General features: G+C 38.5%; 4 protein-coding genes across 4 annotated transcripts in view; 3 read left to right on the top strand and 1 right to left on the bottom strand.

The window, feature by feature from the left end:
• The window catches only part of LOC143292598 (polycomb protein suz12-like), a 26,133-nt gene extending 12,887 nt beyond the window's left edge, over positions 1-13,246 (top strand). Inside the window, exons 13-15 of the mRNA XM_076603048.1 lie at positions 4,277-4,382; positions 5,007-5,086; positions 5,640-13,246. Coding sequence (XP_076459163.1) covers positions 4,277-4,382; positions 5,007-5,086; positions 5,640-5,841 — 388 coding nt within the window. The 3' untranslated portion in view covers positions 5,842-13,246. The remainder of the gene's footprint in view (positions 1-4,276; positions 4,383-5,006; positions 5,087-5,639) is intronic.
• Positions 13,247-15,829: 2,583 nt separating this feature from the next.
• On the top strand, positions 15,830-25,848 carry LOC143291904 (U6 snRNA-associated Sm-like protein LSm5). Its single transcript, XM_076602045.1, has 5 exons — positions 15,830-15,886; positions 20,866-20,961; positions 21,955-21,982; positions 23,734-23,806; positions 25,229-25,848. Exons 1-5 carry the CDS (start codon positions 15,838-15,840, stop codon positions 25,262-25,264), a joined length of 282 nt encoding a protein of 93 aa, XP_076458160.1. The 5' UTR covers positions 15,830-15,837; the 3' UTR covers positions 25,265-25,848.
• An 8,000-nt stretch (positions 25,849-33,848) lies between these two features.
• On the top strand, positions 33,849-55,889 carry LOC143292597 (dnaJ homolog subfamily B member 14-like). The gene is made up of 9 exons (XM_076603046.1): positions 33,849-34,020; positions 35,023-35,203; positions 36,508-36,653; positions 37,407-37,532; positions 38,222-38,278; positions 42,192-42,268; positions 42,843-42,952; positions 44,362-44,525; positions 47,546-55,889. Exons 1-9 carry the CDS (start codon positions 33,888-33,890, stop codon positions 47,653-47,655), a joined length of 1,104 nt encoding a protein of 367 aa, XP_076459161.1. The 5' UTR covers positions 33,849-33,887; the 3' UTR covers positions 47,656-55,889.
• Positions 55,890-59,448: 3,559 nt separating this feature from the next.
• LOC143292596 (SUMO-conjugating enzyme UBC9-B-like) lies at positions 59,449-70,294 on the bottom strand. Its single transcript, XM_076603045.1, has 7 exons — positions 70,217-70,294; positions 68,296-68,361; positions 67,348-67,431; positions 65,323-65,395; positions 60,783-60,892; positions 60,560-60,639; positions 59,449-60,041 (listed from the first exon to the last, which is right to left on the bottom strand). Exons 2-7 carry the CDS (start codon positions 68,359-68,361, stop codon positions 59,966-59,968), a joined length of 489 nt encoding a protein of 162 aa, XP_076459160.1. The 5' UTR covers positions 70,217-70,294; the 3' UTR covers positions 59,449-59,965.
• Positions 70,295-72,089: the final 1,795 nt, after the last annotated feature.

The raw sequence follows: 72,089 nt of genomic DNA, 5'->3' as shown, positions 1-72,089 counted from the left end.
AAGATGACACAGTTGTGCCATTGACATAGATATGGCCGACAGTTCACAGTTGGTCTCACATACTTGTGAATATATAAATGAATAATTATAAGTTTGTGGTTTGTACTCAAACATTCTTAAGGCTATAAAACCAGTCATAGAGTTTGGACAAATCCATTTGCACTAAACCATCTGCTCAGCAGATGCCTGACCAGCAGCATAACCCATCGTGCTAATCAGGCCTTGTGTGCATGCATATATATTTGTGTACCTGTCAAGTGGATTTTCTTCTACAGAATTTTGTCAGAGGACAATACATATGTTGCCATGGGCTCTTCTTTCAGTGCCCCAAGTACATGCTGCACATTGGACCTTGGATAATTGTCTTATCTGAATGACCAGACACTCAGTTTTGATTTTCCAGTCAAACTTGGGAGAAAGGGCGAGAGTGGGATTTGAACTCAGACCCTTGTGGACATTGTATTGGAAAATAAGCATTTTATCCATTCTGTCACCTTCCTCCCAGGCATGGGAAGTCAAACTGAAGATGAAGACATCAGTTGGGTCACATTGACCCATGTATCCCCAGCCAGATTATCTCTGATCTTGTGTGTCGACCACGACCCTTCAGTCATGTGACAAATCTTTTTGTTTCTTTGCCTTTTTTTCCCACCTTAGTTGCATGCAGATCATGGAACACTTTTGTTTTTGTTTTTGTTTTGCTTATCAACATTCCTTTTTCATTGCTGGTTGTTGTTTTTTTTTGCCACATGATTTTACATGTTACATGTCTGTTTGACTCCAAATGATGGACATAATTCACTCATTCAGTAGAAAGGACATACACTATTCTTTCTTACATGGAAAAAAGCGGGGATTGAAAGAATGAAGGATAACTGCCTATTTAAGTTTGACACCAGGTTCCTCTGCTTTTGTGTGTATTTTTCAGTCTGAGAGGATGTACTTTGTTATGCCTTCTGCATTATTTAAGAATAAGAATAACTTTATTATCTCCAACCGGAGAAATTTGGTCAGGTGCATTATCACAACATAGACAAGTAAACAACATGGGGACCATAACTGTAAAAGTCAACAACAGCTTTTACGAATATTACAAAGACAGAAATGTAAAAAATATCACATACACCGTTTCATACATACATCCACACACTGCAGGTAATAACTGGTATTCTTAAAGTAAAAACAGAAAGAATTAAGAAACATTATTTTGAATATAATTATAAGCATAGCCTACTATATTGCACATTGATTATAATAGACAGATAAGATAAGAATAAAGATAGAGATGCGGAAAACCACAACCAGATAATCAGCACACACCCGCACCCCCCATCCCCTCCCCCACCCCACACACGCGGTTTACTTGATTAAACAAGAGTAAACATATGTTCTCAAATAAAAGCATTTCACATATTCCCTTTTATAACATTGCAATTAATTATTACATCGTAATTATTAACAGAAATATATTTAGAATATGGACGTTAGCATTGGACATATTCCATTGTACATTCATTCTGCATATTGCACATTATTCATCCTACATATTGCACGTTCATAATAACCAATTGTCACGTTTTTAAGCTCAGTAAACACACACACACACACACACACACACACACACACACACACACACACACACACACACACACACCACAACTAGAACAAGGTACAACCTATTATGCATGGACTTTCACACGTCTCACATGAGAGTGCGCGCACGCACGTGCACACGCAAACACACACACACACATACACACACACAGAGTTCTCAAGAATTTAAAAGGTGGATTGAATGTGGAATAAAAGTCTTCAGAGCTCTGGATTTCAACTTAAAAGTTCTGTAGCGTCGTCCTGATGGCAATAGCTCATAATACTTTGCTAAAATATGGGTGTCGTCACTTGCTATCTGCCTGCTTTTTTTAACCACTCAACTTTCATACAGCTCTTGCATACTAGCTTGTTTCACTCCCACAATTTTACTGCATGCACTCATGACATCGTTCAAAACACGCTTATTACTCACTCCCAAATTTCCATACCAGCACATATATGAAACTGTGAGCACGGACTCGATACAACATCGATAACTTTGAAGAATAGTTGAATTTATACCAACATTTCTAAGCTTCTGTAAACAAAAAATTCTAGATTGACATTTCTTATGAATGGAATCAACATTTCTGTCAAAAGTCAGCTTATTGTCTAAGATAGTCCCTAAATATCTATATTCATTGACCCTCTCCACTGTTTGACCATCAATAACAAGGTTAGCTACAGGCAAGGGGTCTTTCTGAAAATCTATTAACATTTCTTTTGTTTTCAGTACGTTGAGATCCAAATAGTTTTCCTCACACCAAGAAGAACAGAACTTTTTTAATTTCACTGAAATAAATAGCATCAGAGTTGACAGATCTTCAGTAGCTGAATCATCAGAATATTTTATGACAGGAGTTTCCTCTGTGCCTCTGCAGTCATTTGTGTACAGTGTAAATAGAACCGGGGACAGCACTGTACCTTGGGGTGCACCAGTAGAAGTAGAGTTTAGAGAAGAGTGGGCAGATTGAAAGCGGATGGACTGAGTTCTATTGAGAAGAAAACTTACTATCCAAAGAGTAAGCTTCGGATCAGCATCCAAGCCTAGCAGTTTGAGGGCAAGGAGATGAGGTTGTATTGTGTTAAAAACAGAAGAGAAGTCAACAAAAAGGATATGAACAAAAGATCCGGTGTTATTCAAATGAAGGAAAGCATAATGAAGGAGAGTTAGGATAGCATCGTCAGTACTTCTGTGTGCTTTATAAGCAAACTGAAGAGTCAAGCTGCTGTTCAGTGAAAGAAAGAAGATGGTGGAGAACAATTTTTTTCAAAGCATTTCATCACTATTGAAGTCAGGGCAACAGGACGGTAAACATTTAGTGCGACTGGGTTCTTTTTCTTAGGGATAGGACAGACAGTGGATTTTTTCTAGATGCTGGGGACAGAGCAGTCCTTCAGAGACCAGTTGAAAATTTTACAGAACACATGACACAACTGGGAAGCACATGTTTTCAGTAATCTTCCGCAGATATTATCAGGGCCAATTGCCTTCATGACATTCAGTTTTAAAAATAAAGATTCATCAACTTTTGCATCGATCTCAAAGTCCGCACCTGTGCTCCTATCTTTGATCTTTTCCTGCAACTGTGAGATAACACTATCCAGTTCCCTTCCCAGATCATTCCTTTCAAAGCGACAGTAGAAATCATTCAGTTTGTTTGAAAAATCAAGCTGTTCATCCCTTTTCATTTCACAAGCTACTGTTTTCCTTTTCGTTTCTCCAGTGATAATTTTTAACCCATCCCATGCATCTGCCATTTTTCCTGTCTGAAACTGTTGCTCTACTTTTGATTTGAATTCCCTCTGTCCCCTTCGTAATTCCCCTCTAAGCTTCTTTTGTATCAGTTTCCTATCCTTGTTCACTGACTGAAATGCTACCTTTTTCTCGTTTAAAATGGTTTTGAGAGACTTTGAGATCCATGGTTTGTTGTTCGGGAAAAGTTTAATTATTTTTGTCGGAATTATCATGTCTTCACAGAAACTGATATAAGATGTAACAACATCAGCTGCTTCATGAACGTTCTCACATGGGTCAGTCAACACACTCCAGTCAGTACAATCAAAACATCCTCTCAGTTCATCCACACTCTCTGACGTCCAAACTTTCACACTCTTTTTCACAATTGGCTCTGTCTGTATCTTTGGTCTGTAGGCTGGGATTAAATGAACAACATCATGATCAGATACACCCACTGGTGCTAGGGGAACAGCTTGTACAGTCCTCTCTTGTTGTCTGAGATTAAACCAGAAATGCCAGCTGCACCAGTTTGATAAGATCCTCAATGCCTCTTGTGCCTTTCACTTTGTGAAGGATGAAAGATTTGTGTTTATTAAAAAAGTGATTAAAAAGAAAAAGAGAGAAAGGTGAGGTATAGTATCAGTCATGGTGTATAAAATCTTCAGAAGGAAATATCTTGGTAAAACCATTGACACTGGTTTCGGTCTTGATCATTGTTACCAAGACATACTCTGGTTGCAGTGTTAGGGACAAATGTCATTCCATTGTATTTGAATAAGTCACTTTCTCAGTGCTTGTCTTTTGTATGGATGTGCGTATGAATTAGATTGCTGTCTGAATATGGTCAGATTTTTCCCAAAGGTAGTGTTTTTTAGGGGTAATGTTGAGCTAACGTTCAGTCTGTAGGTTGTTTTACTAACCAATAGTTGTCCTGTCTGCCAGGCTTTATTTTCATTCAGTGACATGCCAGCCCATGAGGCCTCAAGAGATTGATCTGGACAGTGAAGATGAGAACAGCCCACCCTGGCTCTACCAAAAAACAGTGATGGTGAGACAGTAGAAACTAGAATCGGGGAAGGTGGGGGCATGTTGGAGAGGAAGTTTGGAACAGAGTTGTGTTGAGGGGTAGGGGAGGGGGTTGATGTAGAGGGAGGGGTTTTCTTGATGTGAGCATTTTGCAGTATCTTCTGTCAACAATCATAATGTGCATACCATTGGCTGCTGCTTTTTTTTGTTGTTGTTGTTGCAGTTGCTCCTTAAGAAATATATCCTACATTATCATCTGTCATGCAGTTAGACCTACACTTGTGAATAGTTAATGGAGGTATATTGAAGGTGTGGACTTGTCCATTGTGTCTACATTTAGATGATCAGATTAGTATGTCTGTGAATGTTAATTTCAACACTTTTTTGTTTTTTTGTTTTAGGTGTTGAGTTATTGTAGGTAATTACTTATTTCTTTTAAGATTACTGTTATGAATTATATTTAATGAGAATGCTCTGGTTCTGTGTGATTGTGCATTATCACTTCAAGAGAGATTGTAACAAACTTTGTTCTATACGCAAACTATGCATTGATTGTCTGAGATGGAATACAGTTTTCATATTTGGGGGAGAGTAGGATTTGTTTTCCTTTTCTGAAAGAAATGCATCTTTGTTTTGTTCATTGCAGATGATTGATGAATTCACAGATGTGAATGAAGGTGAAAAGGAGTTGATGAAGATGTGGAATGTACATATCATGAAACATGAGTAAGTACAAATTTCATGGATTTGGGGATAGGGTAGTTAGGGACAAACCCACAGACACAGAAAAAGAAATAGCTGAGAATCACATTAATTTGGTAATGCATGCCTGAATTTTTCTACTACAAATTCATCAGTTGTCTTTACCCAAATCATTTCGAGTGGACCACTTTAACAGAAGAAGGAAAGTACAAGGAAGGAGAATTCATTTGGTAGCTGGACACTAAGAGGTTGGAGTGGGTCCACAAAAACACAAGGATGGAGAGGAGGAGAGAATGTCTGACACATTCACTGGCAGCACTGCTGATGAGAAAAATCCCTCCTTCAGTCCATGTATTACTTAAATCAGAAGTTTTTTATTTCAGTATGGCATTACAATTTGACAGCAAAAGATTAATAACAAATAACATGAATGTCAATTCTTACAATTGACTTTAAAAATTCTACTTTGATATTTCTGAGTTGGATAAGTGGCCATGGCATTTTCATGTTAATTTACTTTCCGTGTGTATTTTTGCCAAGTCTCAGTGGAATGATATTTGTGATTTTCTATTTTCAGTTACATTGCTGACTGTCAGATACCAAAGGCATGCTTCTCATTTGTGGAAGAGCATGGCAGAGAGGTCCTAGAGAAGAAACTTGCCCGCAACTTACTTGTCCATCTGGTCAACTTGTTTGATTTTAGCCTTATCCGTCCAGAAGTTGTCCAACGGACATTTGCTATGCTGGAGAATCTCAGGGATTCCATGGAACTAGCATGATGATGTGTTGGAATAGCAGTGGTGCTGATGACTCCAGCAGTGTTGATTCCTATTGAAAGGATGGAAACATTTCAACAACCAGTTGTGTAACTTGCAGTATCCTCCTGCAGCATTGTGAGACTGAATGAACACACACATCAGGACTCTTAACATGGCAACTATTGAATCAGCAGTATAGAGTGAGATTGATACTAAAATGCTTGGTACAATAGGAGTACTGTGTTTGTGCTTGAATCTTTGTTTCTGAGTAAATTGAACATTGCTCATGTAGAAACTTACTTAAAGGGAAAAAAAAACAGTCATCAGGTAACAACATCAGCCATTCATTGACAAATGAAAATACACAAGGACACATGTTGACAAGTGCACTACACATGTGCATGTCAGCTGGTGGAACAAACAAAAATTTTCATTCTCTTTCATTGATAGATAAGACAGTGGAAACAGTGAATGTCTGTGATTGATGAGACAGTGGAATCAGTGAATGTTTGTATGGATGGCTTTGATAAATATGACTGCAATTGTGTGAACTGTATTTTGTTAAAACATGTTTGAATCCAATCCCCTGTCCCCCTTTATAATTCTACACTATCCATATATACCAGCAACCATAATTATGTGTATTTTTTGGCTAATCCAGACCAGAAAGTCCGCCTTTCAAGACTTCATCACCCCGCCCCCCCTTTCCTTATCCCCCTGGCCATCCCCAATCCATCTTTCTTGGTGGCATTTCTCATAGCCATTTTATCCTGGCATCCACATTTACTACTACACTTAGTCTTGTGTTCTCACCATCTCAGCTTCATCATTATCCATTGGAAATGAATTTGATGTCAGGGCACTACGAGGTATCTACGAAAGTAGACCTGTAGTCAGACTGGTGGACTGATGTCTGCTTAGATGTCCACGAATGACTGTAATTGTTTCATACTGGACCATACTGATGAGCATGTCATGTATCCATGAAGATGACATATACCAGCTCTAAAACTTTGAATGTGAATCACCTAGGGTACAGAAATGGAGGGGAATGAAAACAAGGGCCATGAATAAGATAGTGTTCCTATTTTCAGTGTGATTTATTAGGATGATTATCGTGATGATCAGTTTTGGTTTGAAACTGGCAGGAACTTACACTACACTTCCAAGGGATACTGGATTCTGCAGTGATGACCAGAAATTTGAGCAACTCTCTCAAAGCCACATGTTGGAAGTTTATTAAATTAAACTGTGATCCTGATTTTTGCATTTTGAGTCAGCAGCATTTTCAGCTGTGGGCATGGCAGCCAATCTTTCAGACTCTTAGTTGGTATAGATCAGTAGTAGAGTGAAAAGTAGATGATGCCATTATGTGTGGCTGATGGTGACCTAACATCAGTAGCTCCCTGTGGACTGTCAGCACTGGGCCTACAATAGACAAACCTGGGTGTGGCTGTGTAAAGTGAGCTCCGGATGAGTGACCACTGAAATGATGCAGATGATAGGGGAGGAAAAAATAAAAATAAAATAATAATAATTATCTGCTGTCTGCTAAGTGTCAGTTCTTGTGTTCCTTATATCTATCATGTCTCTGCAGAATCCTTAGGTAAAATCTGTATGTAGTTGTGAAGTTAAATAAACTTACCTGTTAGTGTTAAATACTTTCCATGTGTTTACATGAGTGTGTGTTCCATGTGTATGTTTGTCACTATTTACTGCACAGTGACCGCTGAATGAGTGCAGTATTTGTTGCAAGCATGTGCTTGTGTGAGTGAATATTGATATTTGTCATATAGTTATTATAAATTCATGAGATAGATGACTACAATAATTACAACCCTCTGGGATATATTTCATGCCATTTGCAATTGAATGATCTTCAAATGAGCATTTGAATATTTCCAAGCGTTTGGTATAAGCTCAGACCTTGCATGTGTGTTTATTGTCATTACAAATGCATAAGGACTGTCTCGCCAACTTTGTTTCAGCTTGTTTATCACTTAATGCATTCCATACTGAGACTTTACTTTTGGCAAGTCTCCCGCAGTGTATGCTTTAATGACATTTTATCATTTTAGGTTACCAGTGGTCAACATTTGATGTGTTCCACAGCAAAACATTGGAAAAGAACCAACACATCCAGTTATCACATTCAGAGTTGGGATTTCTTGAATGCTGTTGTTTGTGAACAAGCAGCATCAAACCATTTCAGGAAACCATGTGTATGCCTTATTCCCATTCATGGAGATTATAATCATGGCATCAGTTTGGGTTCTGGCTGTTTTTCCATCTGTTCAGTACTGATAATGAACGTTGTATACTATTTGTTCTGAATATGTCTGATCAGAACTCAAAAGTACTTTGTGTGTGTTTATAAACTAACACAGATGCTTTCCACATCAGAATGGAGAGACAAGTTTTTTGTTTTTTTTCAATGTGTAGGGGATGTATGTGTTGAACAAAGGATCATGTCTAGTTTTTAACTGTATGGCACCATTTAATGGTTACTTGCAATGAATGGGCAGTTAAGAGCTCTTTGGAAGCTGAAGTCAAAATTGCTTTTTAAAAAAACAGTAATATGCTTACTCCAAAGGAGTGGATTATTAGAGTGTGTAGTTACCTGTTTCTGAGTTTGTAAAGTTGTCTGCATGTGAGTGGTCTGATGGAGTTAGCTTGAATTGACAGTCGAGGTTGGTGTGTTTTAAGTCTATAGTGCCTTGGGATGAATCTGCTCATCATACATGTCATAAATTGTTGTTTTTATATTATTTTAGTTATATTTTAGATAGGATAAAGGAACCCTTTTTATTTAATCATGGAAGAATCCTAACATCCGATTTGCATCACTTTGAAAAAAAAAAGTCTGATGCCTTAACAAGACAGATAAAGCATTTGTTTCCTATCAGATTGCTTTTGTCATATATTTGCAGTGAATGTTTCTAATTTAAATATGATGTCATTTTGTCATTATTAGTTGAATATTACTTTGCTCCTTTTTTGTGTAATATATTTTTGATGTTCCATTGTTGTCATCAGACCACTAATCTGCAGCACTTTAGTCATCAACCATTTTCCTCATTACCTGTCTTCATTGCACCATTATTTGCCTAGTGGTGTTTGTTATCAGACTGTCTTTTCATTTGCCATTGAATGTAAAGCAGGTTGACTTTTTAAAGAATGCTTTGTAACAATTGGACAAGGGAAATAGATTCCATGTCAGTTATTGAACTGTCCAATGAGGGCTCAGCAAACAACAGTGAATGGATAAGATGGAACATTTTGGTGGTATTTGGTGCTGATGAATAGAACATGCTCTGTTCCTACCCTCCCCAATCCTTTCACCACAACCTCCCCATTCCCCTAATTTCACCTTGTTCTCATCTTCCTTTCACAGTTATATTCATTCCCCATATGGGATAAGGTTTTCTTGGAACACAACCTCTGAACTACATGTAAGATTGTCAGTGAATGTGTTCTCTCTGCACAGAGCCTAATGTGTGTTACTACCTCTCTACTGTGAATCATGTATGACAATTACATTGTCTGTTTCCAGATGTGCAATTACAGGTAACTTTTGTGAAGTAGAGATGTAACCAGTTGCAGCTTGTTATTTTGATGCTTTCTTTGTTTAACTGGCTGGTGACAATTCAATTTGAAATTCAACATGCCTTTCAGTTTCTGTAAGAACTACATGGGATGTGAAAATATTTTTCGCTTCTGAAGTGTATCAACAATAGTGTAAATTGGTGTATAAATTTCTATTTGTTTTCATTTCAATGCTCATGTTTGATATTCTATGTAACTGATCTGTTTTTCTGTCTTAACAGAAAAAAATGGTTGTATCCTTGTGGAAACGCAGGTGCTTTTTCAGCAAATGCTTGTTACCTGTTCTTCGGATATATGTTAACTAAATTTCACATTATAAACTCAGAGTGGTTTAGGATGAGCATGATAAGACCATTGATTTTATTCTAAAACAATAAAACATCAGTCAGTCACACACGCACACTGTCACCGTACACACTCAGCACACCAAGAACAAAGAGATTGAAATGATATTGCTTGATGTGTGTACGAGGTTAATGAAACTTTATTTGGATGAACTCACCTTTGAATTGTGTATTTTCAGTTTCTCCACAGAATTTTAATACACAAACTTCTGTGTAACAAAATATGGTAGAATTGAGAATTTTGCATGTACAACTGTTTGATCAACAAGCTTAGGTTAAAAACAATAATTGGATGTAGTTGATGTGCATGTTTTTGATTAATTTATTGAATAATTTACAGATAAATGTTTTAAGGATTTGGATAGCAAACAATGATGGTAGTTTCCAGAATCATCAAATAAGTTTTGTTGGTTTTGTTTTTTTTAATAACAGTTTCGTGACGTAATGGTGCAGACTCTAGCAGGGGTCTTATTCATGCCTGAGGTCTGTTTCCTGTCCTGTGCAAACCACTAGTCCACTGTTTTTTCACTTCAAAATAAACATCCAGTGAAATGGACCCTGCAGCATAGTTACTGCTTACATTAAAATAAATAAATAGATACCAAAAAAACCCCAGAATGTTCATGTGGATAACCAATTAGAAAATATAAGAACAGGGACTCTCCTGCAACGGCAGTGGTCATCAAAAAATAAAAACAAAAATAAAAATAAATAAAAAAATTTTTTTTTTACTTTATGGTTAAGTGACATGATAATTGATTGGGCATGGTGCCTCTCCATAGATGTAATGACGATCAACTGTTTGATCGAAAATTCAGTATTAGCTTGTTAATGAGAGAATGTTTGGGCAGCAATTTTAAAAAAAAATTTTTATCTTGACTGACCCTTGACTGTCTAAAAGGCAAATGTTAATAATTGTCAGTTTGGAATTGTGTGTTGCAGAAAGTTGTGTATCCATGGTAAGCTATTCAAATTTTTATATCACCTTGAGTTATTGTAGTGGTTTTTTGGGTTTTTTTGTTTTGTTTTTTTTAAAGAAAGAAAATATTTAAAAAAAACATGCTAGGGCTCAGATATTGCATCCAGTCTTCATTAAACTATACTGAGGTTCATGTCTTGTATTCAGTCTTCATTAAGCTAGCATAATGATTGGCATTGTGCCATTATTGTAGGAACACAAACAGAATCTTACTCAAATTCAAGATCACAGATCAAAGTCATAAATAGGGAAAAAAAGAGAAAGATTGTCTTTCATTAACTCAATCCAGTTTTCATGAAACCTGGAACAATGATCGGTCAGACCAAATCTCCTGGGTCTGCATGCACAAAGTTTTGTTTTGTGCAAATGCTTTTTCCTAAGCCCACAACAGTAATATGATAAGACAATAGCAATAGTGAAGGTCACAGCATTGTACCATTCGCACTATATCTCTGTACCTCTTCTCTTCTTAAATTTTACTTGGTATATGTTATACATCAGGACAGTCACGTTTTCATAAGGGTATCATACACTTAAGGTGACATTCATCATTGGATGTTGAAAGATTTCTCTCTGTATGTGGCACACTTGATATGGAACATTTATTTCAACATTGACGAAGACATTTTGTTAATACCTTAAAAGCATTGGTGCCCCGATCAAGACATTTGTTATTACCTTAAAAAGCATTGTTGCCCCTTCCTTTTTTTTTTCTTTTTTTTTTTTAACTCTTTGTTTCCGCCTTCTCTTCGTGCTTTCTCTTTCACATTTTCTGCCTTCAGTTTGTTGTAGAATTATGTTCTTCAAATTTGATAATTAGACAGTTTAATGGGGCACCCCATAAATGTGAAACTTCTGATCTGTGTATCCATTTTTATTTTCCAAAACTATGTATGATAATGAGTATGTTTTTGATTTTGCGTTTGGAATTTTACATTTATGTTGGTAAACATGCCAAAAGAAAAAACAGATAAAGAAGTTAACATATTTATTTTTTAGCATATTACTTTTTTGTTAATAGTACTATTAATATAATTCAGTTTTGTCAGGTGTCAGTAAAGCAGAATATTTCTTTCGAAAATATCATTCATTTTCCTTAAAAGTGTCATTGGGATGAAATATAAAGATTGTTGAGTGTGAGTTATTTGATGTTTTTGCATTTGATTGTGAACAGAAAATTAATGCTCTGGAAAGAACAGTGATAAATATGTGTTGCAAAGTGTACATAGTGACTCCAGACATTTTCTGTACATTCCGTGATGATGTCGGGATAGAGTGTGTCACAGAGTCAGCTGACACTCTTATGAGGATGTCATTGATGAAGGAGGCATGTGGCATAATCAGTTTGGAGTTGGACTTCTGATCCATTGTTCACCAGGTATCAGGGTTCTATGCCCTTTTTGGGCATGGTGTGTCCTTGGGAAAGACACTTCACTTTTCCTCACTCCACCCACGTGTGAATGGGTACCTGACCAGATGGGGAAGGCTAAAACAGCAGGAAAGGATTGGGCTCCACCTTCCTATGCTGAGCCCTGGATGCAGTGCATAAATGAATTTACTACCTTGATGGCCATAAAAAGCTATGGGACCTTTAACCATGCCTGTTGAATGAATCCCACAAGATTTTCTGGTCTTTCAAGACATGTAACATTCTCCCAAGCAAGCCTCTAGATGCGGACACCCTCAACACATTTTCACAGGTTGCACAAGCACCCCTTATCACCAACACATCTATCCAGATCTGAATTGCCCCTTGAGTTGTTTTCCAGTATAAGAAGATTCGACATCAAAAGTAGATAACAAGCTTTAGATTATCTGTCACTTTTTTGTTGTAACTCCAGTGTACTGTTGATTTTTAGAACTGGACACTAACATTCTTTTTATGTGCAATTATTGATCACCAGTAATCAATGGGATACGATCAGCTAAATGATCAAGGTCAGTCACTGCATAGTTTTCTGTAGTGCCTTACAAATTCAAAGTGATAAATTTGATGTATGTATTTGAAGATATTGTACATACACAATTGAGATACTTTTTAAAATGAATGATATTTAACTGTTTGGATTACATACAACATCAATCATAGGCTTGATTTCCATCAGTTTGGTCTGACGATAACTACTTTTCTTATCTGGGTGGATTTTAGCATGTGTTGACCTAAGATGTACTGTTTACCATATGATGAATGTTTCAAAAATGTTTACTCTTCATCTTCCACATCCCCAACTTCCTCTCTCTCTCCCTCTCTGTCTGTCTCTCTTTAGCTTTTGGTACAAATGTTATGTATTTGATGTTGGTTGAGAGTAATAAAATCTATTGATGGTCCATGATGCGTTAATAGTCATGAAATAGATCAGTCATTGTAAACATTTACCTGCAGATTTCATTGTAGTAATGCAGCAGATGTGAGTGACATGCTTCATTTGTTTCACATATTCCTACTGTTTGTTAGCTTGTTTGAATGAGAAATAATAAATTTGTGGCACAAAATGTTTATGCACTGTTACAGGTTGGCTTAAAAGAATTGTGAATGATAATGATGATTCTAAAATTTTGTTCATCAAATGAAAAATAAAAATAGGTGATTAGAAACACCCTGCAAAACCCAAACAGAAAACAAAAGGGTTTCATTCTCCAATATAAGTTTAGTGTGTGTGTCTTTGAAATGGAAAAACATGTCTGAGAGATGAAGTCCATCTTAATTCCTATCACACAATTTCCTTGACAGTTAAGGACATTGTATCAATTACAGATCCCACACTCAGATTCAGTCTGTTATCTTCTGATACAATATTATATACTTTTTTTTCTTCTGATTTCTTAGAAATCATAAGTCCAAAGTTAAAGCTAATATAATAGACAGATCCATTTTGGAACAAAAAATATCATTCAAATAATAACTGAAGCAGGTTTCCTTGAAATTGAAGAAAGAAAAAATAATTTTAGTTGTCACTGTCAAAAAAAACTTCTGTCACAAAGTTATTACTATCACTCAAGTCAGGTTTACTCATTGTGAGCTGATAATGAACCATTAATCTTTTCAGAGTTCTTGCCCATTTCAAATCAGATGATTTGTTGTTTTTTTTAAATATGGACCGGCAAACCGTTGAGGCATAGAATCCCATGGTCCCATTCATCATGATGGAGGTGAAGAATCTGTCAGTGGTGTTGTGCACCTCCATTGTGCACAGTGGATTGAGAGGATGACAAATTGTAGACAGGAGTTCCCATTGAAGTATTATTTTAAATGTTTTTGTTTCTTCAACCCCCCCCCAAAAAAACACCAAAAAACCATGCCTCTGATTGTTGATAGTAACATGGAAAATCAGCTGATATGGTGAAGTGTTTAGAGTCATAGACTGAAGATCGGGAGGACATGGTTTTGATCTCCACCAGAGGAAAAAATTTTTCTGCTCCTGGCTGGCACCTACCCAAAGCTCAATAGGCTCAGTTAGGAAGACAAAGACAATATGGTCGATTGTCATCCACTTCATGGATGCATCTTTGGGAGAGTTGCTCAGATTCCTGACCAACACTGCAGGTGGCTGTATCTCTCAGCCTGATTGACACCAGGATATATTATGAGTACAGCCTAGTCAAGTTATCCCAAATATGAGTGGACCCCCACAACAGCATCTTCATCAACCCCATCATCAAACATCATCATTGAAATATTGAAAACAAAATGTCACAACATTGTGGGGCACAAATTTTTTTTTTTTTTTTTTTTTTGAATTACTCTAATGGAAGGAATTTTGACTTCCACAACGCTTATCACTTTCAGTCCCCATTTGAGTTCCCATTTCATACTTTGAAGCTCACCAGTCCTTTGTCCTTCTGCTCATTAAAATGGTACACTCGTTGTCTGCTTAACCATAAGTAACAAGCTTCCACTTTGGAAAAAAAAAAAAAAAAAAATGGGGGGCGGGGGGGATTCATATTGGATCTCTACTGCCATTGTTCATCTGTATGACAGTGGGAAAATATTGCCAAGGGCTCTGCTCACTGGAGATATTTTTACATAATTACATATGGCTGATAAGCATATACAACATATTTCAACTCATATTCAGCATGATTCCAAAATAGAAAACAGAAAATACTTAAAATATACCCCATCCCAGTGAACACAATAGCAGAGATTATTATTGAAACACACACACACACACCTCCCATTCAGTCATAATCTTTTACATTTTCATGTGTTGAATGCCCAAGCTGAAATTTGAAGAGTTTTGGTTGCTAACTTTTAACATTCCATGAAATTAAATGTAACTGATCTGGTAAATGTAAATATCTGGTGCTTACCCATCTTCGTGACTGTTACCTTTCATTTTGTTATTACAGTCATGTTGATCTGGCATTTTGCCTGTCAGCAGGAGAACGAAGATACCATTGGAAATAGTTTTTGCCACCAGTTCCATGAGTTCTACACTGTCACAGCTGTGTAACTTATTGGTAGTTATGTCATACTCATATTTTAAGCATGATGTGATTCCTGCACATTCCAGATCATTGAACCCTGCATCACAGCTACAAAGCATAAGAACAGTTGTAAATGAACCAGTTTTGAGGTGTTAAATCATGTGGACTGATCCATATATACCACACCACATCTGTTTAATAAAAAGGCTGATGCCTGATCTTTTCATCAACCCAACAGGCTCAGGCCTTACCCTAGGTTTGTGTATAACATTAAATTATAAATGCACACAAACACCAGGGTGCAAATGCACACACATACACGTGTATGTGCACACGCACACACTCAAGGAGGCGTCACTGCATTCAGACAAATCCATGTGTGCCACACCACATCTGTGAAGCAGATGCCTTACTAGCAGTGAAACTGAACATGATTTGTCAGGCCTCGGGGGAAAATAAATCAATCAAGATACATAAATAACATATAAAAAAGATTTCCAAAGCGGGTAATCGAACCCCAACCATCGCAGTGAGAGCGCGAAATACTAACTACAAGACCCAAGTAACATGCAACAGCAAATCAACAAAGAAACTAAAACAGTTCCAGCAATACGGGCCGAAGGGAAGCGACTCTGGTTGCATTTTATTGCGAACGGGAAAATGGCGGCCGGCACGACGTTCACGAACCCTTCTCAACTTCTGCCACTCGGTAATCGCTGAATCTGGTTGTCGACATCTGTATTTGAACTAATTATTTAATCAGTTCTTTTCAGGCAAATCATACTCCAAGAGTGCGCCGAAATTGGAGAGCTTTTGATTTGTTATTTCGTTTTTGAAGTAGCGATGAGACGAAGGAGCAGTACTTGCAGTCGCAGTTATTGGGATTGAATATTGCGCCCCTTGTCGAGTTGATTTATTCGAACTTTGCATTTTTTCCAGTTCGGTTGTTTACATTGTACCCCTAGATTGAATCCATACTTGTAGTTAAAACGAGAAGGATAAACACTCACAATACCCGGAACTACAAATGCTACATTTTGTATCACACAACTATACAAAATTGCATCAATAAACTTCAACAATGGTCTAGTATGGAACTTGTATTTTAATGTATCAAAGTGCCATGTAATGCATATCGGTGATAAGAATCTTTGTAATGATTATTTTATGAAACTAGATAACGATGTACAAAAGATAGCAACTTGTGATGAAGGAAAAGACAAGGGACTCTAGGGAGTCACATTAATTTTGACAGTATTCTTCTTCCTTGGCTTGGACTCTGACTGGGTTCAGATGAATGTGTGTAGTCCAGTGGTGGAGTCTGCTGAGCTAACTGGATATGATAAGTTGGCAACCCATAGCTCAGAAAAAAACTTGGTAAATTAAATGGTTAAAATCATGTACACATGGTGCTGCTGGTTAGTTATTCTTAGCTGTGCCAGTATATACTGACCCAGATCAGCCTGGAAGAGCTCCAATGAAGAGGTATCCATGAGGCTGGGTGACAGGTTGTTCCATTAGTGCAGGGTACAAGGAAAGAAGCTATTGCAGAGGGCTGGGTGGGTGGCACATTCCTGGAACAGTCTTTGGGCTCCCCTTGTCCAGCTATCCCCTTTATTATAGAAGAAGGATTTCTCAACTTATGGACCATGCTGTTCTTTATCTTGAAAAGCATGATGAGGCAGTTGTGTTGTCTCCTTTCTGTGAGAGGCTCCCACTGCAACATGTTGAGCATGCTGATCACACAGCCAGGTGTCTTGACAACTGTAGCTGTTGAAGACATAGCAGGCTGCCCTGCGGTGTACTTTCTCAAGCGCTGTGGCATCTTCCTGACAGGTCGGGTCCCAGACTGTGGATCACTGGATGCGTTCTCTAAGATGGATACGAGGAGGTATTAGCAGGATGTTGTTGTTTCCAGTGTCTGCCCATGTAGGCTGTACGTAGTTGGTATTACAACTTTCTTCTTGCTTGGGTAGATACGGATGATGCTGCATTTGCTGGGGTTGAAGCTCATTTGCCAGGTCGATTCCCAATGTTCCAGAATCTGTAGGTGTCACAGCTCATGGCGTTTATTTGTGCACGTGATTGTGTGTTCCTCTCCCTTCCCCCTCTTCCTTTCTCCCTCCCTCTCTCTCCCTCTTTTCCCACCCCCGTTTTGCTCCGTCGTTCTCTTATGTGCTGAGTTCAATGCTGAACTGATGCATATGAATCTCTCCTGTCTGGCATGCCCTTATCCCCTCTCATTCTGAACTCTTGAGATGAGTTCGAAAGTAACATCATTGGGAAGGAAGGATTTTTCTGGGCCTTTGGTGCAGAGCATTGGTAGGAGACAGGTCGCCAAGCGAGCAAGCGAGCTGTTGGGTGCCCACTTAGACAGGAGTTGTGGGGTTCAATTCCTGTGTGACCCCCTTCTTCCTCTGTGAAGGTCTGTGTTCTGTATTTTTCTCCTGGGCCAGTGGTGTGCCTGTTTCCTGGTGACAGATTTTTCCTGTGGTGGTTTTCCTGTGGGTTTTCCCCGTCTGCCATCACCCCAATGGAACTCCAGGATTTGTCGCTGCAGTGGTCCTCATTCCCCTTCTGCCCTGTCCATCCCAAATTCCCTCATGCCCACTCCTTCCCCTGATCTCCCTACTTCGAACATCCTCATCCATTGCCCCTCGTCCCATGTTACCCTCTTCGACTCTGCAGGCCTGTGACTTAAGTTGGCTGATTGACACTCGTCGTCCATGGATGGGTTTGACTTAGGTTCCACTTCAAGTGAACTGACATTATCAAACAGAACTGGTGCCAGAGTTTCTAGATTTATTTTTGTGTGAACTATGCTGTGGTATTATGTGACTGAGACAGTGAGAGTGGTACTGCAGATTAGAGTAAAATTTGTGTCTGACTTGTGTTTCAAAGCACAACAACAGTAAAGAACCAAGCTGTGTCTCTGTGTTTGTGTTGTTGGGGTGTCAGTTAGTCTGGGAAGGTGTGGGGGTACATGGGTGACCCCTTATGGTTTGTGACAGTAGGTCATGTTGTAGTTGGAGGCTATTTTGAGGGGAAGTGATTTGTTTGAGGAGACAGTCATCAGCAAAGAGTTTAGCAGTAGTAAACTTGATGGTAGCTTGTTTATTGATCGCCACATCCAAAGGGTGGTTGGGAAGGCAAGTCAGATACTTGGTATCCCCCAAAAAACGGAGTATGGCTGCCTACATGGGGGATAAGAACAGTCATACACGTAAAAGCCCACTTGCGTACATGCTAGTGAAGTTGAAGTGAGTTGAAGTGCAGCCCATGAATGAAGAAGATACTTGGTATGATAAAAAGGACCTTCACATTTTTGAATAAAGACACTTTTTTTGAAATTGTGTAAAGTGTTTGTCTGTCTACATCTGGACTATGCTAAAATACCATTTCCTCATTCATGGCGACAATCTGTCTTGATTGAAAATTTCCAAGGTCAAGCCACAAGATTTTTCATGAGGAAACGTAACAGCATGTCTTGTGGTGAAAGGCTTTGTTATATACATCTTCATTCTCAAAAAGGAAGACAGTTGAGAGGGCATTTGATTTAAACTTTTAAAAAAATATTTAATGGTCAAGATGACTTTGTTTTGCATGATTTGTTTTTTCTTTTGTATATGTTGATGTTGCTCAAAATTTGGAGGGTAAAATATTAATTAAACATTCCAAAAGAAACAAAAGAAAAATTTCTTTTTCCTGCTGAGTTGCTAACCCACAGAATTCATTATCACATCAAATTACATTTGCAAAAATATTGATTTCAAGAATCTTCTTGACAACTCACCCAAATTCATAGAATTATTCTACATCATGACTGATCTGGAAAACAGAGAACCTGTTAAGCAATGCAAAACCTGATCAGTGTTAAACATGTCAATAAGAGGACATTTCTTAGACCGTGAGACTAAGGCAGTTATGAAGTAGGCCTTTCTTCTACTACTACTACCATCAAAGCTTTGATAGATGCTTACTGTTGGCTGTTACATACTATAAATATTGCATATATAATCATTTCAGATGTTATATGTGGGTCATTACCAAGAAGATTTTCCATTTTGTTAGGTTAGATGGAGACTTTTAGTTGTTGGTCAGATTATTCCATTGCTGTTAAGATTTGTACTTGAAAATGGTTTTTGCAATTTTTTGTGACATTGTAATGGGGGTAAAGTGATTAAATCCTATGAGCTGGGTGAAAACTACAGTGTTTTTAATGAAAATGTTCATATTATCATTATACAAGAAACATTCCACAATCAATCAGAGGACAACTGGAAATAAAATCAAGGACACTGACCTGTTTTTCAGCCTTTTTCATTCACTCTGTTTTTTTTCTGATCAATCCACTAGGCCTACACATTGTCAACAAATTAGATATTCTGGCGACTGATTGCATGTAGAGTGCCAGTCTTGATTTTCTGCAGAACATGGAGTGAAGGATATAGGCAGAAAAACAGGTAAATGTCCATGATTTTGTGTCTGATTGTCCTCTGATTTATTGTGGAACATTCCTGGGATGAAAATGTGATGAATTTTTTCATGAAAAGACAGTGATTTTACGCCCAACTGATAGTATTTAACTGGAAAAGTAACTTTACTTAGTTAAGTACAGTTTCCCCACATATTATGTTCCTTTTTTTTCTTTTTTTCATGAAATATTCATAACAAAAATACTCAGTTACTTACATCTAAATCACCTTCATTGTTTATTATTTTTCTAAGCTTTTATGAGGTCACCATTTAATAATTTTTCAAGGATGGTATTTTTTATAGCCTTTCTTAGTTTCAGTGTATCATTGTATGATATATTTGTAAATTCTTAAATATCTGTTAACTAATTCAGTGGCTTTTCTTTGTAATTTTTTGAAGGAGATTAATTGTCATTCCAGCTATTTGAAGAACATGTAACTGATGGTCTTTTTAGGTGTGAGTCCAATTCAATATTTCCTATACTCCACATGTGGCCTAATCAGTAGTCGGTAAAATTCAGTAAAAGTTTTTTTTTTGTCCAAGTAACCTTTGGCACAAGGGTCTCAAGTCAGTTGAAGGCAGTAAGTGCAACTGAGAAAGTTTTTTGACAATTTTTCATTGAAAATCCTGGTCTCGGTCTTTCTCCCAAGTTTGACTGGAAATCAAACTGACCATCCGGTCATTCAGATGAGATGATAAACTGAGGACCCATGTGCAGCACACACTTATATATTGAAAAAGAGCTTATGGAAAAGTAAATGTTTTCCTCTGGAAAAATTATGTCAAAGAAATCCACTCTGATACTAGTGATAGGTACACGAAAAAATATGCATGCACTTAAGACCTAAGAGCATCTGTCTGCATGGCAGATGGGGTGTAATGTGTATGTGGATTTGTCTGAACACAGTGACACCTTGCGAAACTGAAACTCAGTGAAAAATACACCCTCTCCTTCATCTTTTTAAAGCATCCACAAAGTGAAATAAGAATAGACAAACTTCACAAAGAAGGGATATTTTTCCTGATCACATACACTGCATTATGTATGTCTTTTCATGTTCTGGTAGAGTCAAGTGATGTTGCCTATAATGTTACACTTGTGTGTGTGTGTGTGAAAGTATGTCAAATACTAAAACACACACACACACACACATATATATATATATCATCTCTATGTATGTATGTATATATATTATGATGACTATTTTTCAGAACTTGTGGATAAGTGCATTGGTTCCAAACTGCACATTATCATGAAGAACGACAAGGAGATTGTTGGCACGCTTCTTGGATTTGATGACTATGTCAGTATCCTTTTGAGTTCCTGTAAGAAACTTATGAAAAACACTGAAAATATTCAACAGTAGCTTTGTTCCCTAATCAGTTGAACCATATACTGGTATTCAGTCTGATTTCATCTGTGTGTTGAACTATGATCCATCAATATCATGTTGTCTGCATGTCAGTCCATTTGTGATGTACATGAATGTGTTCATGCATAATGTACCTGACAATGTACCCTCATACCCACTGCCCACTTGTGTACAGCCTACTGATCTTCCTAAAGAGTAAATTAAGGAAAAGGGCTTATCTATCAATGACAGAAATTTTACAAATATGTTTACAAGTGTGTGTGCACTTGATGATACCCGTGAATATATCTTTGAAAAGTAATTTGACTTGTGCTTTGCTTTTAATTCTCTCTCTCTCTCTCTCTCTCTCTCTCTCTCTCTCTCTCTCTCTCTCTCTCTCTATCAGTACTCTGCCAATGCAGACAAATGTAAAATCTGCACTGCAATAAAGACAACCCAGGTGATGTCAATGTAAATCTGCTAACAATAGTGAAATCTTGATTATTAATAATATTGCTAAATTTGTCCTAGAAGCAATGAATATTTGAGAAAAAGATATTTTACCAACTGCCAATTTCAAGATGATCTATGACATTTGTGAGTGTGTGTATGTGTGTGTGTGATTGTGTGTGTATGTGTGTGTGTGTGTTACCATTAAGATTGTATATTGATTTGTTGAGAACAGTTGCTAGTGAAATTATTTCCCTTTGTATAGAGGGCTTTAATTCATGAACAATAATAATATGTCTGTGTCAGTCAGTGTCAGTGTCTCTTTCATATTTGTTTGAGTTTAAAATGTTAAATGGTGGTTGTTGTTTTTTGTTTTTGTTTTTCAGTATTCTGTTTAGTGTAAGATATGAAATCTGTAAATTTGCAAATCATTATTTCAACAGGTTGCTCTGTTGTGTGTTGTTTAATTTGCAGTTGTTTTCTTTAAATCTTTTGAAAGATATGGTTCTTGAGGATGTGACAGAATAGTGAGTATGAATACTTTTTCCATCAAAGTATCTAATTCTCATGTTTAACAACCTCTACATGGTTTTTGTTGTTGTTGTTTCATTGTATGTGTGTGTGTGTGGATTATAGTTTCAGTCTAAAAAAAAAAAAAAAGAAGAAGAAACTTATTGTGCTGTCAATTGAATTAGTTTTCAGAATTTCAAGTTCAAGCAAGGGTATGTGTAAATATGCTGGATGATGATATACATTGTTTAACCCTTTCGCTGCCAGGAAAATAAAATTTAATTGAAATCTATTTATACATTGTTTAACCCTTTCGCTGCCAGGAAAATAAAATTTAATTGAAATCTATTTGCCAGGGGTTTTTCACAAAAAACGGGTATAAATTTTCCAAAAATTCTGTGCTCTTTGTTATTGGAGAAAGACCCATAAAAGTATATATTTTCTGAAAGGTAAATGAATAAAGAATACAAAACACATGCTGTTTTCCCATTATATATATATTTTAGTGACATGCTGTTGTTTTGAAATCAGTGTTTTGTTTTTTGTCACATTTTCAACTTGTTCATTACAAACATTAGTCGGGTAATTTGCACAAAAACATCATATTTTCTGGAAAAATGGATATCTGCAAACACAAAATCATACTAGAACAACCACAATATATATATATTTTTTAAGAGATAGATACACAATACATTGTGACTTCTCCAAGTGATAAGATGGATGTGAGGCCACGCCCCCTCAGTCTCCACACCCACCCACCCCCTCCCCTCCTCCCCCCTCTCACATGGTCACTTGATTCAGTTCTCATCAGACCGCTTTGGCTGCGTGCCAAGAATATCGCTCTGCTGCTAATTCAGTCATCTTCTGTCGACTGCTAACATCTGTACAGCCGGCATCACTCACTGACAGTTGCATCTTGGCCACTCTCTTGATTGCTCCCTTTATTTTCTATCAGATCGTCCTATAAATGTTCATCACTGTCTTCTCCTTCGAATTTACGCTTCAATTCTTTATGAGCATCAGCTAAAGAAAGAAATCTTGGTTGATTTAGTTCGTCACGACCGCATGTCTTGAGCACAGCGTCAGTCCAACATTTTGTTGAGCGAGCGAGGAGAGAAGTCAGGCAAACACTTGGACAGTGACCCAACCAAAACGTTCAAATAAAGGACTGCTTCATGACGTAGATGGGGTTTCTAGCTATGAATAGAATATAGAGAGATTCCCCAGGCTAAAGCTACCACTATTTTTGTCAACGAAGTGAATGCAAACCAGGGAAAAGTCAGAATATTTCGATGACGAGTTATCTCGTCATTGTGGCAGCGAAGCATACATGCTTGCCATGACGAGTTATCTCGTCATGCAGGCAGCCTAGGGGTTAATCATATTCATTTTAAGAATTACATGACAATCATTGTTTGATTGTATTCATTTAATTTGTTAGACTGTCTGTTTTAATAATCAGCTAAGTATGTTGAGAAACATGAAGGATGCTTTTCAAACTAAAATCGCAACAACTGATTTACTGTGCATATTTTAAATGACCATAGCTTGAACAAATACAGACAGAACTTTGTGTGTGCGTGCAGGTGTGTGTGTGTGTGTGTGCTTGTTTCAAAGAAATGAATATAATGATATTAGTTTCCACTAAGTGTACCTGAAAAAGAAATTTGCCAGCCGCTACCAAATTTAGATATCTTCTGTACTCCATGATTATATTTGATTTATGTAGGTTTGATGAGCGGTTTTTTTTTATTTGTTAATTTAGTGAGAGTACATCAGAAGGGAGAAGAGTGACCAAACTGGACAAGCTGTTGTTAAATGGAAACAACATCACTATGGTTTGTATGCTGTCATTTTGTTTACTTGTTGAGAGCATCATAAATTTGAAATGTTCATATGGGTAAGTTGATGATATTACATAAAATGCAGACAGCATTTTTGAGCAGATGACTATGATTGACAGAATACGTGCAGTGAGCGTTGGAAGAGGGGGATGAGAGGGAGAGGAGTGATGGAAGACAATATATCAAATGCCTGCCAGAGAGTGTAGAAGTGGGCCTGGCAGTTGGATGTCGATAAAAGGTTATTTCAATGTATACTGCTGGAAATGGACAACTGCCAGTGCTCCATGATTTTCATGAAACACAGTGCTGAATGTGCGCTGGTCATGAAACACATGCTTTTAGTTTCAACACTTTGTCACTGAATCAGATGGTTGACTTGTATGAAGAAGAGGCAAGCCGGATGTACAGCCAGGTGCAACCTGGAGGGAGTGAGTGTCATCAAAGAACTTTACCCTCTAAGCTCTTAGCTGTCTAAAAGCTTGATTGCTCAGTTTTTGAGAACATGATTGACGTATATTGACTGTACTCATGTTTGTCATTGTTGGGACAGTTATTCAGGTTAATGTCTACACGAGTTGTGATTTGTTTTAATAAACTTATATCCTGTTTAAATTGTACAGGTATAATCTGACAATAGGCATGCTATTTCCAGCTGTATTTTGTTTGTTTTCTTTATGGATGTCATTCTGTGGAGGTTGAAATAGACTTAATCGTCCAATCTCTTCATCGCTCCCTTCATCTTCTGTTGAATCATACAATAATAATCTGTCATCTTCTTCAAGTTTATACTCCGATTGTTTTTCAGCATCAGCTTATGAATAATTTTTGTCATTTTGGTGCACCTCGATTGCAGAGCTGTACCAGAGTGTCACCATGTTGCTGAGCATGCAACGAGCGAGTCAAAACAAAGCCAGTAACCCACCCTAATCGTTCAAATAAAGGACAAACTCATGGCAAATAGGGTTTCTAGCTATCAGCAGAATCTAGAAAGATTCCTCAAGCTAAAGCTACTGGTGTTTTTGTGAATGAACTCAATACAAACCAGGGAAAAGTCAGAATATTTCAGTGACGAGTTGTCTTGTCATTGTGGCAGTGCAGCATACATGGTTGTGCTGATGAGCTATCTCATCATACAGAAAGCCCCGGGGGATAAATATCATAGGTTGTTTTTTTGGGTGTTTTTTGTCAGCTGACATTTTGAGAATTATGCTTTTTCTCTGACATGTCTTCTGTTTTTCATTATCTATTTCTGTATTTTAAGGACCTTTTAAAAACATGAAAATTTCAAATTTAAATGCAGAGAATTGTTTCATTTTCTTGTGTTGTTTCAGGCATTTCAAAGAAATTTGCATTCCATGCCACATAATCAGACAGTTGCAGCAATTTTAAAACTGAAAACTAATTTATCTTTTTCAGCTTGTACCCGGAGGAGAGGGACCAGAAATCTCGTGATGCCACAGTCATGGGAAGGAATTTCAGTTTGTGTTTCATTCTTTGTGGAATCATCTCATTTCTGTTGCAGTTGTTCATGTTGAGGACATTTTGTTTCTTACCTTTATGCTCTAAATTAAGACATTCAGAAACAAAATTGGAAATTGTGGGTGTTCAGTTAGAATATTAATTATTAGAAAAAAAATGAGTTGATAAGTAAAATGACATGATTTTCATATTTAAAGCTTTGTTTTACGTTGAAGAGAATGATAATGGATGCAGACCATGGCTTGGGTTTTGATCATTGATGTAACAATAGTAAAATTTTAGTTATCAAATACATTTTAATTTTCAAAGAACTATGTGAAACAGTTTTTGTGAAACAACATCAATTTTAGGATTAAGAAGACATTGCCAAAGCAATTTTCAAATGTACCATGGAAGAAAAAAATTACTTGTGTTCAGTTGATGTCAGTTCTGTAAGGATTTTTTTTTTTTTTTTTTTTTTTAACGTGTCAGAAGTGTAATCATTTGTGAATGAGATGAAGAATGTTTCTGATGGGTGTTTATGGAATATTTTGAGAATAAACAAGTGGCTTGTTTGATCATTTTAGTTTTGGAGTTTAAAGCTAGTTCACTACTGGGATTCTCCCTCCAATTTCTTTTTAAGAATGTGTGTGTGTGTGGTATTTTTATGTTGAGTGTGAGTGTCTGGACTGTGAGAGTCATGCACGAGTGTACTTGCACAAATACATGCATGCACTAACGCATACATGTGCTCAGTTTAATGTGTGTGTCTGTGTGTACACATAATCCCCACGTCATGATTTAAAAAAAAAAATTTTAATAATTTTTTTTAATAAACCACACTGAACATAAATATGTCAGTGTATGTGTGTGTGAATTTGCATGTAGGAATTTGTGTGCATTTATGTGTAGTGTGAGGCCTGGGTGTGTTGGTCGAGTTGGGCCTTTGTGTGTGTGATACATGTATGTGTATTATGTATCTATGTGTTGTGTGCCTGTATGTTTGTGTGCAGTTGCATGCTTGTGTCAGTGTGTGGCGGGTTTGCTGAGCGTGGCCCATTTTCGTTCTTGTTTTTATTTTTGATTATTTGCCTTCTACGTAGCTTACCCTTGGCTATAATTTAATGTATTATTTGTTATTTTGTCTTCTTTCTTTCTTTTTATTTTAATGTTTAACACAAACCTAGGATAAGCTTTCGAGACCTGATCAGTGTGTTTGGTTTATTCAAAGGTGAGGAATCTGCTGGGGGGTTTTTTTCCAGTATTTTTTTGCAGATGTGGTACAGCATATATGGATCTGTCCACATGCTCTTTCACCACCTTTAAACTGAAAATTGAAACTTTCTACCAATAAAATCTGAAACAACATATACAAATATTCATGCAGACATGCACACAAACACTTTCATGCACATATCAAACTGCTTTCCCTCTAAAGCTTAGAATTTGTTAAAATTAATTTTTAAAAGATTGCAAGTGTGTGTGAATATGATAATACAAAGCTAACAGGTTGAGGCTGAAAACCCTCTTGAATCAAAAATATACCTTGATCTAATTTTGTTCAACCAAACCCGACTTGAATTTTGCAGAGTAAAAGTCTGCATTTATTGTCAGACAGTGATTATATTGGAATGATTTTGGTGTCTTTTTTTTCCCCAGTGAGGAGTATTCTGTGCATTCTCAAAATACTGCTAAATCTGTAAAACCTTTTCATTCAGTTTGAAATGTTAGAACCTCAGATAGTTCTATTTTTCTTTTCAGTAGAAGACTCACTCAAACTCACACATCCTCCTGCCTTTTTTTTTTTTTTTTTTTGAAAGAAAGAATGCAACATTTGTTTTTCAGAATCAGAATCACTATTCAAACATGGAATAAAAACAACAAAAACAAACAGTTGCTGCACTTTCTTCTCTGCATTCGTGCTTTTTATCTGCATGTTCAGATTCCTACTTTTCCTTGTTCAGCCACTGTCATAATTTTCACAAAATATTGCCATGTTTCTTGTGCATTATCACTCTAGTTTCTATCTTATATACTGATGTGATTTTTTTTTTTTTAATTGCATTTAAGCTGAACATGAATTGTTAACACAGAAATATTAACAATCAAGCAAGATACAATTACATGTGCAATTGTTTTATCGAGACCTCCCCAACCCTATGGGCTTCATGAACTCATATTGGAAATCCTATTTAATGTGCTTAATGATTGAGAGCTCAGCGCTCAAACAAATGAACCATGCAGACACCTGAAGGGTACAACCAAAAACTGTCTTCATGAACTGTGTTCAAACTTGCATTCACTGAAAACTTGCCTTCACTAAAACCGTGCCTTACCTCCGCACAAAGAAAAGGCAAAAGACAAAGAAGAAAGATGTAAAAACGAGAAAGAGAGAGGTTTAGACAGACAATTCAGAAGAAGATAAGAAGAAAGACAAGAAAAAAAAAATGACTGAGAGACATCTCCAGAGGGATATGTCGGTCCGGAGAACAAGGGGGGAGGGGTGGATAAAGAGAAAAGAAATAAACAGGTTAAAGAATGAAAGAAAAAAACAACCACCTTGAAATCAGAAAAAGAAAACGGTGTCCAAGGTTACGGGGATATAGCCCCCTGTCCCCACCCCTCCTCCACAACTATTTCAACAAAAGGGAGCAAACCAAGTTAGCGTCAGAATAGCATTCTTTTTCGATAGCCTCCCCAATGTGCACATCGACTGGACCATCCATGCATTGATCCTCCCTCTCGATCTCTCCAAAACACGCGCGCGCCGCACACACCAGGCACTGACACGCACGTTTCAAGTTGATGTTTTGATCATCCTTTCACACCTATTGCATTGTGAAGAGCAATTACAAACTAAAGATTCCTTGACCAGAACAGTGATCTCGGTCCGATCCAAGCACTCTCACTCTCAAGTAATAATCATTGTCTGTTAACTGTGTACTGTAGGACTGGTACAACTCAGTGACGAAAATAACTCTGTCGGTGTGAAGAAACAGAGAGACAAAGATAGAGACCCGTAAATCAAGCCATTAAAAGCAACCGCCGAGACCACCCACACGCACTTGACTCGATGAAACTGATCGGCTTTGAATAATCTGCTTTCCAACCACTATCGCCAAATTCAGCGTATTGAGCCCGTAATCTTCTCGTCCCGGCTATAACATATCCATGTTGGCATTGAAAAGAACTGAGAAGAAAACGGAAGTGAAAATAATAGTGGGAACATGCTGAATACTGCATCCTTTACATGAAAATGAGCTGAACCACTGGGACAAAAATCGGATAGTGGATTTAACCCACCAATGCGTGACTCTCTATACTGGTAAGAAAAAACATCAGATAGTGGATTTAACCCACCAATGCGTGACTCTCTATACTCGTTATTACAGTTCTCATTGTAGTTGGCGTTCAACTATCTAAACCCATGTTCAATTCAGTTGAGCCTCAGTCACTTCACTGAGAAACTGAATAATAACAATGGGTTTGCATAGGTTTACCGCTGAGACTGATGAATCAGACAGAAACAAAGATCAGCACCTACAGAACCATGGCGTCACTGAAGTTGACAACCCTCTGTGTCTTGAGTCGCCTACCACACGACAGTCTTTCTCTTTCTTTCTTTCGTTTGCGTTCGACAGCTACACAGTCAGGGTCGACAGCTTCAACTTCTATCGTTAGGCTGGAGGTTGTGACTTTATAGGCAGCATTCTCTTCCCTAATTGTTTTTCCATTTTGTTTCGCAGTGAACCCCCAACCGGAATGGTCTTTTGTGACTGAGCCATCTGTGTATATGTTGATGTCCTCTTCTTTACTGTTTTCTTCCATGAGTAGCTTCACTTCCGCATCAGTTTTGCCCTCTGGCCATTCCCGACAGTGTCTTCCTAGAGTGGGTGAAATGGCTGTGTTGAATAGATGGTTGAGGTTTTCGGGGTTTTTCTCCCATTCTTTTGCTTCTTTCAGGTCTTGTAGTCGGCATACTAGCTGGATTGTGTCTTCTGCTTGCCCCATCCATGATCTTCCTCGTCCTAGACGGTGCCTTTTGGTTCTTTGACTGCGTTATGCAGTGGGTTTTGAGGATTTTCCAATGCTTTGAAGTATGTCTTAACCTGTTGTAACTTGTTTCTGGCCTGCACTGAAGGAAGGTCAAGCAGGTATCACATGGTTTCCGTGGGCGTGTCTTTTGTTGTTCCAAGGATCAGCCTCATAGCTTCATTTTGAACTCTTTCTAATTTTAGGAGGTTGCTTTGATATGGTGTTGTTAGCCCAAGTCCGTAGTCGATCACACTGAGGAAGAGTGTCAGGAAGAGGTGGCGTTGTTCAATACCTTTGGTTGCCATTGCTTTTAAGGCTGAAAGGCCTTTTTTGCATTTGAGAACAGTATTTTCCGTATGTTTTCTGAAGGTCAGCATCCTGTCGAACTGTATTCCGAGGTAGCGTAGGCATTCGGTTTTCTCGATCTGAATCCCCTCGAATGACACAGGTGGTGGTGATTTGCTCGCGGTTTTGTTGTTGAGGGTGCACAGCAACGTTTGGGCTTTCGCTGGATTGATGGAAGATCCTGTGTCTTTGCACCATTGAGCAATATTGTTTAGTTGTTTCTGGACGGCTTCAGTTCTTTCCTGAGCATCTTTCGAAGTTTTGAAGACCAGGCCATCATCCGCAAGAGTAAGCACCCAAGCTATTCCATTGTTGTTTAAATCTGCAAGGCCCTTCGTGTAGACATTGTAGAGAACAGGAGAGAGCGGAGACCCTTGTGACAGTCCCACGGATAGTTTAGAAGATGCAGACATCCAATCTCCGAGGCGTAGGACGACGGTTCTTTCCTGAAGCGCCGCTGCTATCCATCTTGTCAGTGTCAAATTTACTCCATACCTGAGTAGCAGCTCCATGAGGTGCGCAAACTGGACTTTATTGTAGGCATCTTCAAGGTCGATTGCTACTGCTAGTGATTCTTCTTTTCTTTGAAATCCTTCATACACCTTATATGCAAAAGCAGCTGCATTTTCCCATGTGGACTTGCCTGTTCTGTAACCACCTTGATTTGAAAGGAGAATGTGCCTGTGTTCAAGATCCCTTGCAAGTTTCCTGGCTATCATGCATTCCATGAGCTTTCCAGCAATGTTTTGCATGGTTAGGATTCGGTAGCCGCTTACCTGATGATGGTCCTTTCCTGGTTTTGGTATGGGTTTTAAGAAGCTGTGTGTCCAGTCCTCCGGCACATGTCCATTGTGGAAACTGTTATGATACAGATTGAAAAGTTTGCTTCTGTCTTCTTCCGATAGCTCCTTGATGTCCGAATAGTGATCTTTGTCTGGGCCAGGAGCCGATTCTTTCTTGCATTTAGCTATTGCTTCGTTTAGATCATCTATTGTCAAGTCATCTTCAGGTCCAGTCTGCATAAGGGTTTGGTTTAACTCCTCAACATATTTCTTTATTTCATCTAAGTTTCTTTGATCGCTCTGTTGTATGAAACGTCCAGTCTGCATAAGGGTTTGGTTTAACTCCTCAACATATTTCTTTTTTTCATCTAAGTTTCTTTGATCGCTCTGTTGTATGAAACGTTTGAGCAGGGCAGATCCTTTTTCTTCGTTTGTCTTAAGCTTGGTTCCGTCAGTATCTAACATGTCTGGGGTTGTTGTTCCCTTCCATGCGACGATAAAATTGCCAGAACTCTGTCAATGTTGTGTCATAACTGAGTGCCTCGCAAAAATGTTTCCACTTGTCATTTTTGGCCTCTTGAGCAATGACTTCAAACTGTTTAGTTTTTTCTTTCATTTTTGTTTCAATATCTTTGTCCGGAGAAGGTTTTGTTCTTTCTTTTTGCCAAAGTTTGACAGCCGCATGTTTTTCTATCCAGGCTCTCTCTGTGTCGGTATTCCACCATGGGCGCTGAATAGTTTGCATCCGGTTTGGTGCCGTTCTTTTCGGTAGGACTCATCTCCAAACTCGGAATGGAAGACCAACGCCTACCCAAGATCGTTCTGCACTGTGACGGTATATGATATATGTAATATTATGCCGGGCCACCGCAACGGACTCGGAGGAGCATCCCGGAACCCGCCGAAGACAAGTTGAGCGCCTGACAACTGAAGCCCCGCCGACAGATGGGCAAGGTTACAGTGTGGCCTAGCGCTACGCCACTCACCAACTGAAGCGACCAGCACCTTTGAGGCAAGACGTCAAAAAAGTCTGGAGGAGAAGAGGACAAAGCGGAAGAACAGAATTAACTGAACCACACGGCAGTGCAGACCAGACACGTCCCTAGAGCCGTAGCTTTGGAAGTCTGCCGCCGCCGATCTCGACTGAGTCAGACTCGGCATCAGCATGATTATGTTCGTAAAGGATTGAACTGATATGACCCTCACATTATATGACCGTGACCTTCGACTGATCCCGAAGTCATCGCCGACAGACGACAGAAATAATCTGAACGTGCCAAATGGTACACCTGCCCGAATAAAAGGCGTGTAACAGTGTTTGTCAGTGTCAGTGTGTGTGTGTTCATTTTTTTCGGTCACACACACACGACTACACGCATACACACGCAATGTGTATAATTGTATATACACATTATGTATAAATATGAATGCATGCATACATACATATGTATACATATGTATACATACATACATACATATATATATATATATATATATATATACATAATACATATGTGTGTATGTGTGTGTGCTTATGTTTTTACGAACAACTTTACCACAAGGCCAAGGCCCACAGACCGTTCTATCTTCAGTTGGACATTTCAATCTTCTTCCTGCAATGTCCATCAGCCGTTAGTCCGACATATGGGGAGGTGCGCAGCGTGCCAGTGGAGAGGGAGAGAGAAGAAAGGAGGGGAAAAGAAATTTGGCCCTAACGGTTAAAGACACAACCGCATGCGGAGCTGTACTCAGGCCTTCAGGCCCAGCTGAGGCCCTGTAGCAACCTAAGTGAAGCTGCAGGCCCGCAAATCGCCGGGAGAGGGGGGAGAGGGGATGCTGGGGGGTGGGGTGGGGGGCAGATGGGTTTACTGAAATGTTTACTGTGGTCTGGACACCTTGGGGATGAAGGTGTCCAGGGAGGGGGGCTGGACGGTCTCAGCAGGGAGGGCATTCCAGTCACGGATGGTTTGGGGGAAAAAAGAGTAGCTTCTGTAATCTGTACGGCATGTGATCCGCTGGTACTGGTTTGTGTGGTATGTTCTTCTGTTGCTTCTGTTCTTCTGTTGTTACGCATGCCAGGCCGCTCTGTATCTTCAGTGAACAGCATGGCAAGTCGGCCGCTGGTGCGGCGGCCACGGTTGTTGAAGGGAGGTCCACTGGAGTCAGTTGATCCAGCATATCGGCAACACTGGATGTCACAGTGTTCAAGTTCTGTGCCGGTTCAGGACAAAGCGGGCTGCTCTTCGCTGGGATTTCTCCAGCTCAGTTGTTGGTCAGCTTGGCGGTGTGCGGGTCCCAAACGGTGCAGGTGTACTCCATAGTGGGCCTAACTATGGCCTTGTGCGCCGCGCTGGCGGCTAGCTCCCGTTTGTCTCAGTCAGTGGTTGCCGGCACGCCTTCAAATTCCTTCTCGGGAAGCCGGCCCAGCATTCTGTTGGCCCTTGCACAAACATTGTCCACATGGACTCCCCAGGACAGGTTTGACTGTAGGGTGACCCCGCCCGAGGTACTTTACTGAGGACACTCGTTCAACTGAGGGTGTGGCCGTGGATGGTGTACTTGGTGTTGGCATTCACTGGTTTCCTTCTAGTCAGGGGCAGCTGGCCGGTGCACTTGTCAGGGTGGAACGCCATGTCCCATTCTTTCTCCCAGACCTCAAGCTTGCCGGGATCATCTTGGAGCTTTGCCGGGTCGTCAGTGTTGGTCAGAAGACGGTACACAGTAGTGTCGCACGGCCGTCTCAGTGCAAATACTATCAGATAATGAGGAGATTTTGGCAGCGAGGTCATTTATGTATGCCAGGAAGAGGCTAGGTCCGAGCATAGATCCCTGGGGCACGCCAGATTTCACATTTACATAGTTTTATTGTGCTCCATTCAACACCACCGCTTGTTTCCGATCATGAATGAAGCTTGCTATGATCCAGCTGTTGGTGTTCCCTCGGATCCCATAGTGGTCTAATTTGTGAATCAGCAGACTATGGTTCACCCGGTCGAATGCTTTGGCGAAGTCCATAATGATAACATCGGTTGCAGTGCCGTCTTCCATTGCTGCGTTCAAAGACCACGAATCATTTCCCGATTTGTTATTTTTATGTCCAACAATGGGGGAAAAGAAACGCAAAATTATGACGTGTACCTGATTGTCTCTCTTGACTGGGCGAGAACAATTTTATTGGATGGAAGACTATTACTGATTGGATAAAATAACCTTGACGGGTTTTACCATTCGTATCACAAACCAGATGTAGGGTTTGCTTCCGTCCTCAATTATTCTATGAACATATATTAGCTAAGTGTTAAGATGGAAAGGAGAAGCCAAATAAACGTTTATGCAAACAAAAGTGAATGTGAAAATAAAAGTGAACAACAGTTGTCTTCCTTGTTACAAATACAGCAACCAATGAAAAGGTATCTTTTATCAGAGTGTTGAAAGCAGACATCTTCCCTTCCAAAATGGACGGCAATAAGGATGAAAGTGAACGTTGTATTGCAATTGCACAACGTTGTATTGCCGCTGGAGAAATCGAAAAGGCCGTAAAATTTCTGAAAAAAGCTGACCGTCTTTATCCTTCTGAAAAGGCCAAAGGTAGGCGTAACATTTTTTGTTGGAAATATTTTGATTTTGTGGCTGACTCAGTAACCGTGTAGGCATTTGGAAGGCAGATATTTTTGTAATATCTGGTGCATTCAGTTTTGTTTTTGCTTTTAGGCAGTACAACAAGGGTGAATTAGGAATTATCATCAAGTAGTGTAGTAGTTGTAGTGGGACTTGGCTCGGAACTAGCATACCTGTATTGAATAAATCAGCTTATTAAATTCACGTTGGTCGACTTTTACTTGTGTTCGTAATCTCTCTGTCGACCGGATCTAGATCGTTCTAAAATGATAAGCGTACTCAGTTTCTGATGCAGTTACTTCAGTTTTTAGATCGAGCATAAAAACAATAGCTGCAGGAGCATGGCTTCTTCGCCCTTTAACTTCCTTTTACTAGTAAAGTTTACTTTGGTTCCACCTCAGTTTTGTGGCTTGCATTGCATATCGTTAAATACACTGTTGGACCCATATAAATTGATATATACTGACACAGGGTAGGATTTCAAGGCCTGAGTAGCGCATTTGGTTAATGGGAAGGTCAGGCATTTCCTTTTTTAACAGCACATTTTGACTTCCCTTTGAAACTGAAACTGGACCCAGAGAGGAAGGATAAAAAGGTGGATTGCACACACACACACACACACACACACACACACACACAAAATGACAAATACACACACATACACACACACACAGAGTGACACACGTACATAGTCCCTCTCTCTCTTCATGTGTATGTGATTGTGGTGGTGAGTAACTCTTGTTTGTTATGTGTATGTAAATTTATGGTAAATTAAAGGCTGTTATATCACAGAAATGCACGTTTCAAACATGTGTGTGTTTCAGGGTAATTTTTAAAAAAAATGGAACACAGGAGTGGTTTTTAGATCTCTCTTTATGCTGAATGACTCACCAAAATATTCATTCAGGTCAGTAACAGTATTTTTCATTTTAGGTGTTGTTTGCATGTTTTAAAAGCATTTTCATTTTACAGGACTTCTGACGAAGCTGACAGCAAGCAGTGAGGAAACACAGTCACCAAAATGTGAGGAGACCGACAGCACATCTGAGGATGTGCGAAAACGTAAGGGCAGCATTCCCAGGGACACCACCTCTGAAAAGAAGGAAAATTCAGCAGGCGATTACACTCCGGAACAATTGACAGCTGTGAGAAGGTAGTGAAACTGATTAGTAGTACTCTTATTCTTTCGACCTTGTGGTATTTCTGTTAGAGTTACTGAGGCAGTTACTTTGTGCTTCTGATCCTGAGATTATTGGTGGGTAACTGTCAGCTTGAAAGTTTGAAATTGTACCTTTTATACATCATAAACTAAATGACCCTGATTTATGTTAATGGCATTGTGACATGTATACAGTTATAAAAAAACAAAAATGAGATTCCCACCTGTTTTTTTTTTTTTTTATTCGTCTCTCTCCATTAGACCATAAGTAGTAGTGTGGGTACTAATCCTTCAGAAGAGATTGTAAATTGGGGTCCCGTGTACAGTATGTACTTGGCACATTGTCCCTTGCAAAATTCTGCAGGAAAAAAAATCTGCAGAAAACAGCCCAAAGTTCACACACAGAAATCTGCTGTAACTGTAAAGTATTTATTTGGTGTCATATACTGTACCATGTCAAACTGATGCAAACTAGGCCTATTGGTCCAGACTGAGTACTTGAAAATCAAAATGGATGGTATATCCTTCCACTTCCAGTGAGCGAATCTGCAAGCAATGAGACATTGAATTCAACACACAGCATGCTGAAATACATGACTCAGACAAGGTAATTAGGCAGTTGACAGGATATGAAACAGTATCACTATCATCATTATTGTTATGAGAATGCCAGTCATTGTACAGCGACTATTTTGAGTGATGTGATGTATTATCACATGAGAAATTACTTTGAGATATATGATTTATTCTTCTTTTTCTCCTTTTAGGGTGCAGTGTATAAGAACTATCCACCAGATTATTCCAGCTCTGTCAGTTGTGAGATCAAAGCCTGTTTCTAAAATTGCAGATAGTTTTCCTGTCCATTCTGCATTGTTCTCAGTCCATTCTTTCTTTGGCTGTTTGTTTTAGTTATAGTTATACTGTTTGTTTTTTTTATATGTACTTTTTATACACCTGACTGTTTAGTGGTTATGTCCCATGGTTTTGGAAAATTAAAGTACAATTTGTACAAAGAAATGCCTTTAACTGGTGACCTTGAAAACTTTTTTCGAACTAAAATTTTAAATTCTATTTTCAGAACATGACATACACAGAGAAAATATATTATTTTTGTATGTATGATGCAAATATATGCATGCAATACAATATGACATCCGTGCTCATGTTAGAAAACGTTTGTTGACATGTACCGGGACTCGCGCATATAATCAAATACATGTTGTCATCTACTTACATGATTAACTTTGCATTTGATTTTATATTTGTTGTCTGTTTTGCACGGTTTGTCATATACACAGGATTAAGAAGTGCAAGGACTATTATGAGGTGCTGGATGTGAAAAAGGACTGCAAAGAGAGTGACTTGAAAAAGGCTTACAGAAAACTGGCCCTCCAGATGCATCCTGACAAAAACAAAGCACCAGGTGCCACAGAGGCTTTTAAAGGTTTGTGTACATAGTTTGTGTCTGTATGCAGCTTTTTGTACTTTGTTTGGAAAAAAAAAATCAGATAGCACAACAACATACTTTGAAGTCATATGGTTCGGGAGGGGAATCACTTCAGATGGGGGAAGGGAATCACTTCAATGAGCAGTGGTTGAAAGATAAAAATCAAATCTTGGCTATGCTTTAAAAAGGTTTCATGTTGAAGTTTGATAAATTGAAGTATAACCTCTGGAAATTGCCAGAACTCAGGGGTTAGTGTGAAGATTTTCTAGAATTGTACACATTGTATATGGGTGCACACACACACAGACACATGCACACACATACACTGATACTCATACACACACACACTGATCATCAGTCATAGATTTTTGGCAGTATGATGTTCAGGAAAGTACCATTTATATACAGTTTTGCACATAGTTTGGCAATTTTTAAATATTGGCAACAAAATTGTTTTTCGGTAATATTTCAGCCTCTGTAAATGGTGTGAAAATAAATACTTTCTGTAAGTGAAATCATATTGAGAAAACAACAGCAACAACAACAAAACAAAAAAACGCATTGATACCTTTGTAGGTTTTCCCTATGATCATGGAGATGAAGCAATGATGTGAAGGTATCCTCACAAACTATGAAGTATACCAAACATGTAGGGATATGTATAGGGCCAGTTTAGCTATTTAAATTTACCCTCAGTGTATGGGTAGAACCTGGTGATTTAATTTTGATAATTTTGCATTGTTGTTTCAGCCATTGGTAATGCTTATGCTGTCCTGAGTGATCCAGAAAAGAGGCGAAAGTATGATGTCTATGGACCAGAGTTACAGCAGCAGAGTTCACACTACCACTCAGATTATACACATGGAGGATTTGAAGGTATGCGTAACCAACCCCATTTTTCCCTCTCCTGTTTAATATTTCTGCAAGATTTTACGCATTTTAATTGGGCTTTTGGAAACTAGTGAAAATGTGAGTTTTCTGGTTTTTTACAGTTGGCAGTTGATTAGGCTTCACTATTTGATTTTTTTTCCATTTGAACAGTCACTGTCAGTTGTTAAGTATAACATTGAGCTGGAAACACTTGAGCAGCAGTACAAAAGTCATTTGAGTTTTCTGGGGGTTTTTTGTTGTGGTTTTTTTTTTTTACAGTTGGCAGCTGATTAGGCTTCACTTTTTGATTTTTGTTCATTTGATTTTGAAAAGTCATTGTCAGTTCTTTAATATAACAATGAGCCTGAAACAATTGAGCAGCAGTACAAACTCTCTTCTGGAAGTTAGGTTTATGATTTTGTATGTGTATGTGCATATATGTGGCTACCAAAGTACATCACAGAAATACAGATTTAAGATAGTGTGCTGTTCATGTATAACGGAAAAATTTATATTTAACTTTATGAGTAACTTAAATGTAATGATGAATAAGATTAGTTACTTTTGATTTGTTTGTTTCTGGATTAAATGTCCAGACTCTCATGACCAGATTGTGAGTTTTAAAAAGTGTATTTTTTCCTTGTCACTGTGATTAATGATTGTTGACATTTGTTGCATGATTATATTGTGTGCAGGTGATATTACACCAGAAGAGCTGTTTAACATGTTCTTCGGTGGAGGTTTTCCTTCAGGTATGTAATCTTGTGACTGAGATTCTTATAATTTCTTTCCTCCAAATCATTAGTTCAACTCATTCCACCAGGTACAAGCTTACTTGTACCATAATTACTTCCCCTGTGGACCAGGTACCAGTGTTCACGTACTGACACATTTTGTTTATTCTTGCTGGGTACTGTTGGCATTCTAAGGTGAACTGTTTATGGATTCTGGAAATGGTAAAATGAAGCTTTGTTCAGATGATGAAATGAACAATTCTCCATCCATTTTCATAGTTTTTTCTCAAAATGTCATCATTGACAAAGAATGGGGGAAGACTGGCCGAGCTGTTTATGATTCATGACAGCAATGACAAAGGAAAGGTTTCTCAGACCTGCCTAGTACTACGATTCGTCCATAGCTTCTACGATTCAAGCCCCCTGACTATGGCACTACGGCCGAGTAAAGAAAATCTACAATTTTGCTGACCGCGAAACCAGAAACACACACACACACACACACACACACACACACACACACACACACACACACACACACACACACACACGCAGAGCAAATCCTAAGAAGCGCCGCACACATTCATCTCTGAAGGATTCGTCACTGAAGAGGCACTTTCATAGCATTTGACGTCAACACTTCCCCCACCTCTCCACCTCTCCCCCACAACCACCCTGTTTTGCTGAGATTACGTCAGCCATTTGTCAGTTCAGCTCACTTCACTGGAGATACATCGATCCACTTTACCCGCTTTACCAAACGTGTGTGCAGCCTGTCAGCTGGATGTCAGTACATTTCACGATCGCCATTGTTTTTTATCACACGCACACGCACGCACACTCCGCGTACGCAGATCGACACACAGACAAACGCACACTGGGAGATGTGCAAACACCTTTTACCATGCTTACATACACAACACAGACGCGTGCACAAACACAGACGCGCTCGCACACACACGTGCACGCGGGGATACACACAGACACACCACGCATACACAGATCGACACACAGGCAAACGCACACTGGGAGATGTGCAAACACAGTTTTACCATGCTTACATACACAGACGCGCGCGCACATACACATACATGCACGAGTACACACACACACACACACACACACACCACGCATACACAGATCGGCACACAGACAAACGCACACTGGGAGATGAACAAACACATTTTACCACGCTTACATACACTACACAGATGCGCGCACACATATATATACACGTGCGCGTGCATGCACATAAATAAACGTGCCTATGCACACACATGTGCGCATACACACACACACACACCATGCATACACAGATCGACACACAAACGCACACTGGGAGATGTGCAAACACAATATACCATGCTTACATACACTACACAGACGCGCGCACACATGTACACGCGCGCGTGCACGCATACACACAGACACACATAAACGTGCCTACGCATGCGCATGTGCATACACACACACACACACACACAGAGGCCTACATTTAAAACAATACCCCCACGCACATATACACGCACACACATACACACAACTGTGTGCTGGATCTGGATCTCCATCTGTCAAGTCACACATTTAGCAACAATTACTTTGTAGCACGACAGTGCAACATAATAAAAACTTTGTTGCAAACAGTTAAGCCAGACTTAATCAGCCAATGATAAGGCAGTGCACGGACATGGCTGCAGTGATATTAAGATCTGGGTCTAGATATTCATTTCCCCATTGCATGCATGAAATGTGGTTTTCTTCAAATGCACTTGCTTGCGACCTCTGCCTCTAGTTTGGATGGTCCGCCTCTGCCTCTAGTTTGGATGGCCCGTACATTTCACTCACTCTCTTCCTGGAGCTGAATGGGAAACACATAAACATGTTCGTACAGACACAAACACACACGCACTCTCTTGCACACTCTCTCTCATACATGTACACACACACGCGCATGTGTGCGCACATACACACACATGCGCACACACACACTTACACACACACTCACACAGAGTTGTATTGAAAAGAATACACATGCGCTTACATATGCACTTAAACACACATTATGTCTCATACGCGCACGCACGCACACACACACACACACACACACACACACACACAGCTAAATTGAAAACACACATACACTCTCTCTCTCTCTCAAACACACACACACACAGAGACAAGAGAGAGAGACGAGAGAGAGGGAGCTGCACCGAAAACAAAACACATAGCATATTAACTGTCTCTGCTTCTGTTTCTCTCAGGCATACACACACACTTTCTCCACATCCTCGCCCCTCTTTCACCACACACACACAGGGTTGAATTGAACACACACACACACATAGCTGAATTGAAAAAACACAAACGCATACACACATACACATCCTCTCAAACACACACACACACACACACGCACACACACACACACAGAGCTGAATTGAAAACACACACATGCATACACACACACACTTTCTCAAACACACACACTCTTTTTCTCTTTCTTAAACACACACACACATGTGCACACACACACACACACACACAGTCACATTGAAAACAAAACAAAGCATATAAACTCTTTCTCTCTCTCTCTCTGAGACATACGCACACACTTTCTCCCCATCCTCGTCCCTCTTTCAACACACACACACACACACACACACACACAGGGGCTGAATTGAAAACACATGCACACACATACACTCTCATTCTCTCAAACACACACATGCACGCACGCACGCGCGCGCGCACACACACACACACACGCACGCACACAGCTGCATTGAAATCAAAATACAAAGCATATACTCTCTCTGTCTCTCTCTCAGGCATACACACACACTTTCTTCCTATCCTCACCCCTCTTTCACCACACCACACAGGGTTGAATTGAACACACACACGTGTGTGTGTGTGCGCTCAGAGATGCTCTGTCTGTCTGTCTGTCTCTCTCTCTCTCTCTCTCTCTCTCTCTCTCTGTGTTTATGGATATAACACATAACCAGCTTTGCTCTTCTAATGCAGTCTCCAAGATCCCCTTGCCTGTTTCAGTAAAGTTCACAATTTTGGAATCTCTGCAAACAGATAAAAACTAAGAGAAAGAGGAAAGGAAAGCTGTGTCATGAATAAAATAAAATTTAATGATGGTTACTGTCAGTCAGTCATTTTGTGTTGGTGATTTTGTCACATGCTCCTTTTTGTCTTTGGAGATTGGTATCTCTGCATGTGGTTACTGAAAGCTTCACTTGTGTTTGATAATTAGCCCTAAACCATGTCTTGGTTAGTGCAAGGAAGATGACATGAAGAGTGTATTGAAGTGGAAATGCTGCCATGTCCATACTACTGAAAACTACCATAAAACTACTGAAAACTGGGGTTCTACTACTGAGAGGTATTTGGGGGCCTGGGCAGGTCTGCATTCTCTTATTCAGATAGTAAATTACAGCTGTTTAGTGAACCACCCTATGTTTTTTTTTTAATTTGCAGTGTTCTCTTGCTGTGCTGGTCCAGGAGAGATGTAGCAAGCATATAGTTGTGGGGTACAACAAGTTAAAACTTTTTAACTAGTGAATGGAATTTCTGTATGAGAAACCAGCTACAGATGCCACTTGACAACATACAGACCTGTAGAATTCTATGTTCAGCCATAACATCCATATAGCAGACTGCATTTGAGATATGTACTGCTTTTCAATTACTATTATTAGGAAACATTGACAAAAGTGGAAAACCCACATGAAGTAAAGGAAAGACTATGGCAGAAGAAGATATTTGGGAAAAAAGAACTATGGCTGTGTGTGTATGACTATACATCAGTCTGCATGCTTTGAAACCTCATTGATATTGTAACTGTAGTTTTGAATTGTCAAAAGTAAAATAATTGGAATTGGAATTGCCCTAATTGCACTATTGATATGTAATTCATTTGCAGGAAATGTGAGACGAAGCCACCATCATCATCGGTCCCACTTCTACACATACTCTTCAGGAGGAGATCATCAGTCAGAGGTATAATATTGTGTACTATTTTTACATTTTAATGGCTGCAGAATTATCACAGATACTATATGCTCTGTCTTCAGCAAAGTTAATGGTATTTTGGATAACATCAAGTTTCAAGATAATACAAGAAACTGATTACAAAAGCAGCCTTAACGTTGGGGTCACAAATTGTGAAACTGAAAGCAGTCATGATTGTTTTACACACCGTTCATATTGCAGATAAACATTTTTAAATCTCTGGTTTGATTTCCTTTGTACTGCCTTTACTATATATGAAGACGAACAACAACAAAAATTTGAAATGGATGATGTACAGAATATATATATATATATATATATATATATATATAATTTCAGCTGGATTTCTCCAAGCTAGATACCTGTGAGGCAATAGTTCCAAGCAGATTTTCAGTCTTTGGATAATGAATGGATTAGAGAACAAAGATGAGTGAAGCACTCTAAATTGTTCTTTGAAATAAAAATGGTCATGTCTTGATTATGTTGAGGTTACCAATGCATGCGGAAGAGGGATCTGTTTCAAGATCGGTAAAACAGGTTGTTTTGATTCCAAATGTTACAGAGCAACACCACATTGCTTCTGCAGCTGGCCCCTGTACTGCTTTTGATCCTCCTGTCTCTCATGTCCAGTTTCTTCATCAGTGATCCAGTCTTCAGTTTGCAGCGCACTGAGTGAGTCAATGACATGGAGCTTTCTTAGAAACACCTGGCATGCAACAAGATTTCACATTGCCTGAAGAAGTAGCACTATGAACATGCATTAAAGAACTGTTAGGGGTCAAAATTTTTAATGAAGAACTTTGATACAGGAGTATAGGTGTGAAGATTAATTGCTACCGAGATGAAAGAATTAGTGGTACAGTTATTTTGGTTGTTCACTGTGTCCCATCGGAATGTTAATCAGTAAGGCTGTCCCTTTCCCTACAAGGATGATACATGCATAGAAAGGGTTAAAGTTGCAGTGCCTTATATGCAAGTCTGCATCGTTGCACATAATTTGTATTTTAACTACACATGCTTAACCGTGACCCACTAGTGCAGACTCAGGCTGGGGTCTGATTCCTGTCCTGTGCAAATTACTACCCACCTATGCGGAGAAAACGAAAGTAGCTATGGCCGATAACCCTCCCGAAGTAGGTTACCTCCCCTTTGCATCCCTGACTAGGGCCCTCTTTTTCCGACAGCCATCTTGACTCCTGTTCCTGTGCTCTGCATAAGGCTAAGTTTTTTTCATATTTTCTGTCTATCGATTCTTTGGTGCTCTCGTTTTGTGTCTGATGATGATTCACAACAGTTCACAAAACTACTTGGCCTGATTGGGCGATCGAGCTCATATTAAGGCATGGTCATAATCGACTGGCGGACACAGTGAATACTTTGCGTGTTGGCACTTATTTTCAAAAATTAAAATACAAAACTCATTCATTACTCATTAATCAGCCTTGTGCACTATTAAATTATAAAAATCTCTCTATACAATTATGGGGCTCTCACTTCCCCCCATTGTTCCTTTAGTGTGTGTGTGTGTAAAGAGTCATGGGCATCCCATGGATTGTATGTTTTATGTCAGGAATTCATTGATAATATGTATTTTGCATGTTTTTTTGCCCTGATATGACCATGATGAGCTGAGCTATAAGCAGCAGTAGATAAGTAAATCATAGTTCTTCTTGTCTTTCTTCTTATAATCTTTCTATCAGTTTGTGTCACTTTAAGCTCTTTATATTTTAACTTCTTTCCTGTAATTTAAAAAAAAACTTGAATGACTTCAGACTTAGCTGTAAATTGCCTTAAATAGGGGCATGTACAGAATCTACTTTGTCATCAACTACATGCAGATCTTTATTTCTTTACCAGAAGCTGAGATTTTAATGCAGTGACTTTTTTTTGGTTTTTCTTAGGATCCATTACTTCTTAATAAAGAAACACAGTTGAGCAAGATTTCAAAATTGACCCATTAGAACAGCATAGTCTATTTTGGTAAACTGATGTATAATTTTAAAAATTATTTATTGCTAATTTAAACTTGTATGACATTATCTTCATTGCACTAACACAAACTGTATATGCTTTGTTTTCAGGAAGTATTCAGTGAAAAAGGAGACATACAATCTGAAAGCTCCTTACTATGTAAAACAAGACTTTAGAACGGAATACAGAGGGGAACTCAGGAGAATAGAACGAATGGTCGAGGAGGAATATATTTCACAGCTCAGGAGTAATTGTTGGCGAGAACGAACATACAGTAAGTACAAGTTTATTTGATTACTTACTTACTTACTTTACTTTTTCCTTCCACTTGTACCAGTGGTCGTCGCGGGGAGATACAGTTGTCTGTCTGCAGCAAGGCGAGTGGCCTGGAGGAGGGACATCTCGTGGGCTCTGAGGGTGTCTGCCACTGAGTCGCTCCAGCACTGTCTTGGTCTTCCTCTGGCTCTCCAGCCAGAGTATTTGGTGTTGTATGCCCGAAGAGCTGGTTGGTTCTGAGGCATACGTGTGAGGTGTCCAAACCACTTGATCCTCTGTTGTTCTATGTGTTGTAGTACTGGTTTTGTTCCTACCATGTCTCGTATCACCTCATTCCTGATCTTGTCTCTTCTGGTCTTATTCACTGCTTTTCTCAAGCATTTCATTTCACAGGTGACCAGTTTTCTCTCGAGGGCTTTTGTTAAGGACTATGTCTGGCACTGGTATGTGAGTGTTGGTAGGTAAATGGCGTTGATGAGTTTCGCCTTGGTGCTCTTGGGGATGCTGGGATGTTTCAAGAGAGGGGCGAGTTGGTAGCTACTGTGTTGGCTGTCTGGCATCTGGTCTCTATTTCTCTGTCTAATTTGCCGCTTTCAGTGAAGATGCTGCCCAGGTACTTGAATTCGCTTGCTTGCTTCAACTGGGTTCCATTGATGCTGATGTCCAATTTTTCTGGTCTCCTGCTGACGGTCATGACCTCGGTCTTACTGACACTGATCTTCATGTTGTAGTTCTCGCAGCTTGTGTTGAGCTGGTCTGTGTGCTCTTGTAGCTGTGTCTTGTCATTGTTCATCATTGCCTGGTCTTCGGCAAACATAAGTTCATTGAGTGCCTTAAACTGTAAAATATGAATAAATGTTCTTATGGAGGACAAGAAAGTGATGCAGTTTTTTTTGCCAAACATAGTGAATATTGAACAGTAAAATATGAATAAATGAAACAGTAGAATATGAATAAATGTTTTTATGGGAGACAAGAAAGTGGTGCAGTTTTTTTTTTGCCAAACATATATTGTATTTGAATGTGTTCGTGCAGTGGTACCCACACATGCTTGAAATATTTGCATGTAACAGATATTCATGCATGCATGCATGTGTGTGCACTCCTTCATATACAAGTGCATTCATATGCATCAGTGCTCACACATATGCCTGCACACACACACTCAAAATTGTCTTGTTTTGTAGCAATCCTTGTGCCAGCAGTCAGAATCTGATAATGGAAATCTTGTTCATTTTGATGTCAGGCTTGTAAACATTAATCTTAACTTTTCTTTTCTCTGTATCTTTGTTTTTCCACAAGCAAGCTGGTCTACTGTTTGCCTTATCAACGGCATTACTGATGTCCTGTTAACCTCTTACCTACCAAACATTTTAACACTTTAACAATTTTGTCATTCCTGTGTGCCGAGGAAAAACTTGGGGATTCAACCTAAGTGCAAAAAAAAAAAAAAAAAGAAAAGAAAAAAAAAGTACACTACTTCCTCAAATACAAAGATATTTCCTTTCAGTTTTGCATGATGATTACTCATACTCATGTACTTTAAAGAGATGATAAAGTTATTATAATTCTGTTCTATAAAAAGAAAATTTCCATGAAATCAAGTGGTTAAAAATTCTCTGCATAGCAATTAATTAAAGGATTCCCAGTCAAATTTGTTTTCACTGGATGCCTGTGGCCCAGTGTTACACCTGAACTTGATGAAAAATAATTTTGCCACCCAGCTATGTCTTGGCACCAGCCAACAGGTTCTGCTTTTACCCTCTCCTGGCAGCAAGCCTGACTGACTACCCCTCTCCTCATCCCTCTTTCCTTTCCAGTTGACAGTGATTGTGCTAGCAGCTGGTTCACATTCACTTTCATTTTACTCCTGGTTTGCTGCAGACGCAGACTGAACAGTCTCAGGCACAAAACTTACATCACTGTTAGTTTCACTCTGGATTGTGACTGTTATCATCATTATCCAAATATGCGCATGAATCATCAGCCTCACCAATACATAGGTGTTCTTCCCCCCAGTCTGTATCTATCAGTATTTCCCAAGCCACTTCAAAGGCTGTGAACTTTAAAGAAAACATGAGCCAAAATCAGTCTTTGCTAGACAACTCCATTTTGACCAACCATGTCTGTGAATGATTGGAATTTCCTGTCTGTGAGTCATACAATACAGACTGTACAAGTCCAAGGGATGTAAACAATCTCTGGGCATTCTAGAAGACGGGGAGAAACAAAGTAGGTTGTTTCCCTTTTACTATCAGCCATATATTGTTGATGAAACAACCAAAGTCTCAAGTCCCTAGGCAGTGTTGACCGTACCCAATCTCTTCCAGGCTTATTCTGTCACAGTGCCACAAAACAGAGAGAAGAAATCAAAACAGATATCATCATCAGAGCAGTATGTAAAGGGTCACAGAAGTCATTGACAGTGATATTGATAATTATGTTATTGTGAATACCCATCTTAGTTGGAGATTGAATGGATGGTCTGTACTCATGTCCTTCTGTTATATTTTATACCAGTCAGGCATCTGAGATACAGCCATTTGCAGTGTGGGTCAAAATGTTTTAACATACTTAATGCTGGACATGCAAAAATGCCCCACAGAATTTTCTGAGATACAGACATTGGCAGTGATTGTCATAAAGTTTTAACATACTTTGTGCTGGATAGGGCCAAAACGCTCCACAAAATATTTATGCCCTTGAGAGGTTTGAACCCACAACCTACAGTTGTCAGACTGATGCTAACTACTTCCTGAAGACAGCTTGTACAAGATGTCTATTTTACAGCATTTAGGATAGCATTGCTAAATACACTGAGTTATCCAATGACTTGTTTTTTTTGGTTTTTTTTATTTAAGAGAATCAAGATTTCAAACTTTCTGACATGTAAAGATGCTGTTTCATTTGAGATCAGCAGAATATGATATATTGGTATATTTTATGAATTGTGTTCTTTTGTTTTCAGTTGTGTTGTGCAGAAGAAAAAACATTAATGCTCCCCCTTTTGTCTTTCAGAAGAGAATATGCTGTGGCGAGCCAGGAATTACGGAGATGCCAAGTTATACCAGCAAGCAGTAGAAACAAAAACGCCTTCCTGTGATAGGATTCAGCAGATATATTCCTGATCCTGATCTCTTTCATCTGTGACGGTTTATGTTGTCAGTTTTTGTTTTGTTTTTTTGATATTTTTTTTTTATTGTCCCATTTAATCTGAGACCTTTTGTTTTGTCTTGGCACAGTTGTCTGTGAAATGATGTGTAAGATGTTGACCTTGTGACTCATAAAACAAGAATTCGCTTCATCTTGATTACACAGTCTCCCTTTCCTATACTTTCCATAGCCTGTTCCACTTTTCCTCCACTAAACATGCAGGTGCTTTTTCCTGTTTTTTTTGTTTTGGTTTTTTAATTTTTAATTTTTAAAACAATGAAAGACCATTTTTTAGTAAGAGTAAGAATAAAACAAGGCAAAACTCAGATGTGGTATTGCTAGTTAGTGAATTATTTCCGGTTGAGTTGTGCACACCAGCAAAACTTTTTTTTTTTTTTTTTTTTTTTGGCCCCACATGTTTTTATGGTTTTACATGTGTACATATGTAGTTATGTGTGAAAGAAAACACTTCATTTTAGAAATTTCATCTCAAACACTGTGTTAGAGCGCACAACATTTAAGCAATACCTTTTTTGTTTTTGAAAATGAATGAAATATATTTTCATGGACGTAATGACAGTCATTTTCTTTACAACATGCACTTCATTCATGGCAGATTTAGCTATATTTGAGTTACATTCCTTACATTTACAGTGAAAAGCCAAGAGAGCTTGAGCCATTTTAAAGCACGTCAGATGTAAAATTTTGAATAATTTTGGCAGTTGATAGAAATGAATGTTAGTTTTAAGGCCATGTAGATGGGTCTGCAGTCAGCCATTCAACTTGACTTCCGTAGTTCAGCTTATGATATCAAATGATCAAAAAAAGCATGGTAACTCAGTGAAGGAATAATGTGTGAAAACATGATAACATTTCTGGGCCACGACTCTTAGTGGGACCGAATAGATAGGTTCACTTGTGGCTTTTTTCTTTTTGTCATCCAGTTAGTAGTCATGAGATTTGTCCATGTTATTGATATGGATGATATTGTCCTTTTGAGTATGAATTTTGATTAGCATGCAATTTCATATTAAAAGCAGTGTAGACGTAATAATGTCCGTGTGAGAGTGAGTGAGGGAGAATATGCATGTGGATGCAAAGCATAGCAAGCCATGTTCTTTGCTGTGGGCTGCACTTTTATGATATTGTGTATGTAAATGGTCCTGCAGATTTTGTAAACGTAACTATTCAGCCACTTTGAGACTTGATGTTAGAACAATGATACTTGGTCAAGAAAATGTTAGAACAATTTATGGTTTTTGCATACTGGAACCTTGAAGACGTTGCTGCGTATTTCACCTGATGGCAATATTATGCTAATCACACAGCCTTATTCTGAATCATTCTTACACAATTTAAGGATTAAAAAAATGTTAGATGGTAGTAAAGTTACCATGGATTCATCTAATACAGCTACATCTCTTAATTAACAGCTTATTCACTGACACGAAGTCAAACAAACATGACCAAAGTTATGCACCTCAGACCTGAAGCATTCAGGACTGGAGAATGTCAAATTACGCACTAAATGTTAGACCAGTCTGTTTGCATTGTGACATTTGGAAGAAACTAAGGTGAATACTACCTCTGCATTTGCTTTCAACAGAAAGAGTACTTCTGATGAATGTGGTGAAATTTGCTCATTTTCAGTGCATCTTAAGATCCATCCATTTTCTTTTCCTTTTAGTTGTACTCAAAATGTGGTGATAGTTGTAACAAATAGTACTTGTTGCAGTTCTTAACTGTATTTCCTGAGAAAATTGGGTTACATCTCAGACATTTGAAGATGCATGGAAGCCAGGTCATTGCTGAAATTACTTAGCAGACTCGGGCTTAGGTTTGGCAAAATTGGATTAAGATTTCTGAAAATGATCAGATTAAATTGTAATCAGGCACTCTTCCAGATTCTGATGCCAGTTTCAGTGATAGCTCTACTGAAGTGTTCTTCATAGGTCATCAGTGGTATATTAGAAGTATTCAGTCACAGCCAGCATTTGACTCATTTACAGTTTGAAGATTTAATCCTTGTAAGCAGTATTGAGTTCAATCATTTTCCAATTTCTTTGATTATATGCATGCTTCCTCTGCAGAAGTTTTATCAGTAACCCAGCTTATTACAAGGGGCTATATCAGGACCAGCAGTGCTTAAAGAAAAAAGTGGTGAAGAGATCAAACCAAAAAATCCATGTTCTCAATGTCTGTTCATTATAATCTATTTGACCACACAGGGTCATGTCAGGGCTTAAAAAAAAAAATTAAATAGATTCAATAGAACCTGATGGAGAAGAAGATAAAGTAAAATTACAGTCATATTCATGCTATAAACCTAGGATATGCCATTGTCATTTGTTCTGTCAATTTTTTGCCAGAGGATTTGAAAAAAACAAAAACTGAACATTAAAACAAGTATTTGTAATACATTAAATCATATACAACAACAAGCATACAAAACCAGAAATTGCCCAGAGGTGAGGTGCAGCAAAAGAAGACAGTATAGTAAGAATTTCCAGTTATCAAGTTCAGAAAAAGACCAAAATATTACAAGGCTTTTTAGAAAAAAATACTGGCAAATGGACCAGCAAGGTATAAATATGACAGGAAAAGACTACAGAAAAATAAGAAAAAGCCAGAAATAGAGAGCAATGGAAAAGAGGAAATTTCTTGCTCAAAATCTCCAGAAAGTAAGGATACTACTTATACTTAAAGACCCATTAGGGCTAATTTCTACATAAACATGAAAGAACTAAAACTAAAGGGCTTATTCAAAACCAAGTTCACTTCAATTGTCGCAAAAATTAAATCACATGAAAAATACTTGCATCCATTAAGATTTGAAATTTTTATTTTTGTGGACTGGAAAAAAAGGCACTTGTGGCATCAACAGTAAAGTGCTCATGCTTGTTACCATGTATAGCCAAGTTGCCAATAAGATTTTTGTTCTGAGAAGATTGTCATGAGGCAAATGATTGATGAATGAAATGTATCACTAAAGTTGACACTGACTTTGTTGCTTTAATATATGTGAACCTTAACTGTTGACGACCATTTTCTCACATTATTTCTGTAAACTGACCATGTATTGTAAATATAAGTCAGTCTGAATTCAAAAGTTATATATATCTTCATCATGAGTTTCTCTCAATGTGAAATTTGATTGAGACTTTCTGCCAGACTGATTTTTAGTTCATTAAGCAATAAAGCCATTTTATGATTGCTAGTTTATATTTACCAATGTTTAAAATTTCAGTTGAAAAACAGGAATACTGGTTTAAAAAAAAAAAATACTCACATGAAAAATTTAATTCCTCACACTTCATAGAGAAAAGAAAATATATCAATATTTGAGTATCACAAGTTTCCATGCAGAGATTGCACAGTAATAAAAGTTATGATCATAGTACATAAGACTGGTGTGTTCACCTTTGTACTTTGTTGTCTGTAGCTCACAATAAGATTTGTACTTTGTAGTCTGTAGCTCACACTATGTCACAGTGGAATCATGCCATTGTCATTGAGCAGGGTTGAGACATTTGTGTTATTTAGTATCCAGTGCATATGCGGGTTGCAATAAGCTCTGCATCCAAATGGCAATGATTGTGTAAGGGCAAAATGGAATAAGGAAAGACATTTGACTGGTATGAAGTCTTTGAATAAAGATCAGTGATTGTTGGTCCCCAGAACCAAGTTAAGGCAGCATTCGTAAATCCCTTAATTGGTAGTGATTTAAATAAGAACATCTTTATTATGTGCATTCAGCCTTGAAATATTTTGGGAGTTATCTAGACTAAAAACAACATAAAATGACAAGAGAAAAAAGGACTAATAGGATGCAAGCTTTTACTCTTGTTCCAAGACTCGAGCAGAATGAATCTTGCATAAATTCAGATCTTGTCAGGTGATGTGAATGGTAGTAAGTACATGGTAAGAAAATTGTTTCAAGCTACTATGTTATTTTGTGAGATCTCTACAACTTCTCTGATTTTTCTGATGAAGGTGTTGGTTTTCCTGGCCAGGATCAGTGTTTTCCCAGGTTTTGTGTCCATTGTCGTTGAAGCCCTTCCCCACACCTGTTCTTGAACTCTGGTACCCAGTATTTTTTGCAGTATTGCCAATGCAGTCACTGTCATCATATAATGATTGATGGCTATTTCTTTTAACCATGTTTCTGCCCATTTCAAACAAAACTTGGAAACCAAGTAGAAAAATGGTTGACCAGATAGGAACTGTTTGTTTTGATTGCTTTTTACCTGGTGACCATTACCTGTTTATAAGGTGTCTTTGTCATCTCTGGTTTGTTTCTTATGATCCATTCTGTGCCTTTATCTGAAACATTTTGATCAGCATCAGTCTTTTGCTGTTTCATTTTACTTAATTTGAATGTTTGATAATTTCAGCCAGAACATCCATTCTTTGCCTATAAAAAATAGTTGGTCTTTGATCATTTATGTTGGCTTTTTGAAAAATATTGATGGATATGAATTTTTCATAGATTGGCATAAAATAAAATGACATTAGTGCAGGTCTGCCAGAATATGATTGCTGTCATCTGCCGTTTCACGTGTGTTAGAAAGTTGTGGCCCTGGCCAGAGAAAATCTTCATTCATCTAAACTGACACTTTACAGGGAAAAAAATTAGATAAATATAATTGAAATTGACACTTTACAGGGAAAAAATCAGTGAAGTTATCAGATGAGTTTGAAAAACTAGAGGAACTTGTATTAGATACTAACTCTGCAAATGGGGGACTAAGACGTATGACTCATGTGGCGATTTTTTAAAAACATTTTAATTTGCTTGTGTTTAAACCACACACGCAAATGTGAGTGTACATCACATACAGAATCATTGAATTTATTAAACCTAACCACTCTTGATTAAACTTGACCATTCCTTGTCTTGCCTCTTGGTGCTGTCCTTCACAGATGTCACCACAAGGACTGGACAAACTGTTGTGGTTTGATCCCATGGCCACAAGTGGTTTGATCCCATGGCTTCTGGTTCTTAGACACTTAGTAATAAAAGCACCTTTAGAATGAGTGCACCATCTTGGTTACTTGCATAATTGGCAATGTCAAGTTAAAAAACACTGTTTAGCATAAAGCATATGTAGTTATGTGCCACAGTGCATGTATGACAAGAAATAGGTTTTGGAATGTAAAAAAAATTAACACAATAAGGGACACAGTTTGATAGCCGGTCAGATTTGTGTTTCTATAAATATCAGAAAAGGATTTTTAAATTTTTTTAAGAATCGGTAGCCAGAAGTATATGGAATTGACAAAAATACTAGACCAGGATTAAGACCAGGATTAGTCAATCCTTTTTCATTAGCGTCTCAGCCATGACCTTCCCAAAGGTAATCACATCTCTGAGAAAGTGAGATACCTGGTATGGTGGTTGCTTTTCTGACTGTTCAACTGGGAAGGCTCATGATCTTTTGTTAATGATTGTTAGAGGATATCTTGTTGCAGCTGTCTCATCTGAATAGTTTCATTGTGAAAGTGCCATAAGATGTGCACTTGGGGAGTGTGATGATGTATTCAGCACATCCTTATACCACCCGTTATTTTATTACATCTAGGGAAATTTTTCAGTGAAGTGTTGTGGGAGGTTCTTTCCTCATTTTCATACATTGATATCAAATCGCAGTCAATTTTCTGGCTAAGACAGCATTCATGTAACAATATGAATCATTTGGAACAGAGACATTTACGAAAAATGAACTTATGCCCACCTTGTTGCACATTTTTTTGCCTACTGTCTGCTCATTTATGGAACCAATGCTGGAACCATTTCCCAGTCTGGCATTGTTCTCAACACTTAAGCACCTGATAAATTTTTATCATACCTGGAATCTTTTTTTCATTGTCTTTATAGTTAAGGTATTTACACAAGTGAAGATTTTGAAGTAAAAAAAAAACTAAAAAGGAAAGTGTGTGGTGTGTCCATCGAGATCGATGATGACCATCCATGTCATCCAGCTGGGGGATGGGGGGAGGGTGGTGGTGGGGTGGGGGGGAGGATGCTCATGAATCTATCTATGAATGCGCAGATGGCTGAATAGTCCAATCTGCGCACGAAATGTTCGCTGTCAGTTGGGGCAGACAAAGACGGGCATACCATTGTCAGGGAGCTTGTTTGCCCGTGACTTTCTGGCCTGCCTCTTCTGAAAAAGGAAAGTAGAAAACAAATGAAGTATGATTCACTAGCAAAACTAGGATGGTTTAGATTCATTGTCTTTTTTTGTTGAAGTGATATCATATTGAAACTCATGTCTCTTCATCTACAATGAATGTCACTTCCTGCAAATAGCAGAATTATTTTATTCTGATATTAGAAATGAAAAGTGATGATGAATAAACAAAATCATCATGATTTGGGGTATTTATAATACAGGATGTACACATTAGTTCATTTCTGTAGTGTAGGTGGTTGTTATTTACTGGCACATGATACATTTTTATTATGTTCCATGAATTCATGTGCAATGTTTGCGATCGGGAAATATGGACTGGTCAGCTGTATGGCATATGTTGACATTTTCCTTTTCAGACTGCCTGAATCTTGGAAGATATTCTCCACATGCTGAAAGTTGAATGGGAGGTTCAAATAATAATGGTGAAGAGGGAAGTCCTATTCAATGTTTCATTCATATTTGCTTACTGTATTGTGTGTTCAGTGGCAGTTCATTTGTGTTTTTGTTTTATATATATATTTTTTTTTACATATACTTGTGAAAGTGTAGATGGATAACCAGGTATGCATGTGTAAAGCTGGGATAAATTTCATATTTTCCCACAAGTGCAAATTGTTTGAGATTTGTGGATGGTAACCTTTGCAAGTGGTAGTTTGACATTTCATCCATTCTAAGTTTTTCAAGCTTGACAAGTACTTGCTTGCTGCCTTCCTGGCTATTGATGTTTTTATTATGTGAAGATAAAGTTTGTGATGATTCTTCCTCCAGTGCAAACTGTACTGACAAAATCTTCAAGTGCGTTAGTCATAAGTTCCTCAGCCAAGAAAATATTGAACAGTATGAGACATGTACACATGTATACAAATATCTGTTCCAGCAAACTATGAGTTCTGTAAACAAGTCTTTGAAATAGTGCATATTTTTATCTGCTTCAGTGTAATTAAGCTCAGCTCCCAACAGCACAAACCGTACTGTTGTTACATTTTCTCCATCAGGGTTCAGGTTAAAATGAACAAAATGTTTTAAAGCTCGTATTACCTATGCATTGAGTGTCACAGTATGAATCATCATAGCTTGTACCTTTCATGTGTGTGTTCTTGCAATAGGTTTAACATATATGGCTGTGAATGGACCTTATTCAGTTGACGAGTGTGGGCACATGTAATAGTTATATGTGCAACAGAATGATTTGATGACTGGACAAATGGATTCTATGTGTCAAAATCTGTGATGTGTAATGCTAAGTGTTTCTGATGTTTTCTTAAATATTTGTTGTTGTGGAATTCATTTTTAATCCATGTCAGTGTAATTCAGCAGCAAAAATAAAAAAGATGAGTGGAAAAAGCAACTCTTGAAAGAAAGTATGTTTAATGATTCTAAACTGTTGTAATTTAAACAAATCTGAGAATTGAAATAAGTGAAGTTGGTTGAAATTCTTTAGTTTATACCAATTTAGTTCAGAGGGGAAAAAAGACCCTTCGATCTTAAGAGCTTGCTCAAAAAGCTTTCACCAATGATGAACTTTTCTCCTCAGGACTAGAATACTTGCACACTTCATTTAAGCCCAGCGTCATCTGGTGTGAACATTTTATATTTGTTGGCACACTTGAGTTTTATTTTACTGAAAATTGTTAGAATGAATATGTTATGAATATCCCAGATTAACACATTGTGACCTAGCTAGCGTTTCTACTTACCTCAGGACCAACATCTTTTGGGTGTCCGATTAGTTACAAAAGTCTTGGGGAGATGTTAAAAAAAATTTTTTTTAATTTTTTTTAATGCCAGTGAAATCAAATGGAACCAATTCATGTAACAATTGTCAGAAACTGCAGTCTGAGAATGATTTATATTGTGCATGTGTGTGGTATGTATACATATCTACATACAGAGTTTAAGAGTGGAATGTGAAGTCTGAGCAAGTTCTCTTCACCCAATCCCTATGGACTGTTTTACCCTTTTGTCCAGTCTACACTATTCCTTGAATAAAATATCAATAAACATTTTTTTCCACAAAACTAAGTTTTGAATACCTTTGACTTTTGAGTGGGTAGAGCATTGTTTAAAAAAAAAACATGATCCAGCTTTCTTCTCCACATCTTTAGTGCTTGCTGGGCATTATTTTGGCTTTTGATCTTATTTGCCAGGCGGTTTTTGGTTGTGAAGGGTAATAATTTACAAAACTTATAGCACACAAATTACAAGTATATACAAACACCTACTTTTCTGTAAGGAAAATGAACTATCAACTTCTGATAGTTTAAAGCTTAACACACTGGTTAGCAATAAGTGAACCATAAATGTGAGAAAAACAAAATTCACATACTTTCTGAATGTTATAGATTGTAAAAACAACTGAAGTGAACATATGAAAGAAAGAAAAAATTGTGAAAATGATTTCCATATTAAGTCAGCTTGAAAGAAAAAAAAAGGGCATGCTAGCAGAATCTAACCATGCATCTTCAGTTCAGAAGCAAGTAGACTTACAGTGTACGGTGCATCTGATGCCACTGCACCAAATTAAATATTTAAAGCTATGTTGTTTTTTTTATATTATCGTATTTAAGGTAATAACACCATTAAAATGTTGTTTTATATAAAATATATCTGAATTATTTAAGAAATTCTTTTAATTTGGTGGTAAAGAAGACACTGCCAGGAACACTGCAATATGTAGCTGTTTTTTTCTGATCAGCACAAACCAGTCTGCAACAGGCTGACCGAAACTGAAAGAAATGATCAGTTCAAGTTTCCTTTTATGTTCATTCCAGTTTATTTAGTATCTACTTTAGAATATTCCTATGCAGATGGTATAGGTTGTGTCATTGTATGTGTTATGTCCAGAATTTGTATTTCTTTTCTTTTAATTGCGAAAAAAAAAAGTAAACTATATCGTGCTGTCTTCTAACTAAACATAGGTTCCAGCAACTTGGAACAGCTGGATAATAGCTTTTCAGATCTGGAACCTCAACAAAATAAACCATTAATGACCTAGAAATACGGTATAATCTGGAAGACTTCCAACCTATCATTGGTATGACCAATAGGAGGAACTATGGACACAGACATACATACAGACATACACACTCACAAACAAGCAGTAAACACCAGGTTACAACATAGACTTGCTTTGTTTCCGCATGTGAATCAAAAATGTATGAAAACGAAATGTGTTGTCACACCTTATGTACAGAGTCACGAATTATAATCCAAAGTTATAATACACATTTTTTGCCCATCATTCACTGGGCAACTGCAATAGTAATTAATAATAATTTAGTCAACAAACCGTTTTAGTTTTCGAAAACGCACACATACATGCGTGCACACATGACATGTCTTTCACTTGCCAAGCCTGCCTGTACTACGCCCACTCATCATGTTCACTTTCAGACAACATACTTATGTAGCACCTATCCTCAGTTAGAGACCAAGCTCTAAGCACTTTACAAACTTTGGGTCATTTGCACAACAGGCTGCCAACCTGGGTAAAGCTGAATGAGGGCTGCCATTGGACGCTAATCATTCATTTCCTGTGTCATTCAATCAGACAACATACTTATGTAGCACCTATCCTCAGTTAGAGACCAAGCTCTAAGCACTTTACAAACTTTGGGTCATTTGCACAACAGGCTGCCAACCTGGGTAAAGCTGAATGAGGGCTGCCATTGGACGCTAATCATTCATTTCCTGTGTCATTCAATCAGATTTAAGGCAAGCACACATACACACTAAGACTGACTTGTAACATTTTACGTGTATGACTGTTTTGTTTATTTAACCTGCCATGTAGGCAGCCATACACCGTTTTCGGGGGGGTGCATGCTGTGTATGTTCTTGTTTCCATAACCCAATGGACACTGACATGGATTACAATATCTTTAACATGTGTATTTGATCTTTGTGACCCTGTGTGTACACACGCGAAGGGGGTTCAAGTACTTGGAGGTCTGCACATTTGTTACCTGGGAGATCAGAAAAATCTCCACCCTTTACCCACCAGGTGCCGTTACTGAGATTCGAACCCAGGACCCTAAGATTCAAAGTCCAACACTTCAACCACTCTGCAATTGTGCCTGTCAATATCAAAGAGGTTAAGTGACCCCAGCTGGCACACAGTGCAGGGGAGGGGGGTGAGTACCATTCAGATTTTCACCTGCAGGTGATAGCTGATCCCCTTCTTTGATCAATGCCAGCACAATTTTCAAAACCAACACTTCTTCAGGCATTGCTCCACCCCCTTCATGAATCTCTCCCTCCCTCCCTGTCTCGAATAATGGGACGGGTTGTGTATGTGGTCAACACCGGGTCAGCCACACAACTATTTTTGGCCTCATGTCCACTCTTTCTCTCCTTTTATTGCAACATCTTACTCAACAACTACCCCCACCCTTCCTGCAAATCATCCTCACTTTCATTCACGTCAAGTCAACCATCTTGACAACATTTTGTCACCACAAGCATGGAGTGCATCGTCTTCAATGACTTGTGTGACTAATCAAAAAGGGTATTTGCAACAAGCTGCTGTTTCAAGCCGCAAAAGTCAGATTGTGCTTCATCACCTGCCATCTTGAAATTTTCTGACAGGGGTTGACAATAATATCCAGTAATAACCATAAAGAACCTGATAGGCTGTTGTTCCTAGCGGATAATGAAAAGCAGACATCAAGCTTTCATACTGATTGGTATTCAGACACATCATCTTAAAAATGTAACTCTGAAAACAAAAAAAAAGTATTTTGCTGCAATGCACTCCTTTGGCTATGTGTATATATGTACATAGTTCGACTGAACTTTAAATGATCTTGATTATGTACAAACGCTTTTTTTCATGCATAAATTTAAACAATGCTAGTGTTTCTCCTGCTTCCTCCTGTGGTCAGAAGTATAAAATCTTTCGCCTGTTGAAATACATGAAAAAAATTGGACCCAAAGACACTCATTCCAGGTAATGTGAAACTATAAAAAGTCTTTATTGATGACAGTACTGAGTAGAAGACTGTCAGGGGAGGGGAAACAAAATCATCCTCATTCAATAACAGTAACGAGAAAAAGGGAAAAAAAACCCAGTAAAGCGTTTGAAACTACAGACCTAGTTGAATCCACTGTAAAACAGATGAATCTGTAATCTTGCAGTGTACAGGTATTTACACTGTTGCTGGTGAGGGCCATGCTTTTTTTTCTTTAGCATAATTTACAATTGTACCATGAAGATTTGGACTTAAATTATACTTATCTTTCTTTGTTTTGCTTTTAACACCAGACAACTACCTTAGCCTGGCGTAATCTGGACAATGTGAATATGGGTCATATGCCTGATAATAAGAAACATTAAATATTTTAAGGAAGGCCATTGTGCCTAACTATCCCCACTTCTATGACTGGCATTCAATATCCATTAATTTGTGTGGTCAATGAAAACTACTTCTCCAATTTCTGCTGGAGAAAGCTGGGAGGGTATCATTTACTTCAAGTCAAATCTTTAATAAAATTAAATTTTTTTTTTTTAAAGCATGCTGATTTAGTACTGTGATTTAAACACATACAACAAAAACATCATGAAACACAAAAAACTGGAAGAAATCATCTTTATTTGTAAACTACAGATGATAAAGAAAAAATGACATGACTAATTTTGCATCAATGTTTTACCTGTAATCTTTATTAATGTTTCACTGTCACATTCATTTGCTGTTTCTTACAAATCTTGACTTTGTGACAACTGTCTGAACATATCTGTAAATATGAATACTTTTCAGTGCTTGTGTGAATTAAGCTCTGTAAAACTACGATTCTGGAATAATTAGAAAAGCCAAAGATGACACATGGCAAAGCACAAACACAAGAATTTGTTAAAAGTCCCAATTGCAAAAACTCTCCTGGACAGTCAAATACCACGAAAGGGAGACAGAGAGGAAAAAAGTTAAAAAAATAAAAAAATAAACAAAGAAAAGAAAAGGCATTTTCCCTATCCTTAAATGATTCCAGATATGAAACAGTGGTGTTTCTAATCATATCACCTTCCTGGATATTCACTGTTATCCAAGATCCAAAGCTGACTTTTGTACAGTTCAATGAGATTCACAATTCATGTGGCTCGAGATGGGTCTTGGAACTTGAAAGCTTGTGCTCGAACTCTGCGTTCATATTCTTGTTTGTCTTGACTGAAAACACAGAAAGGAACATCTTCAACATGAAAGTATCCAGGACTTTGCTTTGTTCAGTAACACAATTTTCATTGGTTTTACTGTGCATAACAATCAGTGATAATGATGTGCTTAATTCTCTTTAGTAAAACATGATTTGCTCTCCTTTCTTTATAAATTAAAAAAAAAAAAAAAAAAAAAAAAAAATCAATCATGTATAGAAAAACAGAAGACAAATCTCTACTCTCGACCAGGCAAAAAGGAGGGATCAAAAGCTAAGTTGTAAATGTGGGATGGAATGAAGAAGACAGAATAGTGTTCATGACAAACAACAAGTTAAATGCCCAAGGTGCCCAGTCGACCTGTTATCTCCACCCATTATGAAATGTGATATCTATCATTCTATGATCCAATGGAACCAAGTCAACTGATTGACAAAGACACAAAAACAGGACATGCATGCATGTACTACTCTCTTTGTTTGTGTCACAAAAAATGTCTCTGAGGCTCTCTAATTTACGGCAATGAAAACTCACCAATAAATTGTGTAAGCCTCAGCCTGGGCAGGATCTTTGACATTGCACTCGTTTAGTAATTCCTGAATTCCAAGCAGAATCTGAAAGCAAATAAACATACGATGCAGCATCAAAACATTGAGGAATTCCAAAACTCTTGCCTAACACACTCTAGCATTTTTATTGAATCATTAATAAAAATTAATATAAATGCAAAACAAAACAATAAATTAATATAGAATACCTGTTTGATTGTGACAGCTGGCCTCCAGTCTTTCTCCTCATCAAGCAGTGATAAACACACTGTCCCAGAGGGGTACACATTTGGGTGAAACAGAGGTGGCTCAAACTTGCCTGAAACAGGAATGATGAATTCATGAGTTGTTACCATTCATGAATTAGTTCCAATGATATGAACTCTTCAGTGAAGAGTAAATTTTTAACAAAAATCTTTATTTTTCCTAGTATTAGCAGGACAACAAAAACACATTTTAAATACATGGAAGTGAGAGGGTCTAAATATAAAAAAAAGTCATGCTGTAGCCGGGTGGGAGGACAGGACTCACCAATATTGCACTGTTCTGCAGGGGTCAATATTAACTTTTTTTAATGGCACATAAAGACACAAATAGAAAGAACAGGGTTTCTTTTCAGAATAAAATCTAGTATAAAACAAAATATATTTTATGCTCGTAATGGAGGTGAATCTTTGGTACTTCGGCGATATATCCCAGAGCTAAATAAAATACGCTATCTGCAGCCATCAAGTGTATCATAGCATCATTGGCTGATGTAAATAAAAAAAATTGTCACATGTGGTTTTGTTGCATACAGTGATAAATGGCCCTTGTGGCTAGAGAGGGACAAAGATAGTGCATGTGTGTCTGTGTGAGAAAGAGACAGAGTGAGATACAAAAGTGTGTGTGTGCATGCATGTGTATTCGTCCATGTCTGTATGTGTCTGAGTGGGGTGGGGGTGTCTGTATATGCACAAATATCTGTGTGTGTGTTCCCTGTTAAAACTAGGTATAATGTGAAAGCCATATTGGCACATCAAGCCATGGGAACATGGTATGCTCCTGAAGACAGGAGTGAGTCATTTTTCGTCTGTCTGTTGTTGTTGTTTTTTTTATTTCAAAGTGTATTTGCTTGTTTGTTTGTTATTTCTAATTGAAAGCATGCTAGATTTCATCAAAATGATGCAGAATTTACTTTCAGCCGGATCTAAGTAATGCATAATGTTTGGCACAAGCACTGGTTCCAAGCACTGGTGGTAGGTTTAGAGCTCCACGCGCAAGAACATCTCGATACATTAATTCATTTATTCCTACAGCCATTCGCGCACATAATCAAAACATCCAATACACTAAGTGAACCCTCCCACACCCCAAGTCCCCTCGCCACTGCAACACCTGAACTTCACCAGCAGACGAGTGTATGGGAGCAGACATTATGCGTGCATGTGGGACTGAGCAGGTGAGCACAGGCAAGCAAGCATTTCTGTGTGTGTGAGATCAGAAGTGATTTTTAAATATTTTCTTATTTTACTTGGATTTCATGTTTCTTAATGTTAATGTTCTAATTTTATTGGCGTGACATATGTTATGTGCATGCATATGTTGTTTGTGTGTGTGTAAATGTGTGTGTGTGTGTGTGCATTTTACTTATATATGCGATTTATTCCCTTGATGTTTTTATTTATGTATTGTTGTACAATACCTTATGGTCTTAACGTGCGCGCGCGCGTGCGTGCGCGCGTGTGTGTGTGTGCGTGCGTGCGCGCGCGCATGTCATTTTTAGTAATCTATACCCTTTTTTTGTTGGATGTTTTCATTTGTTAATATTGTTGTGGAATACCCTATTGTCTTAACATGAGTATGTGTGGGGGTGGGGGTGGGGGGTGGGGGGGGTTGGTATATCGTCAGCTATTGGGAATTCTTATTTGACTAGTTTTAATCTCTTCTTATGTTGCGCATGATTTTATGCCAGTGTTTACAATGAGCCTGTGATTGCACAACTTAATTTCCATGTGGATTAATAAAGTGTTTTTGATTTGATTTGAACACAGAACAGATTAAAAACAGGCCTTTCATTATCCAGAAGAATGAAAAGAGTATGGCATTAGTTTTTTTTTCTTTTCTTCTTCCCCCCCAAATACATCCACAGTAACGTTGCAACAGCTGTTGTCCGCCACAGATCTAAGGAATGGCCTCTGGGGCATTCACACTCAAACAACTGAAAATGAGTGGCTTTTTTTCTTAAGAAAAAAAAGGAAAAGCGCATTTACGCGCATTCGCATAGCTCTCGCATCCCTGTTGATATGATGTCTGTAAAACTTTTCTAAATATCAACAGTTTTAGTCTGTGCCATATTTAATGATAACATTTGAATGTCTGTCACTGCACTGATTCACAATGAGACACCCTTTCTGTTCAGACACAAACCAACAAAAGACTGGACGAGTCAACAATCAAATTCTAATGTCTTTATGAAGAGGAACCTCTGTTCAAAACCTTAAAATCAAAACAATAAAAAATAGAGTACTTGGAAGGCTAACAAGCCTGCCAGTATCTAGTTTATGTGAAGGACACAGCACCTAATTTCCTTCTGTGGGCTCCTGCTATTCTCCCCTCAAGATCAGTAGCTACGATGTGAACATGGAGATGTACACACATAACCATGCATCCTTCAAACCCAAATTCAAAATTTTATATTCAAACCAGCTCTTGGTATATTTTGCTTATTTCAGATCACTTTAAAAATTGTCTTCAATAAGCAAAACAAGACATCTGGATGCTGGTCTTTCAGATAAGGTGGTAAACTGAAGTCCCAAGTGCAGCATGCTCTTTGCTTTTGTTAAAGAATTTAGTGAACAAAAGGATTGTCCATGGCAAAATTCTGAAGAAAAAGCAACTCTAATACATGAGTGTATAAGTGTGCGTGACCAAAAGCCTGACTGAACTGCCAGTCAGCTCTACCCAGGTATGCAGCCTGTTGTGTAAATGACTTGTAAAGCGCTTCAAGTTTGGTCTCTGATCGAAGATAAACGATATATAAGTATCAATAATAGTGTATCCACATAAGAGGGCTTATTTCTTAACCATGTGCTCTGTGTATCTCTACCCCAAAGATCAGATTGTGCAGCAGAGTTTTAAGCCTTCCCAAAGGCTGCTTTGTTGGAAGATTGTTTACATAGCTGTAGGACAGGGAATGCAGACCTGCCTACCTGAAATTTGTTTCAGTAGCAGCACCACCAGATTCCAGTAGTCAGACACTTTTGAGTAGCATGGTCTTAAAAAAAATAAAGCCAGAACTATTAAATGAGTGCAAACACTCCATGTGTTGACAGTAGTCAAAATGACAAGTCCTTTTATCCTGCACACACAAATGTGTAATTCAAATTATCACAATAACATGATGTTGACCAAATTTACTTCTAGTTCTACTAATCATGATGGAGAAGTTACAGTTGTAAACTATGGTGGTGCCAACAGAAGAAATATAGAAAAGAAGAAACGGCAGAATTTCAAGAAAACAGGAAAGAACGTTAACCTCAAAGTAGTACCTCGCAGTTTCTGGGCGTTCACTTTTCATTTATGACACCAAGTTTGTATTGAAACCCAGTATAATTAATAATCAGCTCAATCTTATTACAGATATGTAAGAAAAAAAATGCATGGATGTGAGGGTTTATTCATCTTTGTTGCTAATACAATAAGCTACAGTCCGGCCGACCACACATGCTGAAAAACTAAAACTGATCCTGCAGAACCTGCAAAAAAGAAGAAAAATTTTGCATAAAAAAGCCTGAATATCGGACACAAATATGCCTCAAAATTGCACATAAACATAGGACATGCCTATGACATTAACTATTAGTATTACATAATTTTTTTCACCAGAGGATCAAAAAACAACAACAACATCTGAACCCGAACATAATAATAATATGCATTACACAAAATTACATTTAATACTAATATATATGTAATAACACTTAACAGGCATACAAAACCAAAAAATGATAGAGGACAACTCATGTCCCTGGAGCAAAAAAGAATACAATATAGTAAGAACATCTATTTATCAAGTCCAGATCAAAAACTAAATTCAGTCTGAAAATAGACCAGCCCAGTAGAAAATAAGAACAGAAGCGACACCAGAAAGAAGAGGCCAGAAACAAGAGAGATAGAAATGAGGAAATTTCTAGCCCAGAACTTCCAGGTTCTGAATCTGATCACACTGTCTTGAATCTGCAAGGTAACAAAACAATATTCTGAAATATACACATTTATGCAGTTTTGCTGAACCAGCAACACATTTGAAAAAGAAAAAAAGAGAGAGAGAAAAAAAGAATGACTTCCGGAATATCCGGACACACTTTCAACACTGAAGTTGACAAAAATCCCTGTGGTTTAAACATTATACAGGGACTGAGAGTCCCCCTGCCCCTTTCATCAGATCTTTATTGGTAAACTGGATTCTAGTCTTTCAGATAAGAAGTAAATTGACAACTACATTCCTTTGTGTACCATGTATTTAGCACATCATACTTTAACAAGGTACAAGAAGAAAGAGCTGTCAACAGTAAAATTAGGTTGACAAATCTGTTTTGACATGTGAATATATGTATACATACTGGTGATACTGACTGGGAAAAAGGCAGTACCATATCATGTCAACATGTTCTCCCTGTCAGAGCACTCACTAGCAGCCCAAATTTCACTGAGGCAAACTGTTGTGGTAAGCTAGACTGTACATTTTACCATTCAGAAACAACTTACATTTTGGTGGCGTACTCGGGTAGTCTTCCTTGAACAGCATTCTAAGGTTGAACAGACCTTCCTCCCACATTGTCTGCACGCATACACAAGCATGCAGAATTTAACGGGGAGTCTAATGAACTACTACAGCATAATATTTTAATTAACAACAACATCAACAACTATACACACACTCACTCACACACATACATATAATGATATTGATATATATATATATATATATATATATATATATATATACATACATACACATATATCTACTTATACATATACATAAAAAAATGTCACAGACAGATTAAGAGTGGTATAGCTTTGATGGTGCTATGTTTTGGGTGTGGGCATCAGTGTGTATTATGAAATGTCAACAAAAAAAATGTTTGGAGCCATGGACATCACAAAAAAGGGTGGGAAGTGCAGGGCTCGACATTAACGGTTGCCCAACTGCCTGGGGCAAGTAGATCATCATGTCGGGCAAGTATTGCCCTTACCGAACTTGCCCGACTGGGCAAGTCATATTTTCCAAGACTAGTATGTTTTGTTTTCAAAAATATGAGCACAGTCTTCCTCTAGCAGACGATGGATAGCTGTGCCCATCTCCCCCCCACCCCCCTCGCCCCCTCCACTTCCACCTCACCCCTCCACTGGCAAGGTTGTCAAAATCACTGCCGCGCTATCCCTTCACCACCCTCCCCTCCATTTCTTTGACTGTGATCTGTCTGCCTTTCTGTCTCATTCAGTCTCCCTTTCTCTCTCCCTCGCATCTCAGTGTAAGGTCAAGTTGGTTAATCAAAAAGGAAACAGACATTCTGTAGAATCCTAACTTTAACCAAGTCAACACAGACATGACCTCCACAATCCTCCCTCCTTCTCATTCCTTCACCCCCCTACCCCCTAACTTTTTCTTGCTGCCTTCCTTCAGACACCACTTCCCATATCGCCGACTTGCTTATCCTACCCTACCCCGTCACCCCCCTCCCTTTTTATTTTATTACTTCTTTTTTTTTTAAACATGGGAATAGCAGAAAAGATGGAGGAAAGGATGGAGACAGGGTAGGAGTCAAAGTCCACTTTTGCTGAGGGGTTTGACACATATCAAAGGACATTGTGGAAAGCTCAGTTGCTAAGCAACCTCCATGTAAAACAGCTGTACCACCTTCCCTCTCTGGAACTGTGACCCTTCACCATCCCCTTTCACTCGATCACTCTCTCTCTCTGGTGAGAACAACTGAAACCCATCCTGGTTTGGCCATCCTGGCAAGTGAATTTTTCAACAGAGATGCCCTACCAGGCAAGTGAGAAACAGTAACTGTTGACCCCATCTAACAGAATCATACTTGGATCTGTCAAATCCTGACATTGCTTGTCTCACAGTGCAAATGCTGGCTTTTCTTTTTAACTCTGCATGTTGCTGTTTGCAGTGGAGGTTAAAAAAAAAAGAAATAATTTCTGTAGCTAACAGTCAACAGCAAAAACATGCCAAAGGCAGTTTTTGTCAAGTGAGACTGAGATAAAACTTGTTTTGGCCATTCAAAACAACAGTTTGGTGAAACCCAACAAAACAAACAAACATCAGTTAAAGAAAAGGGTTTGACTACTTTGTGTGTGTGTGTGTGTGTGTGTGTGTGTGTGTGTGTGTGTGTGCGTGCGTGCGTGCGTGCGTGCGCGCGCGCATGTGAGCATTAGGTGATGTATGTAAGTTTCTGAAAGTTGGGCAAGTGCAAATTCTGTCCGGGCAAGTCAATTTTCCAGTGACTTCCCCGACTGGGCGAGTGGGAAAAAAAGTTAATGTCAAGCCCTGGAAGTGGTAGGGCAGGATGGGAGAGAGAGAGACACAGAGAGAGTGTGTGTATGTGTATGTGTTCTATGTGTGTGTGTGTGTGTGTGTGTGTGTCTGTGTGTGTGTGTGTGTATACAGAGCTATAGAAAGTTAATGGAACAACGTTAAATGATTTCTTTGTAAACCTGGACATCACCATCCATGCCTAATCTATATTGATTTTTTTAAAGTAAAAAAACAAAACTTACCCCTTTTTTACCGGGAATCTTGCATTCCCAGTTGAACAAATTCATCGAGCCATCAGGGTTTTTGGTTGGTTTTGCAACAAAACCCTGCAAAGAAAAAATATCAATACAAAAGTTACATACAATTTCATGCCATGAAAGATTTTAACTCTTGAAGCACTACTTTTGCCACACATGTAGATGAAAGCCTCAGCCATGTAACAACAGTCCTCATTCAAGAAGATTTTTTTCAAGAGAATTATGCCCTGTAGTAAATATTAATATTCAAGTTAAAATTGTCCTTTCTCAGTTTCACAATGAAAACAACAACAAAAAAACAACAACGGTGCACCTTCTTTTTCTTAAAACACAAGCCTTGTCTGCTTTTTTCCATGTAGTCCACTGTTCTATTATATGCACTGAATAACAAATCTGCATGATAAACAAGCAAACAAATTATCTCTTATGGGGCTTGATCATATGGCTTTAGTTCTCCAATGTCCATTACCAGTAGAATTCCACATTCACATGGGTTAAAAGTATCCTTTCTGTTGGTGTTCCTACACAGCCACTACTTTTCCCAGTAAATTAATTCTCTCTCTCTCTCTTCCCATTTTAGTCTTCACCATGCTGTGATGCACTGTGGATTGGAATAGCCCTGAAAATGTTTTAAACTTGTGTTTTTAACTTTTAACTTGAATTTTTCCTTCCTATTAACTCCCCCGCTTGAAATTTCAAGACATTCTATAAAACATTAAAAAAAAGAAGTTTTTAATCAATATATGAGCAATTTTTGGAATCATTTCAAAATGGCCAGCTACAAAAACAAAATGCTCAAAAACAAAACATTATCCTTATCTTGCCTTTCTATACAAATACAAAAATGTTTTGTCAAAAAGAAAAAAACAACAACTAATGACAACATGAAAAACTAGATCCAAAAGGTACAGTCATTACACTGTAATCACTTACAAATGGGTGCTCCTTTCTCCAACTTTTCCTTTCTTCTGCCAGTCTGGCTAAAGCAATGCCTGACATCTGCACATAAAAATATCTAAAATGTAAAAGAAAAAAAAGAATTTTCAGGAAATGAAAAGTTCAAACCTTTTCAAACAGGTGGAGTGGGTGAGTGTGCTCACCCCTGAAAATGGAATACGCCTGCCCAACTCAAGGAATGAATGATTTTTCTTTTAAAGCTCAAATTCACAAAATCCCCCTGTATACATATGTTGGATGTGAGAAAGAAAATATGATCAATTCAAAAGAAAAAAAAGTTAGGTTAAAACCAAATGATACGCTTCTCAACAACACAATAAGAGGACCCATTCATGAGTGGATCGAGAAGTTCCTGACCCATCAGAAAATGAGGATGGTACTTGAGAGAAATCGGACCAAACAGAAGCACTGTCAGATATCTCCTAAGGCACACTTAAAGGTCCTGTTCTCTCTGTGCAATTCTTAATAAGCTGCCATAGTCCATTTGATTAAGTCAACAGTATATCTCTGCTGATGATTGCCTCTTGTACTGCTCTTCAGCCCTTGCTGATGATTGCCTCCTGTACTGGCAAAATCACCTCTTTCGCGGCCACATACCCTACAGGACTTGGACAGTCTAGAAGAATGGTGAAATATTAGGAAATGCATATCACTGCGCAAATATGCTACATTCAGCAAGAGCAAGTCTCCCTGCGTCTATTGACGCGACTCTTTGCAGATGACACCACTGTTAACAAAAATTACAGGCCAATAACAGCGGGCCAAGACCAGACCCAACCACAAACAGGTCTCCAACAACTAGGTAAATGGGAGGAAAGATGGTACATGTCATTCCACCCTGGGAAATGTATCACCCTCCCGGTTATCAGTCCCAAGAGAAAGAAGAAGCTGCTGTCACCATCATACCAGCTGCACAACCAGACTCTTGCCAATGTCACCTCGGTAAACTATTTTGGGGTCACGATCACACAAGACCTAGATTGGGATCTCCATGTTCAGAACATCACGAACAAAGCTAACGAAACATTAGCGTTTTTGTGTTGGAACCTTAGAGTCAGTCACATCAGACTCAAAAATACAGCCTATAAGGCTCTGGTGCAGTCTTTTCTGGAATATGCAAGCACTGTGTGGGACCCGTACAAAGAAGGACAGATCACAAAAACTGAGGCCATGAAACGAAGATCAGCAGGTTTTATTTTAAATCGTTACAAAAGAACCGCCAGCTTCACCGACATGTTACACCACCTCGGATGGACATCCCTACAAAGCCGATGTAAGATCACAAGGCTCACCATGATGTACAAAATCATTAACAACATGATCCAGGTGGATTTTGGCAAACTTAGTAAATCCCAGGAACCAAAATTGAAAGCACCTAAGAAGAGGGGCATATGGGCACATTCAAGGCAGCTTACTAGACTTCAGTGTCTACGGGACTACCGGATTCACTCGTTCCTTCCGAGAACCATCTCTGAGTGGAACGATACTTTGACCCAGGCTGTGGTTGGAGCTGCGTTCCCTGGCGTGTTCACGTTGGGAGCTCGTGAACTCCACCAGTAGTGTGTGTGTGGGGGGTGGGGGGTGGGGGTGTGGGGGTTGTGTTTTTTTTGCATACACCTCCCCCCGACCCCCTCTTTAAAAAAGTGTCAGCATAATCAGCCTGATGATTGTGGACACTCTACGGATGATGATGATGATGGCTCCCCCGGGCCTTGCATGTTTGACATGGTACAGTATATGACACCATATATATTATTAACGATTCTCCGTCGACAAACAACACAAATCGGACAAAAGCTGACTAAAAACAATGAAACTGATTTTGTAATATCTTGACTAAGGTACCCTTCCAGAACAAAACGTAAGTGAAAAGCTAAATATATTCAATCTAATTTACCTTTGAAAATAGTGTTGCCAAACCTTCCTCACGAATCGAATCGGATATTGCAAAGGGAGAAAATCGCGCTTGTCTAAAAGTTAAACCGGGGCAAATGAAAAAAAAAACAACGAAAGAAAACAAAAAGAACAGCTACATTTTATATTAAATGTATAACTAAAAATTTCTTCTCTTTATTTACATGTACATATAAGTTGTTGCTTTCGATTCGCTTTGATATCGATTTTTTTGTCAATGGTGTTTGTTTTTGTCCAATCAAAAGACACAACTTCCTGAGAAAAATCCAGAAAATTTTGGAAGGAGTCTTACAACTGCAAAAATGTGGAAAAAACGTTCATGCTTCACAAATGTTGCGAGGAGGTAGAAGTTGTCGTGAAGTAGCAATAATAGTGATAATAGTTGTAGTTACGGTTTCAGTTCCAGTTAGTTTTAAGGAGGCGGACTGATCCATATACGCTTCACAGCATCTGCTTAGAAATGAATGAAACACTGCGGAAATAAACTGAGGAACATGCATGAGTGAGTAATAATAACGATGATGGATGCACAACTGACGCTCAGCTCATATTATCATAGATTGACATAAGCTTACAAATGAGAGCTGTATGATCAATGGTTTATCCATTGCAGTGGAAGTCATTTACATGCCAGCTGGCTTAATCCGCTTTTGTGAAGGAGTATATGACTCAAACGGCGCCCGTCATTTCAGTCTACTGATTTCGTTGTTTATGTTTACGACAAGATCATATCATCATAAGAACAATTATGCAGAGGCATGCATGCTTCTAATTTTTGCAGTATACAGACAATGTTTTAGTAAACATGTCGCTAACAACAGAGAGAGCTCATGTTTCATTCAGTTTTGGGTCATAGTGGATTTTCAGTGTCACAGGCTGACCTGCACACAAAGAGAGCGAAAGGAGTCAGCAGACAAGATTACCGAGTGGATAATGAGGTGCTTTTCCTAAACTCAGGCCCAATCAAACAACCGGAGAATGCTGGTGAAGCGTTCAGCAGTGCAGCGTACTATGCAAGTGGTTGTAGAGAGTACTTCATCCAGTGCTACAACTGTCGACTCAGGAGTGCCACAGGGCACTGTGCTTGGCCCCCTCCTATTTATATGCCATATAAATGACCTCCCCGAAACAGTCAAATCACAAGTGCGTTTATTTGCAGACGACTGCCTCATCTACAGGGAGATAACGGCTTCCAAGACCACCACACCCTACAAGAGGACCTCAAGTCACTGGAGTCATGGGCAGACAAATGGGGTATGCGTTTCAACGCTTCAAAGTGCTACATCATGAGCATCGCACAGTCCCCGGCTGCCTCCTTCCACTTTTACTCCCTAAACCTCACCATCTTACAGCAAGTCACCTCAAACCCTTACCTCGGCATCCAATTCTCAGCTAACCTCAAGTGGTCTCACCACATCAACTCTATCACAAAAAAAGGCCAACAGCACATTAGGATTTCTTCGTCGGAACCTCAGGCATAGTTCCACTTCCTGCCGAAGAAATGCCTACCTTGCCCTCGTACGCCCTGTCCTAGAATATGCAGCAATCATCTGGGACCCGCACATGCAGCAGGAGATCAACAGTGCTGGAACGCGTACAAAGAAACGCAGTGCGCTTTATAGCAAAGGACTACCGCTCCACCACACCAGGCTTTATAACATGAGGACTATTGAAGAAACATGAACTCACAGTACTCCAGGAAAGACGACTCTAACTACGGCTTCTTCTACAAGGTGGTCGAGGGTCTGGTGCCAGCGATCACTCCGAGTGACTTTATCACACCGCAGAAACCAGGACGACGCATCTGCTCCACGAGAGAGAAGAGCACATATCCGGGCTGTCGCAAAACCCTGTGG

Source organism: Babylonia areolata, chromosome 18 (assembly GCF_041734735.1).
Source record: "Babylonia areolata isolate BAREFJ2019XMU chromosome 18, ASM4173473v1, whole genome shotgun sequence".
Taxonomy (NCBI): Eukaryota; Metazoa; Mollusca; class Gastropoda; order Neogastropoda; family Buccinidae; genus Babylonia; species Babylonia areolata.
The sequence above is the reverse complement of the archived record's forward strand: the minus strand, read 5'-3'. Positions and strand labels throughout refer to the sequence as shown.

Excerpts from the sequence above, each read along its gene's own strand:
- LOC143291904 (XM_076602045.1), top strand. The coding sequence starts at position 15,838 with ATGGCGGCCGGCACGACGTTCACGAACCCTTCTCAACTTCTGCCACTC. Across the intron at positions 15,887-20,865 it reads TTCTCAACTTCTGCCACTCG|AACTTGTGGATAAGTGCATT; the intron begins GTAATCGCTGAA and ends ACTATTTTTCAG. Across the intron at positions 21,983-23,733 it reads CTTGAGGATGTGACAGAATA|TGAGAGTACATCAGAAGGGA; the intron begins GTGAGTATGAAT and ends TTGTTAATTTAG.
- LOC143292597 (XM_076603046.1), top strand. The coding sequence starts at position 33,888 with ATGGACGGCAATAAGGATGAAAGTGAACGTTGTATTGCAATTGCACAA. Across the intron at positions 37,533-38,221 it reads TACACATGGAGGATTTGAAG|GTGATATTACACCAGAAGAG; the intron begins GTATGCGTAACC and ends TATTGTGTGCAG. Across the intron at positions 42,269-42,842 it reads GAGGAGATCATCAGTCAGAG|AGCAACACCACATTGCTTCT; the intron begins GTATAATATTGT and ends CAAATGTTACAG.
- LOC143292596 (XM_076603045.1), bottom strand. The coding sequence starts at position 68,361 with ATGTCAGGCATTGCTTTAGCCAGACTGGCAGAAGAAAGGAAAAGTTGG. Across the intron at positions 60,640-60,782 it reads CAGCTGTCACAATCAAACAG|ATTCTGCTTGGAATTCAGGA; the intron begins GTATTCTATATT and ends ATTTGCTTTCAG. Across the intron at positions 60,042-60,559 it reads GAGGCTTACACAATTTATTG|TCAAGACAAACAAGAATATG; the intron begins GTGAGTTTTCAT and ends CTGTGTTTTCAG.